Source organism: Haliaeetus leucocephalus, unplaced genomic scaffold (assembly GCF_000737465.1).
Source record: "Haliaeetus leucocephalus isolate CR32 unplaced genomic scaffold, Haliaeetus_leucocephalus-4.0 Scaffold262, whole genome shotgun sequence".
In the NCBI taxonomy this organism is placed as follows: Eukaryota; Metazoa; Chordata; class Aves; order Accipitriformes; family Accipitridae; genus Haliaeetus; species Haliaeetus leucocephalus.
Window position 1 is genome coordinate 4,765,209 of NW_010972698.1, and position 72,089 is coordinate 4,837,297.

The window sequence follows — 72,089 nt, forward strand, 5'->3', positions numbered from 1 at the left end:
TTTCAACATAGCGGAATTAAGTTTTTTCACATGCTTTTACTTTGTTTTTTACTCCTTAGTGAATGATGACTATATAATATTTAGGAAATCAGGGTCAGTAGAGTAAATGTTTCTGTAGCAATTTGGCAGACACACCTTTCATAACTCATAAAGTCACTACTGGAAAGGCACAACTGGGTCACAGAAGTGCATGGTGGGATGCTGCTTTCCAGTTATGCAACCAGGGTAACTAAAGGTTAGAGCAAGCACTTGAATAACGAGCTTTTTGCCAGAAAGAATAGAACAGAAAAACACAGTGTTTTTAAATGCTGGCTTCTGAGCAGCAGCCGCCTAACGTGTCTAGTTAGGAGTCATCAAACCGAAATAGAACCGGATGCGTCAGAACTTTGAAGAATGGCAGTTCAACATCCCAAAAGAAAAATACATCTGCTTGTATTCCAAAAGCAGATCCTACCGGTTCTCTCATTCCAATAAATGATACTAGAGCCATTTGCAGCATGCTGCTCAGCTTTTTCTCCCGGCCCACTGTAACTGGCTTTCTCACTCATCTCTTGTCTTCTTACTTTCTCCATCATCCAGTAACATCTCCAACTTTAAGGAATTCCACAGTTTGCCTTTGTTCTCTTTCCTGCTTCTACGTAAATGTTACTGGATTACTTCTAATAAATGTAATTATTGCAGAATTCTTACCTAACTTCTGACAGAGGAAAGAAGAGAGAAAGGAGGTTTTGTTTCAACACTATAAAGACTTTCCAAGGTTTAGAGGGCTAGGATCATAGCCCAAGGGCACAAATTATGACATTAACTAACAAACTCCCATCAAGTTTGGGGATACTAGTTACAAAAACTGAACACTATCGCAAAAAGACTAAATAAAATTATGTTCTTTCAATCACAATTACACCTCCTGTTACAGCTGCACACCAGATAAATATATTAATCAAAATGACCTCATTTTAGGCATGCGTAGCAGTGTGTTATATAACCATGTTAAGTATGCTATTTTATTTCCCTCTTGCCAAGGAGAAATTGTGTTTGTCTTACAAGAGTTCCAAATAAGTCTGGTTATAAAGTGATGGGGAAAAGAACAGGAGGGAGAGACGAAAGTGAGAGAATTAATAAGCAAAATGACTCATTCCCTGAGTGCAGAGGTGATGTTGCACTCTGCTTAAATCTCAGTTGCTCTATAGGAAGCTAACGTTGTCACCAGCAGTCTCAGTATTCCTAACATGCCCAACATTTCTCAGGATGGGAAAAACAGGTATGTTACAAGGACGGAAACTACGTCTTTTCAGACCTCACCAGTTCACAGCATTCCTGTTTTGTTTTCAAAGCTGTTTGTGAAGGCTGCCTCCATAAACAAGGAGTTTGCAGGATCTCCTGCCACTCTTTTTGTTGCTCACTTCTTCAGTGAAAAGTGGCATTCAATTAATTCTTTTCTAGTGCTACTAATGATGCTTTAAGCAAGCTCAAAAGCACCCTTAAAAGTAGAATACATCCCCACACACTCATAACAAGGCTGAGACTTGTCTAGATTTATACTGCACTACAGAAAAAAAGGACCAAGAGGCGTACATTTTTGCAATGTAAGATCACTCAGCCAGAGAACTCTGATAAGTGCTGAAAATGTGAAAAACAAATGGCAGGGTATGCATTTCCCATTTGCTCAATACACACACATAAAAGAAACACTGTGTAGGCTTCACTGCAGCATACCAGTGCATCCAAAACTCAAAGGTTAGTTACATAAATGATAAGGCGTGGGCTTAAATGCTTCATTCAGCTTGTTAATTACTTGCTTTGTGGCCTGAGCCAATGTTCTGAAACAGGTTCATCCAATATTGTGTTGCTTCCTCTGAATTTTCATTTAGTGTATTAAGCTGAAGTGCTGGGAACAATTTGTTGCAATACCTAGGAAGAGTCTGTTTTCTTTTCAAGCAATTTACAGAACGAACTTACTCAGACTAATCCACAGATGCTCTTTAAATGTCCTCGCTATTTCAGAAAATTATGAAATTTAATTCTTAGAGCATTCTCGTCAAATAAGGGGACTGCTGGCTGCATAAACATGTATGTATTATTGGCATGTGTTTTCAGGGTTCCTTCTTTGCGTTCTTTTTAATCTACACATCCAACGTGGGGAAATGAATGGTGGTGTGTTAGAAAACTCTCAAAATAAAATACTTAGCATGTCTCTGGCAGAAAACTAGTAGAAGCTATGTTTTAATAGTAGATGGAAATATTTCCACCTTCAGTTCAGTTAACTGGGATACCTAGCTGATGAGTCAGTTTAATACCATGGCTGTGAACAAGCCTTCATTATTGAACAGCCTATCCTAAAGACAGACAGACCACCTATCTATTTCACGAGATGTGCAAGCAGAAATGGAGGTTTAGAATTCCTTACCTCTGTGGAAATAAATCATATTGTATTTGGAGCAAAGTGTAGTTTTACCATGAGATATCTCATCAAAATTGTACCTGGGAATCCCGTCTAAGATTCACTTCAAACAACAGAATTTGTTTTAAAAATAAAACTGCATAACTTGCCTTGTTTTCATCAGTGTACACTTGCAGACATCTTGATTTCTAACTAACTCAGACATGGGCTAAGCAACCTATTGAGACCTTAAATTTAACAGCTACAGTGAAGTGGAAGCAAACTGAATGCAAACATTTCAGAAGGTTTTGACTACCAGCATTTTAAGACTGTAATGAATATCCTTCAAACCTCACCTTTCTATTTCTACATGAAGGCTCTGTCTTTTTCCTCTATGATAAGGATGCCACTTAGAGATTTCTGAGTCACAAATGCAGATGAGCATTTGGATTTGAATTACAAGTCAAAAAAGGGAGGTTGACTGAAACAAAAATCTCATCTGGTCCATTATATGGACCAACTGCAAATTATAGATTGCAGCTGCAAATCTGGGCTGGAGCTATCTGGCAGTATGCACTGCTGTGTGAAAGGTGATGAGATTATCACATTGCCACTCTCCATATAACCTTCTTTCTACATTGTTCTCCAGATTTTTCAGGCATATTACTTCTGAGGTTGCTCATTCCCTTTGGTTCTGCATTTCATAGTCTCTACCCTACTTGTACTGGCTTGCTTTACTTTCCACATTTCGTTATTTCCTGCCCATGGGCCATATCATATCATATCACTTCATCAATATTTCATCAGAATGACTCCCTGCTGGAATCAGTATGGATTTCTGCTTAAAAATTGATACCACAATATGGCCCCACATTTCTATCCTTATGCACCTGTTCCTCTTGAGTTACAGTCCCTCTATGTCTTAATACTTCCATTCTTCATATTGCTCAGAACATCAGCGTATTCTTAACTATACTTAAACTATCAAATGAATACAATTTCTAAGTTAGAACATGTATAAAAATGCCTTTTCTGTTAGCAAGTGAGAATCGACCACGCTATTTAGCTGATTTCACTACACAGATCACTTTTGTCTTCAGGGTAAACATTGTTTCTTCAAATTGAAGATGAAAACTGCAATTAAATATAGGCCACAGATGTTCAGGATGCAAACGACAAAAATATAGGTTTCATAACTCGACAGTTATGCAACCAGTTGCTTTTCACATATTAAAATGAACATTTAATTTTATGCTCTTATTTGCCCTTAATCTAAACACAAATAAATCTATAAGGGGTCCTTAAAATGATGAGACTTAAAGAAAGATGTTCCTGATCTATTTTAATCACTGATAGTACTTTCCTCAAGTTGTTCATTGTTTTCTAATTTAAATTCAGATCCCAAATACTCAGACATCCAGTTCTCCATTGCATTAATGAGACACCTAAATAACTTTGAGGATATCAACCTTAATTTTGTTACAGATCTGGTAAAGGCAAGACTATTTTAAAATAAGGTCATTATATATATACACACACACATATATATGTTATTTACCTTATCTACTGAATCTCATTTAAAGTGTCTACCCTGATAGTCAAAGTCCTCTCTGGGACTGGCTGCATGACACCCTGCAGCAGTGAAACTCTCATCTAATATAGCACAGTCATAGACGCAAGAGCCAAAATTTTTATAGCGGCTGAATCTAGACCATGGAATTTAATCCCTTAGCAGATAAAAATGATCAGGGGACTAAGCACTTTCTGTACTTACATAAAAATCCTTTTCTTCAACTTAGCTTCCCTCTAGTAAATCACACATACTAATTCTCTCACGCAAAAATAAAGAAACCAACCAAACAAGTTGTTCTGTTTGCTGACTGTAAATGGAGACAGAATGGAAAATGAGAGAATGTTCTTCTTACAACTGTTTATACTTTTAGCCTGGTTTTCTACGGAAGCTTCACTCACAATATGATACTGCCTGTCCATCATCTCTGGTAAGTTTTGAACCAGGTGGCTGGTCACACACACACACACACACACACACACGAGGCAGTGAACTTCCAGGTTGCTCTGGACTAGCTGCAATGTGGAATGGACGGCACAAGGGGTGGGGGGGACAGATGCATTGTGAAATATGGAGAGAAGGTACACAACTCTGTATGAGAGCAAACTTCTTCAGTTTCAGCATTCACAAAATTAACTTCTTAAATATTCAGGAGACACTTGAATACTTTGGCAGTATGACCACAGTTCACAGAATGAGAAATACAAACTGAAAGGCTTGCTATGCGTTTAGTAGGTTTTTTTATACTAAGGCCACAAAGCACTAACTTAATAATAAAAACAATAACAACCAAAAGCAGAATAGGAAGACAACAGGTTTGCCCAGAGTCAATAAAGGCAGTCATTCCCCAAACAAGTGATTTTTCATGATGAATGAGATAGGCCGTGCAGATGTCTCAATTTGTATTTTACATCACAATGTGAATATGCAGAACTGGTATGCTTTTATTTTTAAGCTAAAGAAGTTCAATTCAGACATGACACAGAGCCTCACAACACCATTTCGCAGCCATTTTAAAAGCAGAATTGCAATTTGGAGAATGCAGATAAGAAGAGATAAGAGCCTAAGATTTCTTAGAACAAAATCCGTGTAAACATCTAGAAGAGCTCTTGACCCTTTTGCAATGCCTGAGGAACCGGAAAACTACACAAACAAGGCACTTAATAAACTTGAATTACAGCTGCTGGTATAAAAACCTAATGTGTGCGTCTGTTCATTCTGGGTCCCCACAGCCTTGCAAAGGCAGAGTCAGCTGTTCCCAACCCCTGAAGAAAATCTTCATTAATCTCTTCTAAGAATCTGACACAAGTCAGTTGGGTTTGTCAGGTTCAGCCAAGCTGCATGAGTCGGGTCACACGAGTCAAGAATAGAGTTTTACTGGTAACTCAGAGAAAGACAGAGAGATGGTTGTTTTAAACCCCCTATAATAGCCCGTCTGAATCTGGCAGGCCAGTTCCTCTCCACAGCACAAAGCAAGCTTCTCACAGTTTCTAAATGAAGCACAAAGTCCTTAATGCAGTTACTAAATGAGAAGTGGCATCTCAGTGGGCTGCCTCAGTGGATTAATTTTAAATGCATAATTCAATATAGACCCACATAAACCTTTATGAATAGAAATAGAGGTTATATAAGCATGTCCTTACAGCATATACTGCAAATTTAAAGGCCAGTTTGAGTATAAATCAACTCTGTCTTTTATTAATATTTTCACCTTCCCATTGGTTCATTTCTCTAGCAAATGTGCTAATCAGATTACTTTCCTCACTCATACATTGAGATGCCTAAAATAAAAACAGCATTTCATTGCCAGAGACCAACTTTTTTCCTCAATCCTTTAAGAAAAGTTTACGTTGGGCTTGTTCTGTGGAGGCAGGTTGTGATGGTTGAGCAAAGGCAGTGAATGCGAAACCTTCATTTATATTGGTCAAAGTTAAACATCCAAAAGTCCTGCATTGACCTGCATGTCTCACAAAGTCTTGTCTCACAAGAGCAGAAAAGCTGCTGGACAAGCTTCTACGGAAAGCCTGTGCTAGGAGGCAAATTTACATCCCTTTTATGTCCCAGGAAACATCCTTGGGCAAGTTTAACAAGGTATCAGGTAAGAGCAAAGTGGGACATCTCCTAAAAACAAGACAAAAGCTCAATGTCTACTCCTTGCCTTCTTTGGAGCCAAAACACACACACTCTTCAGGGAAACCAGAATGGAAACCAGCTTCCTATTTTCAGCCCTTCCTAGCTAGACAAAATTGGTCTGCCAGCTTTAGACACACAGGCACTTCACTACTTCTGCTACAATAAATGGTCACAGGTTCATCAGTTTAGCTATAATTTTTGTGCTTTAAGCATAGTTGTTAACTGATCAATTCAAAGACTTCAGAAAGCCAAATGAATTAAGACCTACCTCAGAACTATTTTTCATGTGGTAGATGAATCATTTCCCATAAATCAATTTCTTCCAAACCAATAATGGTATACTTCACTGCACTACGAAAAAAAAATTTAAAAGATTAGTTTGATGATCCCAGAAGTACAAAGACAGTCATCTTTTTAGCCAGGGATTAACACTGCCTTCAAGCAAGGTAAATCCCTAGCCCACTGAATGCCATTTTGCAGAACAGATTGGCAGCTTCACCAGTTAAAAAAGTATGTCTAAATTGTTACTACAATTTATTATTAAACATAATCAGATTAATTAAAGTCAGAATGTCAGGCTTGGGCTATTAATAAAAATATTTATGATTACATGTTGATAGATAGCAGCAGCTATTCTGCTATTAGGCTGTACATTAACAGACTGAGTCCAAAACGAACACAGTTTATAAGAGCTAGAAAATTGCATGGGTTTAAAAACAAAAAAAAATCCACCAAATATCCCCAAGCTTTGAGAGAGTTCAGATCCCGATCTGGACCAGAGCAGCGCATCTGAATTACAGTTCCACAACACACAGAACCAAAACCTTAATCATATACTTGCTGAACTCTGGAGAACTTTATGTCTAGCTCAAAATGTAGCTTTCTATCTTGGGTCCACCATCAATGTAAACATAAATTAAGAACATTCTGTGAATGACTGTGGAAATGCCTACACTGTGTTTTGCAGGGAGATGCAAGTTTGCTCTGCTTTCTCTCAGAGTCAGGCAGACGTCAGTCAGTTCTAACTTAAAAGCCACTACGCCACAGGCACTGCGTTACATCAGTAATACTGTACAACAGATGACACGTGGTGGCACCCAGTCTGGTGCCAACTCACATCCCCACAGCTTTGAACGTGAACCAAGTTAGCTATGGTCCGCCTGTGAATTCTCCCACTTTGTGAAAGTTCAGTGGAAGAAATGTCTGCAGTGACATCGAGGAACTCAAAGAAACCAATAAAATAGTATTTTTAATAAGAAACAGCTATTAATTACAAGTCAAGTTCTGAAAGGGCTACCTAGGAAACACATATTTATTCAACCATTTTTCACTGTAGACTATCAGACAGTGTGAATTTGGGGCAATTTCCCCCAACTTCAGCACAGTTCTGGCATAGCCAGGAGGAGACTTGACCCCAAGTTATTTACTGAGATTTATTTTTGAGCAATGCAGAAACAAAAAGGCCCAATTATAATCTTATTTAGACCAAACTAATCCCACTGGCTTTAGTAGATTTGTTCCTGACTGACAGAGCTGTTCCCAAGATCTGAAAGAAAGCCCAAAGCGCCACTTAGCACTGAAATCCTTCTTGTTATTTCGCATTTCTTTGGAAAATTGCATAAAGTCTGTTGTTGTTTAAGTCACTCCCTGAAAGAAAAAAATCTTTGATTGCAGTACTGTGGTTACAGACCCATACTGTTAATAAAAACAAATGCAAAAGTCTAGCAAAACTATCAGTTCTGTCTGGAAAATTGTTGGGTTTATCTGCTCAGTCAACACAAAAGTGTGTGCTCACGCTTCTGAAATTCCCATTATCAAGCACAGTGAGAAGACTGACAAGCTGCCTGACCAAGGCAAAAAAATCAGATGTTCCAGCAACTCAGACTCTGGACACCACCAGCATTGCTGGCTCAACTTCTTTCCCATGGTAAAAGCTATGAGAAATTCATTTTGAAGACCAGGTTATTATGCAACGGCCTTGGTTACATCAGCACAGCCAGGGAAACACTAGGGGAGAGTATATAAATGTCAAGGCTCTGCGCCTGCGAGACGGCAGCAGCCTGCAGCGTGCCTGCAGGGAGCCAAGCCGCTGATCTCAGCCGGGCACAGGCACTGCCACCCTCCCGCAGCAGCAGAGCTCAAGGCTGGCTCCGACTCTGGTACGCACAGCACAGCCCCAGCGCAGGGCTGGACGTGCCAACCCCCTGGTTCACCCCGCTGCACCCAAGCCAGGTTTCAGCACTGCTGGCCAGGGCAGAGAAGGTGAAGCAGGGAGGGGAACAGGCTCTGGCTTACCTGAAGTCTCCACAGAGGGGTCCAGGCATCCCACGGCTCCATCCCAGCTCCCTCTGCTACGTACTAGCTTTCCAGGGATACAAACTGTCTTTCTAAAGGAGTGGCATGCTCTAAAAATGAATTAGTCATGGCAGTACGTCTGTTATCGTCTCATTTTTGAGCCACTGCCTTCAAAGGAGAAAGCCATAAGAAAAAGGATGGAACAAGATATAAACCAGCATTAACAAATTACATACCCACCCGATTCCAGTCAATTCCAGTGACTTTGGTGAAGTTGCAAATGAGACTGTCGCTACAGGTGAACTGAAACTATTGGGCCAAATCAGTGGCATGCAAGTCATAAGGCCACCTGTGCTGCAGGAAACCCACTGAAACAAATTAATTAAACATACTATGAGAGACACCAGAGATCACATCTGGACAACGACTGGCAGCAGCTCACTCACGAGAGTCCCTAAACTGAAGCTGCACCAATATTTCTCTTGATGTATTGCAGTAGGTAGCTTCTGTCTGAAAGTAAAGCAAAATGTACTGTAGAGAGGGGTGCCTGTTGGCACAGATGCAAGCACACTGCGTGGAGCAGCTACTCTTCGTCTGGATTTCCAAGACTCTCAGAAGTGACTTATCAAACTTGGCTTTAGTGGAGATGCATTTGCTTGGAACTTCTGACTGATGCCATGAGATCCTTCAGGTAACACCAATTGGGGGTGCATTAACCAGGAGTAAGTGAAGGCCTTCACACCCAGCAAGTCTAAGCCAAACACATCTCCTCGAGGTGTTACACTGATGACAGCCCCAAAGCCACACCAACCTGGTTACCAGACCTGGATTCCCAGGAGCGAGTGGTAACACCCAACTCTTCCCCATCCAAGGGTGGTTGGACTCCAAATTGCAACATTACGCTTTGTCACAACAGCCCATGCCATCTTAACCCCCAAGTTATATTGCTTGAATTTGCATGACATGATTGACTACCAAAAAAATAACACATTTTTCTGAAAGATTTTGTTCCATTTCGCTTAAACATCTTAAAAGGGGCCAAATCCAATTTCCACTGTGGCCAGTCAACAACAGGACTAGACCTGCAGTCTACCTTTCAACAGGCCACACATGGTCAGTACAAGCCTCAGCCCATACTGATCCATGCTAAAGTGCTTTGCAGAATTTGGGCTTTAGTAGCAAGTCATGCTCTGAAACTATTAAATAAATAGCAAGTAAAAAGTGATGTTGATTCTTCTAGCATTTTACATGCAATGTACATATTCACAGTTATTATTCTACCACAATATGTAGTACTTCTCACAGCCAAAGTTCTTGTTTTATAAACAATGTAAAGTAAGGAGACAGTTATTTTTATAAGGGATCATACCATTAAGAATGCTTATGTAATAAATTGTCCTGTCAAAATGGAAAAAAAAAAAACCAAAACATAAAAAGAGGCTCTATTCTGATTTCCTTTCGTGCAAGTACAGATCAGGTCACTCATCTTTGGGTAAAACTCCCTTTACCAATGAAATACTCTACTAAAACAGATATATATTCCTCCTCTTTGAAATATGTATGATTCAGGATCCAAACTGAGTAAACGCCTCTTGTCTTTAAAACACAGCTCTAGTTTAATGTAGATATATCCCAAGTTGTACATCTAGCTGTGTCAGAAAAGTCACTTTTATTTACTCCTGTATGAATAAAACATACTTCCATAGCTCACAAAGTCCAATGAAATTATTTCATGCCACATGCACAACTAGTAAAATGCTGCACCTTTGGGGGGCACATCACCCCTCCATTGCTTCTCAATGACTGTCACTTTACTCTATTTGCCCACGTCACTGATGACATAGGTATTTAGCACAGCAGGAACAACGTGCTCGCTAGGAGCCAGCCAGCAACATCTTCTCCTGCTTTGTTAGCTCTCAACGGTGCCGATGACATCATTAGGGAAGGCTGCTGCATGTAATTTAAACGCTATGGAAACACAACACAGCCCTAGGACTTCGACCCTTTCCCATACATTGCTGCAGTTGCTACAATGAACTTATTGTGTAACTTGGAAAAACTTACCTCAATGCCACAGAAACATATTCCTGAGCAAGGCGGAAAGCTTCTAATTTTAAAGCAATCAATCTCACCCTTCTGTGTTGGAAAAATACCTGTGAATCAAAACTAATTTGCAGCCAGAATAGTATAATAGGAAAAAATGTAATGAAGTATTAGCTTAACAAAGTAGGCTAGGGTGAACTTTGAACAAGGCAGCATTGCCAGTATTGATACATATGTGATCTTGGATTTGTCAGTTTTTCATCAGATTTCTGTAAAATATGGCTGACTACAAAACAGGTTAAGTAACAAGGGGTTTTGAACCCACAAATGAAAAGTAAGAATGCTTAGAGAGAGAAGCTATGTTTTTTTAACAGAACTATTCTGAGGCAGATAGAAGAAAGGCTGGAACGAGAGTTTCAGGTACCAAAAAACCTTTTCCATTTAGGTTATTTATGTCAATCAATCCCTTCTTGCTGCCTTTTCATTTCTACATCATACAAAATTATATCAATTAAATACTCCACACCTCAGCCATTTTCATACCTGTTTCTTGTTTAGTGACTAATTTGGTTTATAGATCAGTCAAAGAATTGACAGTTAATAATCCTGTTTAAATAATCTGCCTCTAGATCTTTCTTCTTTTAACTGCCTCTAAAAAATAAACAGCTATTGAAATAGCTTATTTTTAAATCTCTCCTAGCACAATAAGAATAATAATAGCAACTCACATTTTCCACAGTCAATAATCTGCCCCTCAAGTCAGGTGAAGCTGCTAAACTTTGGCTTCGCTCACTTCTGAGAAGCTGCATTTTTAACACACAGATCATACAGCAGTTCCATTTAAAGTGCTGCACTGCTGTGGATTTGACCAGCAAGTCACAACATGCTTTTATTTGCAGTGCAATCAAGGTACTCACCTGCTTAATGTGGTTCAGAATAAGGAATGAGGTCAGGTAACAAAGCGTTACCTCTCCTGGACCACATAAAGTGGAAATGTATGGACTGCATCAGATGAAAGAAGAAAAGAAAAAAAAAAAGCTGTGGATGGCAGTGAGCATCTTTGATGTATTTCCATTCATTTACAAGAACATATGAAGTTCTGCTTCCCCATGTGCACAGAGAAGAGGTGCATGAAGAGCTTCACTACTTAAAGGCCCCTTCCAATACCTTTCCTTGGGCTTAGACACAACCCACTATGGAAAAGTAATTTGAATTGTAGCTTCCCACTCTAAGCCTTTTGTTTCTCAGCTTGAACTCTCATTCTTCCCTAGTCATTCACCTTCATCCAGCCATGCCCCTTCATCCATCCAGCTGGAAATACCTGAGCAACCCTTTTGTTCTGGGAAGACGCATGGTTTTGCGTTCCAAGTTCAGAATTCACAGTTTATTTCACCTGCCTACTTCCATAAAAGACATTAAAAAACATTTTCAATGAAAACCAGAGTTTTCACTCAACCGCTGCACCAAGAACAAACCCAGACCATAACAACAATAGCCTGTAACAAATATTGATGCTTTGGGTGCAATACTTCCTGACAACATAGAAGACACAGAACGCAACAACTACAGCAAGCGAGAAATCAAGGTCGGAATCCTAAACAGGTGCTCAGATTCCCCAAATATGAGAGGTTCCACATCATTATTACTAACATTTTGGTGACGGTTGATGAGACAAGTTTGTCAATCTTATAACCAGGATAAATCTCTAACAAAAACATAGGTAGGCTAACACACACTAGAGGAAAAGACAGAGAGAGATGTTTGCCTTATTTATTAGGCTGCTAATCACATCTCTCATTACCAGTATCCTTCAGATCTATCACCTTCCAGTAGCAGCTCTAAAGGACAAAGTGTCTTCACAGGCTAATATCTTTCCTGTATTGATCTCAAAAGCACTTAACAGAGCAGGTGGCACAAACTCAGGAATTACAGCTTTTCTAAGCTGAGAACTTCTACTGTAATACCTCAAAACAAACTGCATTTAATATTTTAGACTACAGCACTGAAAAAGACATAATGTAATCCTAGTTAGGGGGCCCCTCTCTATCCAAACTTTCTAACATGAAAAGGGCTAGTGTTTAGTGTTTTCAATATGGTTAGTCTTTCCTCATTATTCTAAGACTTTCCTTCTAAGTATGGTAATTGAAATGAGTATTGGTTCCTCAGTTATATCTGAATTTTAGAATTTGTTCTTTGGGTCTCTTTAAGGAGATGTGTATACAAGATTCTCGTAATAAAAGTGTTGTCAGAGTTGTGCTAGAGCAGAATTGTGTAGCTTTGGAAATTTTGGAGTCTTTTTCCCTCATTTAAACTGACTCATTCCCTCTTGTCCACAAACCCACTTAATTACCAGCTGGATGATAACACAACAGATTCTCTTTTGGCCCAAGTCTTTACAGCTCACTGTTACAGCAAGAGGAATCGCCATAATCTACAGCTAGGTGCTTGCCAAGTTGCTGTTTGTCTCTCTAACCTCCTCCGTAAAACCATCAGATTCTACACCTGGCTGGGATGAAGATCAACCTCCAGCCAGGCAGCTGCTGTCCTAAGCAGCAGCATTAAAATGCCAAACTGCAATGATCTTTTGGGACACGATCACATATTTTCCTGCATGGCCTCACTGCAGGACTGAACTCACCATGTAATCCACCTCTCCCCATCATCGTCACCAATTCTCAGGGGCTTCTTGTAACAACAAGGTAAAGTTTTTTCCCCCACACTTTATATCTCCAAAACCTCCATCAAATCACAAATAGAAATAGACCTCTCTTTCAAAGAGACCTCTCTGCATTAATGGAATAATGCGTAATTCTCTGCATTAATGAAAGCCTCCGGTCTCCTTGCTGTAATAGCGCACATATAAACGCATACTGAAATCTGCTTTCTGTAACACCGAGAACCCTTCTGCGCTCCTGGGGGATGGCACTAGCACCCTCTGCTGTCACACAGCAGCACCAAGGCCAGCTGAAACCCCGCTCACTGTATCCTGTACAGGGAATTTCAGGGACAGCTTTGTACATCCTCCACTAAAGATCCTGAGCCATAAAACCTCACAGTGACATTCTGCCATGAACTCTGCACTTCAAGACAGCTTATTTTGAAAGACAGTGACTATGTCTAGAAATAATCACCCAAAATGAGCTTATTAGATTAGTTATTTGCATTGATCGAACACCTAAAAGCTACACTAGAACGACAGGAAATCAAAGCCATGCTAACAGAGCTACCAACTTCTACAAATGCATCAATAAATCACTGATATTTCAATGTTTATCTTAAAACCCCATCTTCTAAAGTCTTGTGATTACATGAGGCTCAGTTTTGATTTTTTCTCTACATGCTTTTTTTCTCTTGGTTGCAGAGAGAAACTTGAAAACATTGATTTCAGAAATCCAGAAGGCAAGTAAATTTCAGATGTAACACCACATGATTCTCACGTGTTCTTTTTTAAAGCAACCCCAAAATGTTTTACAGCAGCTGACTAGCAATACCAAAACACATTCAAACCGAGTATTTACAAGGCTTCCTACGACCACAAGTGCTAGCTTTCAAGCCAACCCTGCACTGAAAGAAGCAATAACTCCAGAACAAAAGGAGAGCCATCAGCTCTCTGGTGATGTTTTCAACTTTTAAATAGCTAGATTTAGAAAAGTCCATTAGTCTGACCAGCTGTGGTGATCAGTCCTAGGCCACACAAAATCATCTCAAAACAAGATCTATGCAGTATATCCATATATAAAGTCTATATTGACCAAAGACCTCTTTTTATTTTTTCCTTAATGAATGAAGGCCATCTACCACTCTCCTTTTCCCAGGAATTATATCATCATCACTGGCAACAGCATTTAATTGTAAACCAAATACGGGAATGGAATACAAAAGGGGTTTCATCAAGACAAGGATTACAAAAACATATATACATACCAAACATAAAAGACAGAAACAATATTAAGATCAAAAGCAAACACTGGGAAAGAGAGATTATAGTATAATTTGCAGTACTTTGGGTGAAGTATCACAATCCACACTAATAAGAAGAGAAGAGAGCTTGCTGAGTATAGAAATGCACATATTTTACACACGGTCAGTAAGCTTGTGATGGGATGGCAGCTGTATAAAACTTCAGGAATCAAAGCTGAGTGTGTTCATTTACATTACACTCAAAGGTTTCAGAGAAATACAAATGTTTCAGTTCTTTGTAAGAGAAGATATGCTTCCTAAAATAGAGAAAAACAAGTAGTAAAATAGGCATGGATTACCAAGCCAATGTGAAACTCTTACTCTGTCTGGTGTTAGTACAAAATAAACAGCATCTATAGCCTCAGTGAGCCTACTTGGGTGAGTAAGTTTTCACCTATATAGAAATCACAGTCTAGCTCCTAATTAATATTGCTTTCAAATTGCAAGAGCTACATATTAAATTCAGGCCAAGACTGGAAGATTAAAGTCTTGCTTGAGCTGATCTGAAACCAAATTTTTTGTTTTGCAGTTAATCCTATCAATAGATAAAGTTTTCCTTAAAAATACCTACCAACTTCCCAGCTAAAAACTGGGAACTGAACTCCATCAGCCAAGTCAGCCTTCAAATTTTGCACTGACTGTAAACAAAAACTACATCAATGTGCAATGCTGCAAAAACTGAAAAGGACCAGTAAGTGCCACTGCCACGTAAGCCACTAACATAATTTTACAAAGCTTCTTTTTCAAATGTCTGCTTCCTTCAAAGTCAATAGCAAAACTTCTGTCAACTTAAGCAACTGCAAGGCCAGGTCCTGAGAGAATAATCCTTTCCCAGCTGCACATTCTTAGACTGATGTTGAGTTACTGGCTAAAGACTGATGAGGCAAAGAGGAAAGCAGATGCCCCTTTTATCACTAATATTAAATACAACTGACTAAATACACATCCACATGAACATGGAGACTAGAGTGGCATTTGCTGAAAACAAGATGCCACCTTCTAGGTAGCAAATAGTTCCCATCCCCAACACGCTCTTTAAGAGAGACAATTGGCTGAGGAATCTCACAAAAAATAAATCACTATTTGCCATAATTAAAGGACTTTGTTTTTGGTAGAATGACCAAATTATCCCAGATTTCCAAAGGTGTAACCAAAAGCAGAGTATAGGCTAGAGTGTGGTGGTTTTCCAGTGCATGGGAGAGAACAGGTATGTAGCTCTGGGCCATTCCAAGTGGGCATCAATGGGCAAAGCACAAGACCCACAGCGTTGTGACTTCAAACCACCCAAAAGCAAGAATTACTCCAACTCACAATGCTGTTTAGATCTGATAGCTACCACAAAACAGATCCATGAACAATCAGAAGCAAAGTCAGGTTGCCCGTCCCAGAGCATTAGACAAAGAAGTGTGATGACATCAATGCCCATGAGTCATGATGTGTCAGTGCCCAGCCTTATATCTATTTTATAGCATACATTAATTTCTTAGCCAAAGCCACATTGCACAAAATACTGTATGGTCTGTGGAATCTTTAAAAACATGTTTTGCAAGGGAAATGTTTCAAAAGCCTGAAGCATGTCTTCTTAGAACATCACTGTCAGATGTGTAAGGATATAACAAATTGACCAAGTTTTCCTAGTATTTGGTAGTAGGAAATGCTCAGCTTCCTAATACTTGAAATTAAGCCTATGATGGCATTTCTTCATTGTGTATTTACATACAACAGTCTGATCAGAAGTTTTAAGGCTCTTATTTCTCAAAAAAATTGTCACAGTAAAGAAGGGATTAAATGGAGTTAACGCAGCTATTGGCAATACAAAGAAAGATGTTTATGTCATTTGCTATTGTACAATCTGGGGCATTTCACTCCATGCTTTGGCTTTCTTCTTGGCCAGGGATAGCCATGGTGGTTCAGCAGGGCTGCATGGTGTCATTGGCAGGTTAGAGGAGTGTCTTGCTTCCTTTTCAACAGCAGGAATCACAGATGCTTCCTGAGCAATAGGTCCAACTTTACCTGCCAACAACAAGATATCCATCACTCATCAGAAGGCTAGAGAGTTAAAAACTCAGTTTCTGCCAATATTTCCTTCTCTCTAAAGCAATTGTTTTACAGCCCAGAATGTTTGTGACTCAAAAATAAGTCAGAGGAATTATTAAACTGGGTATCGCTAGCACTATCTGGTCCAGCTACAACAATGGCGAGGACTAGCTGTTGCAATGGAAAAATAGATACTAAGCTGTTAGTGAATAATCTGCCCATAAAAGAATCTTCTCCTCAGTCCCAACAGCAAGTGTCTAAGCCCTGATAAATGAAGAAGTTCTTCAAAATTCTTCAAGCGTGTGGAGACTATAGCCCCAGGTATTTTTATAATTCATATTCTTGGCTAACTCATTTCTTAATCTTTTCAAACTCTTAATTTCCATGACAGTGCACAGCAAGGTGTTCCACAGGCTTGTTCTGCTCTGTGAGTGCAAGAGAATCTAGGAATAAGACTCCTGAGTATGCAGGAAAATGGAAACAAAATATCTGCAGGGCAAGGATCACCCCAGGCTTGCTGTGAGGTTAAAAGTAACTGGTATATGTTTTTCAACACTGAGAAGTCTTAAAGATTTTTTTTCAGTCTTCACTGCCAGCACAAATATTGCTCCAGCAATATTACTAAATACCAGGTAGGGATTAAACCAGTGCTTTATGTTCTTGGACTTGTAAGCCAAGAAGGTGGGATTCTGGTGGGGCTAAGTGTTCCTGTTCATGAAGCCTGACACAAGCCTGTCATCCTCACAAAGGATGGAGGAATACAGATAACAATCCCTGTATGGCTTTCAGTTACTATTTAGAAAAGGCCTCTTCCATCCATCTTGTTTGAAAATTTTCAAGATTAATGTCTTCAGACAGACAGCCTGGAATGGGGCTTCACAGAATACAGCTCTGAACAGAGGCAGCTCTCTCATTTCTCAAGACATAGTTCGCAAGTCTTTCAACATCATGCTCTCTCCATCCATTTCAACCCAGGCAGTATCTCATTTCTGTCTGTAAGTCACACTGAGAAAATTCAAATTTTTTCTCATACTTGATTACTCTGTGCATGGCATGTGGCAGGCATGATGAGGCTGCTGTGCTTCAGCACAAGAACAGAGACCACATGGGGACTTGAGCAATGTTAAGTACAAAAAGCTTGAGTTTGCTTGCACTGAAATCAATGGAAAATGTTCATCAGCTCCATCAGTCACAGCCCTGAGCAAAGCCAAAGAAGTTCCCTATCTCCACTCAGGAGGTCTCTGGTCTTTTAAAAATCCTGGCTCATTGGTAGTTCTTGCGGGAGGCAAGCTATAATTAGGAACACTGGAGGAAGTATACTATCCCTTAAAAAAAGGCTGCAGCTCTATATATACAGCAAATTTTTCAGAAGTATCTAAGGTGATGTATGCATTTAAGTGTTACTGAAATTTTGATTTTGGAAATGAATTTTCACATTTTAGGAGACTTCCTTCCTTGTAATAAGCAAAAGTGAGTCTAAAGCCCTTTGCATGCTCCCAACAACACAAGGTAAAACAAAACCCAAAAACAGTAGCTCATGCCTTTTTGAGGGAACATAGGCTTTGGGACAAACCTTACCATACTTAGGGTGAAGTGGGAGAGAGAAGAGGCAAGCTAAGTAATCTTCCCTTTCTTATGATGTGGGCTGCCACGCAGCAGTAACAAAACAGTCACACGCAGTAAAGTAAGGATCTGATTTCTTGGAATTCTATTCCAACTTAGCTGACTTTGAGCTATCCTGGCTCTTGCTGTTGTGTGCAGGATGTATGCATTGCACAGAAAACCTCAACCATCCATGAAGAAAACTGCTAACAGTTAACATAAGCCAAAAAGCATGATCCAAATTAATAACTCCTCTGGATATTAAATCTACATCCTTTCCACGACCAGCATCTTCAACTAGACAAATTGCTGGCTGTGCTAACGGGAACCAAATCAGAGGAGAGTTTACATTTGGGATTCCCAATTTCCTACTCATGCGCTGACAGTGCTGAACATTTCCTAAACAATAGGACATGGTTTTCTGAGCAGTAGAGGAGTAGTGTTTTCCTTAAACATCAGCACTGGTCAGAGCTCTTTGTGATATTCAAGGAGTGGGAGACTAGAATATGCCTATAAATACTGTTGCTGGAGGGGGGAAACAGTCATTGGATGTCAGGAAACTAGGCCAATTCTTGGGAAGACATGATGCAGAAAAATTTGTAATTCTGCTGCAAAGACCACAAGTGGTGTAAGTTCTAGTAAACAAGTAGCAGAGTACTTTGTGGAGTTCTGAATTTTGACTGAAGGCTGCTGGGCTTCCAAGGTTTAGATGATTCAACACACAGAAATCAGTCTGTTTGTGCCAACCTTTCAAAGGAAGACCTTCTAATCTAAGCAAAAATCTTGGCTTGTTTACTTTTCATCTCTCACATTACACCTAAAACCATAAGACAAAGCTGGCCTGTAACAGAATCCTTTTTAAAAACTATTGTATTTTAATCACACACACACACAGTTAGGCTGGCAACTGACATCAAACCCTCTGTGTTGGTGCACATCCTCAGCTGGTCAGCTACCTGTAGTAAGGGAGAAAGCTTATTTTGTAGGACCTGTAGATTCAAAAATGGGTAACAGCTCTATAAACAACTACTACAGGGAGCAGGCACAGAGACATCCCCTAATATCTCTAATACAACAATTCTGGATGCTGGTGGATTATAAGGGGAAAGTGGCCAGGTGCATGCACCCTCCCTAGACAGCATCTCTTGCTGACAGTGTCAGCAACAGGAACCTGGAACAGAAAAGCCACTGCTCTCGCACAGTGGGGCATTTCTTATCTTCTTAGGCAGTATCTGAAATCAATAGCTTTCAGCTAGCACAATATGCTTTTACAGCTGAAGAACTGGCTTATCTATATCTAGCTGGATCATGCCTCTGAGGTTTGGCACCACACTGAGTAAGCAGGGAGGGATAAGCTGCAGCCCAGCAGTAGCCTTGGAAGAGGTATGTGAGTCACGACGTCTGAGTCACACTCTTCCCCTGCATCTTTCTCATAGAGAATCACAGCTAACAGGGCAGGAGAGGGGCCACCGAGCCTTTGTGTTCACCTGAGGGTGGAACTGACTCTACCTAAATTATTCTTGATACATGTTTATCTATTAAACACATCCAGCAATGGAAGCTGCACACACTCTGTAAGCAACCTATGCTATTCTGCACTTCACCAATCTTTTTATTAGAATTTCCTAATGTCTAAGCTAAACCTCCTCTGATGCATTTTAAGCTTATACAGGGCATAAAGACTAGTCTTGTCCTCTGCAGCAAATTAAGTTGTCTTCTCTAGACTAAACAACTCCACTCCAATCAGTATTTCCTGGCTGACTGGAGATCTAGAAGACCTGACCTTTTTTGCTGCTCTCTTCTGGACACTCTCCAACTTCAACTGCTATTCTTTAGTACTGACCTTTGCCAGTAATAAATCACCATACTGTTTATATGCCATTCCATGAACCGGCAGTGGAGATAAAAGTTCCTCACTTGCTTTCTCTGCTGAGTGAGCAAGCCGATACATTGACTTATACGCAAACTATAGTCTAAACAGGCCTTACATAAAGTCTGCTGTTTATCAAAAAGGTAGATGTCTCTCCCCATTACCTGCCACCCATACCACTTACTGGTGTAAACTGTAGCCACTATGTAAAGATGTAAAGAAAGAGAATACCTGCAGCAGCAGACACACTGGTCTTCATTTGCATTTTCTTGTCCTGAGAGCTCAAGCTGGAAGGCATATTCTTCTTCAGTATGTTCTCACTAGCACAGATCCCTTGCTACAAAACGAGGAGAGGAGAGAAGGAAAGAATGCAACTAAGAAACCTGCTAGCCACTGGCACTCATAAAGCTCACCCTGGCAACACCTCTAAGCCTGACTGTGGAAATGCAGCAAAAGCCAGACAAGGATGGTTGGGGACATCCTGTGGGAGGGAGGGAGAAGGCAAGAAGGAAGACAGCTGCTGCAAATGCAGGGTTACTTCACATGCAGGCAAGTTACCCTCCCTCTTATGGATGGGGAATTGAAGAACTTGTCCAAGCTGCACAAGAAACTTGTGCAAGAGTCAGTGGAAAAGCCAAATGTTCAGTATGCAGTCTCCAGAGCAGGACAGTGAATGCGGCCTGTAGGTAAATAACAGTGAGGAAGCTAGTGCAACTCAAAGCAGCTCTTGGGCTACAGAAATACATTCTGGGCAATGGGCAAGCTCTGAAAAAGTTCAGGCTTGAGTAGTGCAAAGGGACATATAGGAGGATCCAGCTCTAAAACTAATCACTGTGACAGTATAGTCACACGTGTTTGCTCACATGCACCAGTTGTCTGTCTCAATACGTTTTAGAGGCTAGTCCTGAAAATCTCTCTTTGAGTAGTGCTCACAACGTGCCTCCCAAGAAGATGATACTGAACAGTTTGCAAAGGTAGCCATGCAATCTGGTGCAGGATTCACACCCATAGAACGTTACTTGGTACTCTACCTCCTCTTGATCCACTTTGGTCAAAGCTTTGTCTTCAGCTTTATGTTCTTTGGCAAGAGGGTGGTCCTGGAAACCCTTTTGTTTTAGTTTTGCCATGGAGACCCAAGCTGGTTCAGAGGAAGCAGTTTCCAAATGCAGAGAGGAGACTTTTTCTACAAAAGAAGCATTTTTGAAGTAAAGAAGGGATTTAGGTCAAGTCAGCCTAAAGCTAGTGTTTTGTGTTTTAAATCCTTCAGCATCTGTAATACCCTTTGAACACTGGGGAGATAAAATTACCTTCCCTGATGATTTTGTCCTTGGCAGTAACTGTTTTTCTATTTATTCTGGAGTTTTTGACCTGACTCTGCTTCCGTTTAAGTCAATGGCAGAACTCCCACTGAGATCATTGTGAACCGGATTTTGCCTTTGAAACAACATCCTTACGTTGCAGATTAAATGAGCATGATAACCATTATTTTTTCATGTAGGCAGTAAAATACAGGCTGCTTTTTCACTTTTTAAATATTTTAAATTAAGTGATTGTAGAAAAAAAATAATCACACCTAATGCAACTCCTATTTAAGGTTTGAGCTGCTGCAATCTGGAAACTTAACTACAAAACAGCAGCAAGTTTTAAAAAGCCGTGTTAATATTCCAACTATATGCACAAGTAGGTTGTACCAGAAATGTTTCAGAGGCCCTTAAGCTATTACTCTGTTGTTATTCTTGCTGGAACACACCCCTTGTTAAGATAAACCAAGAATTCTCTTGACTGGCCAAATCATCAAGCCAATTAAATTATGGTGCTGATGAACTCAAGGCTGAATTCGATCCTCGTCAAGAGGATTTTTATCTTTTGTTTGCCACTCTGCCAAGGTTCTTACACAACCACTGTTTTCTACAATGTTTAGATAAAAATACAGCATGAATACCTGAAGGTTTATGACCATTTTGCTTCTTGGCCACTTCTTCTGTTCTTGTCTTGGGAGAATTTTTGTCTTGTAGGAGATCTGTTTTTTTAACAAATGATTTTGTGCTGACAGGAAGGCCTGGAGGTGGCTTCCCGGTGCCCACCGATTTCTGATCCTCCTTGACTGAAGCAGAAGAAGCAGTGGGAACAGCAGAGGGGATCAGCTTTGGAGACTCAGCACGGCTTTCATTCTGGTATTTTAGTAAAGAAGATGTTCTCCTTAGTCTGACCCCAAACGGGTTTTCAACATTTTGTGCTTCATGGTCAGCCCACTCCATAGAAGAATTCAAATGCAAATCACTGTCCCTACAATCTCGATCAAATCTATCTGAGTTGGTTTTTGCTGATTCCTGCGTGACTGCATCAAAATGTGTGTGTTCTTTTGTCATTCCTTCAAACAATTCTGGTCTTATAGGGGACGTTGGGGAACTTCTGGTATAGGAATCTTCCTTTGAATTTGAACCCCCTGAGAGAGATCTTTGCCATGCTGGTGCAATGGTAAATCTGACTGGTTTAGCAGAAGCAGTCTTCAGTGGACTTTTTACATTTACATCTGAAGATTGGCCATCTTCCACTGTTTTTCTGTGAGAAGCTGTACTGCTTATGTGGTACTCCTTACTGTCATCATTGGAAGAGATATTACTCTTCAAGCCAGCCAAACTTGAAGAGGCAAGACATCCAATGGAAAGTCTTTCAGAATTGTATGATGTGTTGGCCTGTTGACTGCGTTGGTTACCCTTCGAAACAGAAACAGTTTCTGCTTTAAGACATACTTCCAATTTACTGGGAGGTAGCATGCAACCTGCTTCCAAGACCAATGCAGCAGTGTCTATTTTTTTTTCTGCATTGCCTTTGGATGACTGAAATTCTGTTATTGCACAAGTTTCTTTGTCATTTCTTGTTACTGAACTGTTTTCAGCCTTCAAAACAGCCACTGTCTTGATGTCAGAAGACGACTCTGAATTGGCTACCACAACCTGTGAAGTGCTTGGTGCAGCATCTGAGACAGCGTGGTTGGAATGATTCTCAGTAGTACCCAAGCAGGCTTCTACTTTGCCAGTAAACAGTGGATCCCCCTTTTCCTGGTCCTTGATGTTTGGGTCCACAGAATTTACTGAGGACCTTTGTGCAACACCTGCCAATATATTTATGCCCTCTGTTTCCACACCATTGCTAAACAAGTCAGCTGCTAGTATGTCTGGAAACACAACAGCTTCTCCTTCAATTTGTTGCAATTTTGGAAGTGCAGATACTTCTGTATTGGTATTTTGCTGATGTAATTTCAATTCATCAGCAGATTCATCTGAACAGCATGACACTTTTGCACTGTGGTGTTCCTCCAGGTTCACTGGAGAAGGCTCAGGTCTCAGAAGGGGTGCAGCTGCTTTATAGTGATGGTCCCTGTCTGAAAGGCATGCATCCTCTTGCAGCAAAGCACAAGAATCTTCTGCCACAAGTGTGGAATCACAAGAGTCACAGACAGCATCAGTGGGACTTTTTATACCTGGCATCTCCTTAGAACTGCCTCCCTTTGCACAATATCCCACCTGGGCTGATAATCCTATATTAAACAGAGGAGAAGAGTGCGCACTTAAGGGTTACAATTCAAGCACCATCTGTATCAGTAATTCATTCCAGATAGTGCAGTCATTTAGCATGAGTTCCCCATGTCTGGGCACCATTGCCTAGAGCTCTCAAAAGTGTATGTAGAAATCAGTTGTCCAACTGAGGAGACTAATAAAGTTTTTAGTTTGAACATATCTAATCCCAGGAATGACTGAAAGTTGTTCTCTGCTTAAGGTGTACCAAATCAGTTGCTGTTTAGTTCTTTTCGGTGCATGCGCCTAGTTGTAACCCTACTAGCCAGGTTTCCCTAGACATTTTTTCATGTGTATGCCTAGAATGTCTGAATGATCTGGAGGATTTTCTGTATTTACGCAGAACATCTCAGCATCAGGTAGCTTTGCTTCCTGCAGCTCCAGCAGGGCTGCTGAAAATGTGGATAGTTTAGATGTGTCTGCATACACAGTAACTCTGATGTGTGACAGCATCAGGTCCCGAGTCTGCCCTGACAACAAAGTGCCAACATTCCCACTACACTATAGCATTACCATTAGCCAGTGCATTTGTAATGCAGTGCTAAAGAGAAAAGTCTTCAGTGCTGTTTTGGAGAAATTTCATTTGTTATTACAATTAATACAATTACAATTGTGTTACCACTGGCAATTAGCTATTATTCAAATTATAAGGGGGGACGTGGCAAAGGAATATCTAGTAAACACAAGCCAACTAAAGTCACCTTATACACATAGCAGATATAACACTGAGGTTAAGGTTTTTCAGAGTTTCAAGGAACTCGGATCCCCCCAGTCAATGAGATCTAGCCAACTGTGTAGCACAGGTACTTCTGAACATGGTACTTTCACCTCATATATTTTTTAATACTGCCCTCAAAGTTCACCATTTCAGCACCACTGTATTGAGTGGAGTACAGGACTTTTTCCATCATAACACTTTAGCAGCCAGGATTGGTTTTATGATATAAAACCAAAAGATGCCTAGTCTGAAAGAACTTACAATTCAAATAGGTCCTGTCAGCCTTATGTAGAAGAGTTCAAGCACCCAAAGTAGCAAAAAATAAGTCCTCATTACCTTCCCAATCACTTTTATGCTGGTCACTCTCAAGTAATTCTGTTGAATTTCCCTTCTCTTCTGGAGTTGCAGGAAGACATGTTTCATTTTCCAGCTGTTCCACCTAATGAGGTGCAGTAAGATCTTTTAATTAAAGAATAATGCACAAAAATTGTATTTTATACACAGACATGTATATCAATACTCAAAACATAGTCACAAAACCCTCATCCTGTAATTTACCAACACTGTGGGTAATGTACTATTCCAGTTAAAAACCTAGAAATCATTCATCTTTAAAATGTCAAAGGCAGCCCATTGATCTCTCTTGAATCTGAAACATTCTGGGATTGACATATTCTGAGTGAACAAGTATGTTTTTAAGACATGGCTTGGTATAGAAGAGACCAAGCCAGAGACATTATCATCAATTCTGATATCGCTGACTGACACTCCACAATTAGCTTCTCTCCTTCAGCACTGTAGTTGTACCAGCTGCAGCACAAAGAATATCCAGCAAAGATGCTGTAGGGCCCAAGTTTCCAAGAAAACCTCATTCTGTATTACACTCATTCTGTGTTACTCTTTATTTCTGCCACACTCCAGCTCAACAACCTTTTCTATCTGGTGAACTTCAGCTTCACAATGTGTTTCCTAGAAGGCAGGATGAGAAGCATCTCATCCTAATTTCCCACATGCAGAGCCACATGCCTTCCCAAAGTCCTTCAGTCTTTCCTCTGACATATGAAGAATTAAGTTAAATCTAATCTGAAATTGTAGAAATAGACTTAGGCTTCTTTAAAACTGAAAACTAGCTTTTCAAATAACAGGAATGTTTTTACAAACAAAGTGTAACCCACAACTTCTTTGGCTAAATAATGAAAAAACAAAGTTGCACTTGTCTTCAGCTCCCATGATACTGAAGTCTCCCAAGTCTTTTTTGATTGGTTGGTTGGTGGAAAATAGGTGGTTTCCCTTCTTCCAATGGAAAAAAAAAAAAGTATAGGAGTGTGGATAAGAGAGGAAAAAAAAATTTAAAAAAACTTAAAATAATAAATAAAAATTCATATCCATTCCTTTCTGTGAGGTGATTCTTTTCCAGAAAACACTCACCTGGGGTGTTTGCTGATTCTTGCTGGTAAAGCCTTTTTGTTTCCGGGGGTTTATGGCAATCCTGTGCCTGGCTGCTGAGGTGTCCAGGCAGCCAAGGGGACTGGCAGGGATGGTGAAGTCAATGGGAAGGATGCTGCTGCCTCGTGAGCCAGGGGCCCCCGGAGTGGCAGAGGATGAAGGACTGATAGGCCTGGAGGAAGCTCCAGAAGGTATCTGTAAAACACAAACACATCACTATACATTTTGCTTGGCTTCCCCACATCTCTCAAACAATTCCTTTGCTAGCTCATTCCATTTCGGAAGCCTGAAATGGCTGTATGTTTGGACATAAATCCTCACTTTAAAACGCATGTCTAATGTCGTCTCTGCGTAGAGATTACTCGGTTCTGTGTGTTCAGCTGTATGTTACACAAAAGTGAGAAATACCTGTCTCTCCCTGTCCCACAGTAAGAGCCTCAGCTTGTCCTCTTCCCAGTTACCTGAAAAACCATTTGCAATATATGTATGCACCAGCAGGAGACACTGGTGCAGTTTTTATAGCTGCCTTTTCATCCCAATAATGTGACACATTGCAGGAATATGTTATTAAAAAGCCACAAAAGTAGCATGGATGCTTGCTCCTCATTATCCCTATTTCTAAGAAAGTTACCATAGCCACTTTGCTCTTTTAATATCCACTCTCCCAGGAAAATCAAATGCTTCCCTCCAACAAGTATCCCAGAACCATCTTTCAGACAGTGATGTGGATCTCACCCTCGCAGGAATGCTGTTCTGGGGAACTAAACAGCAGTAACCTTAGATTATGCTATCAAAATAAAGGGTTTACATAAGTGTTTGTAGAGAAACCCCTAAACGTGCAGTTTGACTGGTTTTGTTACTGTTTTGAAACGTAGACCAGACTTTCTGGAACACTTACAAAATTTCACAGACATGCCAAACAAGCTTCATTCAGTATAACATATCTGCTATTTTGGCTTCAGCCATAAAGCTAGGTGAAACACAGCCATTTAACTGTGCATGTCATTCAGATTTTCGTTTTGTTTAAGCTTAGGATATAATACAGCATTGAAAAAATGTGTGCTGATGAAATTTTAAAGATAATGAAAGCATCTTCCCATCTGATCTACAAAAATTGTCTAGGTACATTGCTTTGTGTTTAAGATAGCTAAAATCAATTTACTTATTCTCCATTGAATTTTTTTAGTTCCTAGATCTGAAATAAACCACAACAGAATGTGGTATGACAGATACAGACTCTTCTCATGAAACATTTACACATTGTGAAAGAGAGAAGGAAGAACACATCTAGTAAATAAGCTAACTATTGTTATAATTCGACAAGAGTAATGATAAAACTGTCAGGATCACTAGAACTTACAAAAATAGTAACATTGTTACTCATTTCTACATACAAGTTCTTCTGCCTTTCAATTATAAAATTACAGTTGTGCTTATTTAATATAAAAACACCTGAAGCTAGTATCTGAGCTACTGCTGTACATAAATGGCAAATTCTCTACCCCACTGAAGGTTCAGGGTATTTTTTTCTCTTGAGCACTGACAGTTGGTATCTTCTCTCAAAGACAGTGGAGCAGACACAAGATTTCCACATCAGTGTTTAAGTGTAAGATAAATTTGGTGTTTGTTGGTTATTAGGCAGATGCAGGAGCCTGCACAAGGAGAACACTGCAGCCAGGAGGCCCATTTCCTAAAAAGCGCTTGTGCCAAAACACTGTCCTCAGCCCCACAAGCTGAGACCCTGTTTTGCTTTTAATCAGTCTGGGTTGACGATGCCAACAAGGAAGTTAGATTTCCGTAAAGGCTATCTGGCAAAGGCAGGGTAATGTGGGTTAATGTCTGTGAAGTCACTTGCTGCTTGCTTTGAGTGATAGCCTCACATTTAGCTTTAGATTAGTCAGAAAGTGGGTATTTATAAGTGTGGAGGGCACTGAGAAGTTACACGGGTGACACATCAGGATTTCGCACAGAGGTGACAGAAGCATGAAGCTCTTGGAAATCCCAGTGAAGCAGCACAGGGCAAAGAAATGAAGTAACTATCATCTGCAGCAAGATCAATACAATAGTAAAATGTAAACCACTACACTGTATGTAACTTCAGATTGCTTAGGCTCAAATCCTCTTTTTCCTTTACTAAATATACAACACTGTTAAATGGAATAGTTGGTGTAGATTTCTTGGTACTTTTCACAATTGTCCTCATCTTTGGGATGAGGTTATTCGGTTTAATAACTTGTGTTCTGCTAGCTCAAATCCTGGTATTACATAAATAGTTTCAAAAGTTACTGATAAAAATGATGATTATTTATGAAAAGTTTTTTTATTTTAGGCAAACACTGGCAAGATTTCTGCTAAGCCAAACTGCTGACTAAGAAAAATATTTGGGTAAAGGAACATACATGGTCCTATAGAGAAGCTAGCCAGATTCCTAGTGAGTTGGGGAGAAAAAGGAAGAGCCTTTAAGTGGGGAATTCTGTGCAATAAGAGAGAAAAAAAATTCTCCTGTCCCTGTCTTTCCTTCTCATAGGAGATGAGGTTGTAAGACTGAAAGAGCTTAAAGACTTCAGAACTGCATGGAAAAGGGCTTTTTGCATTGTAAGGAAAAAACAGTATGCAGGCTTACAAAATGGAGCATTTTAGTCCAAATATAAAATGGGAGATATGTTAATAAAATGTACATTGAAGTAAAGATAAAATATATACAAGAAGTTGTTAAAAATAATGACAATCCAAGTTACCTAGATCACTTGGGCCTCTAAAGCTGTGTAACTAGTAGTGTGCTACGAGGGGGGAGACATTGCTTTATCTTTCTGTCCCCAAAGCAAAAGATCTAGAAATGACTGAGCAGGAGAGTGTCTGATCTCAACCACAGACAGGGAAGTTTAGCTGGTCTTGCCCAAAGATTGCTCTCTTCCTTCTCAAAGGCTGGCCCAAGAGAGAGTGAAAGGGAAAGCTTACTTACCAGTAGTGTTGGCACTAACTGTTTGACCCTCAAGATACTGCTCTGGCTCCTTAAGGCCCTCTTCATCAGGAAGGAATCTTCTAAGAACCCTGCTACCTCCTCTTTACTTGTGGACTATTCTCAGCTTCACAGAGGCTTAAATTGTGTTCTCTCTGGTAAGCTTCTCAAACAGGGATTCTGTATGGAGGACTGCAAAGGTTGGGCCAAAATAGCCCATAGCTGTTCTGGACCCATAACTATTCCTCTTCTCAGCTAAATGGCAGATTACGTTGCTTATACAATTGCAAGGGCTATCCCATGAATCGAATCAGTTCTGTTGGAGTGGTGGCTGCCTCTGTCACTGGCATTTGAAGACCCCATTGCCATAACTGTGGTCTGCGTGGTCTTTCAGACATTATATTAACACTGGAGAAAGGCAATATAAGCAAACCTTGCAGGCCTGTCTTGAAAGCGTGAGATGGGCAGGAATTCAACTCAGCTTCAAGCAGCAGGGTCAGTCAAGGTAAAGGTCCCCTAGGCTCCTCTCTAAAAACATGACCTCCATAAATTTTTCCAAGCTGGTCAAGGAATAGACTGGGTTGGTCTGACAGCAGAACCTGCTGCTTCTGATGGTCACTTATCATCCAAAGAAAACTGCAAATTAACACAGACCTTTTCCTGCGGAATACCTGGCATCAGAAAGGGCCGATCCCACAATTATTTCCCATGATAAGAGAGATGCAGGGCATTGCTCACAAGCCACTGCTGACAGCCAGGTTTTATTAAGCTGTTACTGCTGTTAGGTATTGCGGCCCTGGGACATGGAATTGGAATTGAAGTGCTTTGCCTTGTCCAATTTTCAGTTGTGTAACTTTACAGATTCATACTGTGTCACAGAGCTGACTGCTGTTCACACAAACCACTTACCAGTAGATTTCCACCTCTCTTTATTTGGTTCTTATTCAAAACTCTGAGAGGTACATATTCAGTATCATTTGCATCACTCTGGACTGTTTATGAATTGTTTGCTAGGATACATGATATCCAGAATAGATTAAAAGAAAAAAAAAAAAGATTATTGTACTGGCTCCATACAGGCACCACACATGCTGTCTCAGGGAACTTTATTAGCAGGAAAAGTAGCTATTTACCTGTTCATCTTCACTGTCTGTCCCGCCTAAACTCAAAGAGCTATGACGTTGAACAGGGTTGGAAGACTGTGGGATAAAATAAGGAAAAGGGTAAGTCAAGGGAAGTATCACATTGAATTATCTGGGACTGGATATCCAGTGCTAATTATGAGAAAACACAAGAGGAAAGATAAAGGAAGGGTCACTGTGTCCCTGCCTCACAGAGTAGGTTTCATTTGTTCACTGGGGATCAAACATAAAGTAGGGGAGCTTTATCGTGCTAGGAGACATGCCATGAAGGTTGACCACATGAGGCAATAAATTTTATAAAGTTATTTTGGCTTATTGTTTTAAGATCTTCGAATTTACAAATGCTCACATGCTCACTCAAGTCCAAAATCATGCATCTGTTGTGAGAAGGCAATTCCTAAGAAAGAAGATAACCCAAACCCCCCTCTAAGTCCCACCAGGACCTGTTCTCCTCAAACTCATAGGATTGTCTCTTTCCTGTCAATTTAACTAATATTGCCCTGGTTTTGAGCTATTTCATTCCAAACCCAGTAATTGTTTAAGATTCTCTTGCAGTCCCCATTATTTCTGTTTTCCTCACTGGCTTTAACACACCCAAAAACATCTTCCCCTTTCACGGGTGCAGGAAACTGCCAATCTCTGCAGCTCTTTGAAGCTGGAAGACATGGGAAGTTCATCTGTGCAGTGTAAGTACCTCAGCTTGTTCTCAGACTGGAAGCGGAACAGTCACAGTAACACAACAATCACCCGTGAATAATTGACTTATGTTTTCTGCCATACGGACCTGCCAGGAGAGACTGCCTTGCCCAAAGGCACTGAGAGTTGCCATATCAACTGAATTTCTCTCCTCTTTCCCTAATGATATAGGTCACAACTGCCCCAGCACTGGTCTACATAAAAGCATAGAAAATTGTACTCAGAAGGGGTATTTGTAAGGCCACTTCCTAGGCACCCCTCACAATTACAAGTCCACGATCCACCTAGGTAATTTGTTCTAGTTCTGACTGATCTGTTCCATCAGACTTTATCACAAGCAAGCAAAAAGGTCTTCCCCTTCTCCAAGCAGATTTTACTTTTTCTGTACAGGTGGTCACTAAAGTGACATAACAATTATACCTTGCTTGGTGAATCTGTCAGAACTTCATGAAGGGTTGAAATTTCAGGAGGGCTCCTAGGTAAACCGTCATCTTCAGAAACAGCACCTGCATCTTCCAGTTTCTTCCCAGTTATAACAAGAGGAGGCGAACCAAGTCTGATGTTCTGCTGCAACTGAAGCTGTCATTGAAAAGAAATTTAGAATATAGACTTTCAATGGCATTATTTATAGGGGACATTTTGGACACTTTTACCCCAGTTGCTCCCAACAGGCATGCAGAATCTCTTAGTTAACAGAAATATTTGAAGAAACAGACCATTTACAGAAAAGAGCCACTAATAAAATTTTATTTAGTTACATTCATCAAGGACCCATCATTAGAACTAGCTTTGGTACAAAATTAAAATCAAAATCAGTTTTATTCAGTAAGTTACCACAGACAGAAATGTCACCATTCCAGGAAACTTAAGGCAGTTTAATTTAGGATTAAATTTAAAACTTTAAAAAGTCTAGATTTAAGTATTCTTTAAATAATTACATGTATCCAGATGTCCCAAATAGTCATACAAAGTATTGTCAGTCAGCAGTTCCCAACCCCAGGTTTATGTGGTCAGCTTTCCTTCACAAAGCCCTTCCGAATATTGAGAGCTTGTCACCACCCTCTGCCGCACAAGTAGCTGAGTCCCACTTTTTATACAAAGAAAATTTAATTCAGTTTCTGGTCCCCCCTAATGAATTGCTTGTTAATTTTCCCCAGCATCACATCCTGGTCCTGTCTACAGCAGGAACAATAACGGCAGCCAGGAACAACTTTGTTTGTAAAGGAGTATGGTGATTCTTTTCCAAGATTGCACAAAAGAATGCTCTGGCAGGCCCTGACCCTAGAAAAATAAAACAAAGTCTGCAACCTCACAAGCAGCCAGATGTTCCCTCAAACTAAAAAAGTTCAGATCTCAGGAAACACCACTACTAAAATTCTTGGCTTAAGTCTGTTGGCTATGTCAAAGCTGGAATAGAAACAAGCCTGAACAGAAACTCTGTCCTTCAACTAAAAACGTCTCAACTGAATATTCCCAAGAAAAATATGCAGACCTGGGTTTTTTTCTGTTTCTTTGCTTATTAAACCAGATTGGGAAATTCTAGGCCTAATTCTGTGCTCTTCTGCAAGCTATGCATTCATTTATATCTCTGTAAAATAGATCTAAATAGCTGCCATTCTTATTCAGCAAGATTCACTTGGAATGTAATTTCTACAGATCTAACAGCCACACAGGGTAGCACAATGTCACCCTTTAATCCACCAGTCCCCCAGTTCAAACAGCTTTCTTGCCCTTTTACCCACAACAATCCAAGAAGTATCACCAATACGATCTGCAGAAGCAGGACTGACGACAAACTGCACAAAGATTGCAATATATGGGCAAAACAAGACATACAACATACTTGTGCACTTCATGGGAAGGAAAATACAGGAAGTCAATTTTGTTTTTCTCTCTTTTCACAACTTCCCATCTTTGATTTATTAAATTTATTACATGCAGACAGCAAAGTGTTGTGGGGGAAACTCTGAATTTACAGTCTGTCTTCTACTGGTAGAAGTTAATTTACATTGCTAAGAAAATAACAGCTTTTATTAGTGCTTGGCTTTTATTCTGACAAGAGTGAAGCTCACAGAAAAAGGCAGTCTTTTATGGCTATAAAAATAGTACTGGCAGTATTACGTTACCATGCAGGATGATGGATGGATGAAGAAAGGCCACAGTGGACTGGAGATCGCATGAAAAGAGCTTTTTTCCCCAACAAAGGTCTGTCATATATAAACATGATCTCTCCTGCTACTCCTATTATTATACAAAAAATACCCTGAATTGAAGCTTAGCCTATTTTGCAGTCTTATGGAGGAACAAGTCCCTTTGTGCATCTTCTATTACTTAACATGTGATGCAATTGTGTTTTGCAACACAAAGTTCACACTGAGCAGAGGAAGAATTTCAATGGCCTTTGGCTGCCTTATCAACAGTTTGTTTTCAGTCTCTGGAAAAAACTTAAAATTTTGTCTCAGTGCTCTGAGCTGGGCAGTTATTTAAATGCAATTAATACAACCAACAGTTGATAATGGAGCTGTCAAGGAGGGTTCAGTATGTGCCTTGGAAGAAGGAAATGACCTAGCAGAATACAGTATCCTTTGCTGGCAGAGATCAGTAGAATAATGACATAAATAAAGCTGTCACTAAGAGTGTCCTGACATATCCATCATCCCACACACTTACACAGCCACTGGTGCTAGCATGTACAGTGAAAACATCATAGTCAGAATTTCCAGAAGGAATAACATATAAATAATATATAAAGAATAACAGTGTAAGGGACGTGCTACAGTAGAAATAAATGGCCTTAACCCAAAAGCAGTAGCTATGAAGTAAAGAATAGAAATCCCATTGGAAGAGGACATGCTCATTAAGGAAAGTTTCCAAGAGTCCATGAACTGGATTCATGTCACTCACACACTATGAGACCCGGGCAAGGCTTAAAGCACCAGAACTGCTCAGAGATCCAAAGAGCAGCTTCCAAGAGGCAGAACAGATCCAAAAGTAGTAAATCTCGCTTTGGACACTTTAGTCAACAAAGTCTTAAAGCACACAGCAGAGGAATCAAGCAACAGAGTTTCCTAGGAGACAGCTAATACAAAGCAGCACCGTGAATGAGGGGAAGATGTTCTCACCTGCAAAGTTTTCACTCTTCCAGGTATGTTTTCCTGAGAGAACGTGTCACCTGCCGCAATTCCTGGTGCAGACTCAAAAATGAAGACACTGTCATGGGACAAGGCTTTGTTTCCCATGCTTCCTTTGGGGCTGGGAAGGAAGGAAGAGTCGTCAGTGCACTGGGTTCAGACCTCCAACACTTCCCTGCACTACTTTGCCAAGGCAGAGGGATCATAAACAGCCCAGGGTAGGATGCATCTCGCTTAACTTCAGATTTCTGCATGTTAGCTGTCTAAAGTAGTCACTGCTATCTCCTTTTATACTCAGAAGCAAGGAAGAAACACTTTTGAGGATGCTGATCAAATGCAGGTGTCTCTTTTCAGATGTACTCAGCATCTGCATTGAACACACAGGCCAATCTCTGTGGACTAGAGAGGGAGTCCAAGGTGATTAGGTCAGATGCTGAGATTTAATTGGATGCATGCCACCCTGAGAGATATCTACAGTGCCGAGGAGGGCGACAGGAGTCCCCTGACCTCCTTTGGTGGGAATGTGGCTAGCACGAGACATTCAGGATACAACCTTTGCAGCCTAGTGTGTATCATACCTGCCAAAGATTGTGGATTATTTTTCCCCTTCTTGCAAATGCAGGCAAAAAATGTAATTCCACTATATTAACAAAGTTGATTCAAACCCTCTCAGGTCCAGCAATAAACAGTTCTGTTCACCTGTATCATGAACATCGCCAGATCCCAAGCATATTAAAAAATGTAGACAAGACAAGTGTCCGTGGCCACAGTTAAATACCTATCCACGGCCAAGTTAAAGTACCTAGATGAGATACTCCTGCCCTGCTTCTGTGCTTACTGGGTGTTCAGCCCAGTGAAGCACTGATGAGTTCCCACAAGAGCTGTTAACTGAGTTGTAATCAACTGAAATTGATTGGGGTTGGGCTATTAGGTTGTGCAGGGCACATTTTGCACTTGAGTGGCACAACAAGGAAGGCTCCAAACCTTTTATTCACCAAGTTCCACCAGCATAAGCAGGCACTGTCTGTATATTACTTTGTCAAAAAGACCACGAGGATGCCCTCCACCAGGATTTCATTCTAGCACTTAACTGGAAAACAACAGAGAATACTCATGTTGTTGGCTGTCAGCCTTGTAACCCACAAGTTACAAGGATTCCTTGGCTCAGCTGCAGTGCAGGCAATGCTCATTGCCTCTGCAAGTTTAACTCTGGGTAACAGGGGATGATTAAGAACAGAAATCTGACAAGGAAAATCCAGTAAGCCTAACACTCTTCTGCAAGGAAATCAAACAGAAAAGGTGTCCACTATTTGCCTAACCCAAAATTCTCTCTTTATTTAGAAGCCCTGAAGGACTGTGAACTTTCATAAAGTAAATACATCATGTAAAAAGTTCCAAATAAATTACTCTTTTTTAATCTCCTGCATCTCCCTTCTCTACATCTCCAGAGACAACATCTTCTTTGTTGGCTTGACTAACCCTCCTGTTGCCCCAGAGGTGTAGTCAATCAGTATACAGTTATGCCAAGTCTCACAGTAGGGCAAAATAATTTTGCTCTATGTTTATCTTGTGTCGAAGACAATCTGAGCTCTTTCTCTCACAGCACAGGTCAGAGTTCATGCTTCCTCCCATTATAAGTAATAGTTAATGTCTGTGTTAAGTTTACAGGACAGCAGTTCTCCACAGAAATAAGGCCCGTGACTTATTTCATCATTAGAGTGAATGAAGCCATCCCATCTTTTTGCGTGTTTGATTTTAGCATCCTTTTGAACATGAAAGACACTCTACATGGGCAAGACATAATTTTACTGCATTCAGAAAGACAGTGTTATGCAAATTTTATTTACTGTAATGTATATTCATTACTAGTTGGCATATTTTATTTACTGCAAAGAATGCATGTGCATTAGGATGTATTAACCTTTTTAATTGGGGATTTCCTCACTTCCTTTACTTGGAATTCTTTAGCATTAAGACCTGAGGTTTCCTTGTTCTTCAGACTGCCAGTACAAGATCTGTTTCTTTCTTTCTCTGCATATGTATCATATGTGTTTGCAAGAGAATTACTGTATTTTCTTCTATTTGCAGTCACAAAAAGAGCATTGGATTAAATATAGAATTAACTGCAGCTTTGGTACAGATGAGTCTCTTATGCGCAAATATACATTCATTTGTAATTCCAGGCAGTGTATTTATATTTGCACTGAAGCTAAAGATGCACTGTTAGCTAAACCCCCAGATGTTTTAGCCACTGTACCTCCACACTGATTTCCCTAGACAGATGCTCAATTCATTCATGTGTAGCAACACTTGAGCCACCATGACTGAGGAAATGATGGGACTCTACAGCCAGCAATAAAGCCACTCCTAAGTCATCATGGCCTGCACTATCTTCCACTTATTGTTGCAACCCCACTCCTTTTATTAGTGTTTGAGGTAGAGGAAAGAAAGGTGACACACTTCCTTCAGGCAGCCACTGCCTCAAAAACAACTGCAGCCTGCCAAAGGAGTGAGTGTTCCTTACAAAGACCGGGACAATTTTACATGTTGCCCCAGCAGTTTTTCCTGCTCAGAGCTTTTTAACTGGAAGAAGACTATTTGGGACCCAATTTTCCTCTCTGTAAGGTCTTCTATCCTTCTGATAATACAGAAAAGATGTTGTCCATGGCACATGCTTTAACTTTGCCATCAAGGTTTTTCCATTTCCATTCAAAACTCGTACCTCTCGGAAGATAAAGAGGCAGTGGCACATAATGCTCCCTTCCCCTTCACAGATGCCCAATTCCATTGATTCCCTACAGCACCTTGACATCTGGGCACATCCCCTTGGCTGTTACAGGAAGCATTTGGCACATCTGGGGGTTTGGTCTCTGGTTAGTATTCAGAAAAGTTAAATTTTAGAAATATTACATGGTTAAAAAAAAAAAGTGGGGGGGGAGAAAACCAGTGCTTCTGCCTCAAGAACAAACAAACAGCAGCATTGTTCTAGGATTGGTTTTGATATTCTGCATGCCAGAAATTACAAAGCTCAGGGTCCTGCTATAAACCCTTCACAAGTTTTATTCCCACTGGCTTTCAGGATCAGGTTTTCCAAAGGATTATGTTGTTCAGTCTCTCTAGGCACTTACAAAGCGTGCTTATGCCATGCAGGGTCTGGACATGATGGGGTTTTCAAGTAGCACAAACATAGCCTCTGATTTTTTTTGGATAGTCCATCTAATCCTATCTCTAAGGGAAAAAACAGAAGGGTTTTACTCACTTCCTGATCTCTGATCTTGCAAAACAGTTCATAATCACTGGAGGATAGTGCTGAGGTAAACAGCAATAAAGTACTTGGTTAAGGGCAAGAGAAAGAGTTCGCACCCACACTGTCTCTGGACCAGACAGCTGATTTTAAGCCAGATCCCTCCTATGGGCTGATGGGGTAAGCTCAGCCGTTCCTAAGCTTTTTGGACTGGGTTAGCTGAGTCACTCTAATTACCCTTACCCTAGGGGACTGGTTGTGTGGTCACTTACTCTGTTGCTGTTACGCTAACAAACAAACTAAAGAGATTGTTGTTTCATTCAGAGATCATTTCCATGATGCAGTTGCATAAACACAACAGAGAGAGTGGGGAAAGGTGGGGCAAGAAGGAACAAGCACCCATGAGAAAGTAACATCTATAAGCTGTTCCACCAGAAGAAATGTAGTGTCCAGCTCCATCTAATGCCTTATTTGATGATACAAAGCATTTGGCAGCAGTGCTGATTTCAGCATGTCCCACTCTAGTCACCTACTCGTGCCCTCTGCCAGTGTCACACCCGTCCAATGTCCCCTCCAACAAAACACGGCAAACCGTAGGATGTGGCCGGTGTTTTGTCGCACTTTGTTAGTCTGCAGTTCCACAACCTGAGGCCTAGGGTAATCCAAAGAGAGGCCTGGCTGAGCAGCTAACAGGGGAGTATGAGGAGGGTGAGGAGTTGGAAAACAGCCAAATTATAGGTTGCCAGATACTGATCCATGACAACCCTGGCAAGAGACACAACCATGTTCAGAGGGTTGTCCCACCCCAGATTCAGTCACAGACACGCAATGGAAGTGGTGTGTAGCTTGATGGTCTAAGGTTATCAGTGAAGCAGTGTTAGCAGTGCAAGCTAATAGCTTGTATTAGACTAACTGCAAAAAAGACAAGTTTTTGAACTAACATCATTCAGGGATCTGAGAATTGCTCCAGACACACTTTAAGGACTTGCAAACCTCACTTACATGCACAGAACTTCACGGGTAACTGACACAAAACTAGAGGCCTTCAGTTGTCATCTATACCTAAATGACTATGTAAGGAAGTTAAAGCAGCAATCTCATACTGATAACACACCAAAAATACTTCTTTGCCTTTACCCCAGCCATGATGGAGGGCATCATTTATGCTAAAAAACAGCAACTCAAGTTCACACGTATTCTCTGTACTAGCACTACTCAATCATCATCCTCTTGTAAAGCTGCTGCTGATCAGACCTTCCAGGACAGATTGCAAGCACTAAAACCAATCAAAACAATCTGGGCTATCTGCAGTTTTAGACTAACAGGTTGGATCACCCCTGCCCCTGGCTGCTCTCCCCCTCCTCTCCAGGCTGGCTTTTGAAGCACTAGCAAAGAAAGAGGAAATTCTTGGAATTCCTTCATCAGCATTAGGGCTTGTTTTGCACAAACTTGGACAGAGGTTGCTCCTAAGGGGCCAACTCACACTTTCATCCTACTGCTGCGAGAGGTCCGCTTTTATTTATTTATTTTCCTTCCCCGCCAGCTTACCCAGCCTCCTTCGGTGAATGAAGTGCAGTAGTGTCGAGCACAGAGATGCTGACATCGCTGCTGGACTGGCTAGGTTTTAAATTACTCTCCCCCCTGGGAGGTGGAGGCTCTTTCCTTTTCTTCTTCGCAAAGAAGTTCTTGAAAGTCTGAAATTTGGATTTTTTCTTTCCTGCAACATGAGAAAAATGAAAATTTATGGAAGTTGGAGGTGTTTCTTAGCTTGGAGAATGTTATCTCTTAAATTCTGGAGGAAGCCTCGAAGGTAGAGCAGCCCATTCAGTTTTAGTCGGCTCCTTCGTAAATAATTCAGTGCTGGAGTCCAGTGAAAGGTGAAGCTGCAGTTCTTACATTTGCTGCTTATAAAGCAACACTGGCATTAAGCTGACAATAGTGGTGCCTACTTAGGTTCCAGTTTATGAAAAATACACCTTATATAGAGAATGTATCTAGCTACAAATGAATAGTGATCATGCCAATCATACTTGATATATTTGCAATAAAAAAATTTATGTCAATGTTTTTAACTCTTACTGTTCTTTACTCAGCTCGGTTTAGTTCTGCTTTCTCTTTACTCAGTGCTGTAAGAAGAGAACACCTGAAGGATATTCAACATTTGGCAAAAGATTGAAACTGGCAAAAGAATTTATAAACTCTAAAACCCAAATATCTGTTTCCACATTAAACCACTACCCCAAAATAAAATCAACAACTCCTCCAAGGACAATGGAGCAAACCTAAATTAAGACGCTGCCCTGCAGGTCATGAAACCCCCAAACATAGCAGCCCTAAGAACACAATTAGAAAATTGTTAACCTGATTTCAGATTTTCCATTGTCCAAATGAAAAGAAATACAAAAAGAACAAAATAAACTATACGAAACATCACTGACTTCTTTCATTTTTAATAACCTAAGATACTTTAACATTCTTATTTATATTTTCTTTCAGCACACAAGTGCTGCATTTTGTCACTGACCTTTACATTGGTCAGTTTGGAGTGGTTTGGGCCAAACTATTGTACTAAGACCCCTGTGATTGACTTAAATACATATGCAGAGCAATAACATCACTGTATATCTGAGCCAAATTCATTGTTCAATTAACACTTTACAGCAGTTGGCATAATAAATGCCCACAGCTGGAGGATTCTTTCATAACCAAGGCATTATTTCAACACAATTATTGTCTTCTCCCAGCAATGATTTAGTCGGCGATGCTCTGTCTCAACGTGTGCCCTGTACGTGTAGGGATCTCTGCCAATGAGCCTTATCTGGGCTGAAACTGTGCCACCCGCACAGCTGCATCAGACAGTAGCCACTTTGAGAAATAAACAATGATACTGAGATCTACTCACCCTGTCTCCTCCCTGCTCTCAAGACCAGTGCCAGCACCATGTGTCAGGACATACAAGGACACTGGTACACTGTCCGGCACGGACTGATGAAATGGCTACCTCTCTGCAGAGCAGTAGCAGCCACGGAAGACCTGCACATTGCTTTTCAAGTGACTTAGGCTGTCACTGAGACCAAATTATCTTTCAAACCATGTAGAGCAAAACTATCAATGGAGTCCCACTCATCTGAATAATAAAGGGATGTGGTGCTCCCAGGGAGGGTTTATCAGCGGGAGACCGTTTTATCTTCCACTGCTGCTTATCAGGCAGTAAGTTAATGAGATAGTCACAGAAAACATACAGGTTATATTGCCTGCCCCAGACTACAGAGCTGACCCCAAGGCTTTTGGATTTGTTAATACTCTCATGGGGCTCAATGAGTTTCACGCTGCGCCGACAGCAAGAACTGGTAAGAGAAGACAGGTCACAGAGCAACCAGAAGACCACAGTGCCTCTCAAATAAAACAAGTGTGTTGTGTCCTCTAGACAGTCTTTAGAAATGCCTCCCGACCATTACTGCCGTTCGTATCAGCAATTAGACAACGTATATGATACAGGGAACTTGTCAAAGCTGAGTTGGTTTATTTTAGATGAGCAAAACAAAAGATTAAAAAATGTCATGAAAGCAGTGCCCCAAAATTATCAATTCAGCAATGTCTGCTAACACAGTCCAATGACTCAAAGAACAAAGTCGCAGACTTTGCTACATGCAGAGAGCTCTGTGCAACTTAAAGGCAGCCTACATGAAAAACAAGGACATTGTCATGTACACTGGTCAGCTGACAGCGGTATGGACAGAATGCAAGTTTGATTCTAGTGCAAGTATTACTGATGAGCTTAATTAGATGCTGGTATTTCCAGAGAACCATGGGAATGTTTAAAAAAAAACAAACCACAACACAGTAACAACAAAAAAAGAAGTGATCCTAAGGACATTTAAGAGAAACAGACATAAGTCTTACCACAAAGGATAACATTGCCAAGGCACTACTCCAAATACTTGTTTAGATCAGAAGTGGTGCTAACTTTAGAATGGAGCCTATGGAAAGGATTTGCAAACGCTGCCAATGAGTAAACCTCAGCTGGCACAGGACAACACTTGGGTATCATTGTGCAACAGAGAGTTCTCTGATGCAGACACATCAGTTACTTCAGTGCATTCTCTAGCCTCTAATTTATTACTGATGTGCAGGATACACCCCCTCTAGCAATAATTCCTCTTCAGCCATGCTTTGCTCAGCTGCATGCCTTCAGCTGTTGCAGATGAATGTGAAAACACTAAGTTTCCCTACAGTCCCAGAAGATGGGCACTTGCCATACTACTATGCAAAAAAAGATAAAAGCACTACTAGACATTTAGAACTGCATGCAGATGAAAACTGGGACTGCTCTGTGTGAGAGCATTTGGCAAAAAAGACACGGTTCAGAAAGACGGTGTTCATATTTGTTTCCTGCTGTGAACAGTTGTGCGCTGGTTTCGCACGCCGTTAAAAGGATGACACATTTAATTTAAAGGTGCCTACATTTCAGTGCACTGTGAAGTAGCCCAACATATCACTAAATTGGTAGTGCTCTATGATACTTGAACTAATAATATACAAGAGGATCTTATTACTTAAAATGGAAAAAATTCATTGCATAACAAAAATCCAGTCAAAGCAAGGAGAGAAAATCCAAGCTCAGACAGCTATGCCTATATCCCTTTCACCCACTGATGAATAATGACTCATGATTTTTGAATTCTTATGGTTACCAATCTTCAATTCTATGGTATTAAAAATAAAAGATTAAATTTAAAGGCTACTGCCCTAAAAAGCAAAAGCCTTCCCAAAAATTAGTTGCTTATGCTATGATTTACCCCACTATAACAGAAAAGGAGCAGGAGTAAGTATTTTGCTTTCTCTGTAAAGTTTGTTTATTCTGTATTTTTTACTGTTTGTGTACTGCCTATTTCATTGTTTCTCCTGTGCACAGAGAGAATTAATGCACGTCTTTCTGCTCTTTGCATGGTTCTTCCTAACAACAAGATAGAAGTGAAAAAGATGCTTTTTCCAGTGCCAAATTGAGACTGTAAAAAGCACAGGGAACATCTGATTTGGGAGCTCAATTATCATATTTAAATTAACAGTTAATTTTGGGATCTTCTATGCTCTCTAACTTCCTAAGGTGTGTTCAGGACACATTTTCCACTTTTTCCTCAAATCCAAGGACTAGATATTTCACCAATAAAAGCACATGATCAAAAAACCCCACAGACAAGATTTCTGAAAATACCATGATTCTTCATAAAAAATACCTGATATTGCCAGAAAGGCTATTAAATCATGGAACTCAGTAAGGCTAACTAACATTGGGTGCTGACAGTTTTTGGACAGTGACCTGGTTACTGCCATCAAGGAAGAGCAGCATGCACTGGAAGCCCTCTACTAACTAGTCAGACAATAAGGGAAATACCAAGAAATTAATCTAATTGACAAGACTGTGAAGGTTGAGGATTTTAGCCACCTACAGCTTTTACATCACAAGCCAATTAAAGCTATGAGGAGGAAGAGGTGATGCAATCCTACATTACATGGGAAGTAAAACATCCTAAAATGGCTTTAACCAGGTCCAGTCAAGCGTCTCTTGAATACTTCAGCAATAGCACAGCAGGCTTTAACTTTATAAAATTTTGGTTCAGTTAGAGACAGAAATATTCCTGGTAGTTTTAGAGCCAACACTTAAGACAGCAAGCCACCTCCTGCCTTCCCTGTCACCCGGGTCAGAATTTGATCCATTTTCTGAACCTTCTAGTGAACCCAAATACAAAATTTGCATGCATGGGTTTCACACAAGTTCACCAGTGTGCCATGGATAGCACTGGACTATGTGATAAACTAGATTATAAATTTAAGAAACCAGCTGCTGCTGAGCATCCATCATTACACTTTCTTCACCCCTATCTATCTGCCACGCACAGTTCAACTAACAGTCACTTTCTCATTTGCTTCTCTGTTCTACCAGTATTCTGATAGTGGCAAATGTATTTCTAAAGGATAAAGCAAGATGACCTTTGAAACACAAACATTTAAGATGACTGTGAGACATAAGCCAAAGAAAAGAAAAAAAATGAAGCGATATGACAGCCACTTCTCCTGAAATGCCTCAGCCATAATACTATTCTTCATATTCACCTATCTCCTCAGGAATAGTCTGAACACCGGCAAAGGGGATCTCCTTTAATTAAGACAACTCTTTGGCATAAGTAAGATATTTTCCTTTCTTGACTATTATTTCATTCCCTCATGGCTGTTTGCATCAGCCCATGCCACCAGATTAAAGAATAAGTAACAAATGGTTGTCTGTGGCCAGAAGCAGAGAATGAGGCTGCAGTGGGGGTACTGATATGGCTCCCACAGACAGAGGCTGGCTAACAGGCTCTGTAGGATCCATCAAAGCAGGCACAACAATCAGCCCTTCAAGCTCTAACGTCCTGTTTTTGAAAATCCAAGCCAGAATCGGAAAAGAATATCCTCCATCAGGTTACAACCCTCCAGTACTGCACATTAAAAGATCTTTCCCATAAAATTGCCAGCTGACAAAGCCACACAGAATTTTTTTTTACACTACAAAAAACAAAACAACACTGCAAAACAAGTCACTACAGACCCCTCGACCTGAAGCAAATAAATCTTGACTTTCAAATCAGCTATGCATTTGGAGAAAACTGCTTACCTGTGCACTCTTCAACTGTCTCTCCTGTTTCAAGTGACTGTATGACCTCTGTTGGCCCCGTAGCCATGATATAGTCACTGAAATAGAGATGAAAGCATTAGATAAATTTTAGTCCTCCTTCCCAGCTGAATACAGTTCCACCCAGCATGAAGAAAGAATATGGCTGGATCCTTTCTGAAACTGCATACCCAAATGCTTATCACAAACATGGCTTGCACACTTTTTTTGCACTTCAGCCACAGAACTTCTCCTCATTTTTCAGTAACACTTACTTCTCCAGCCAAAACTTAACAAACCAGTGTAATTTCTTGCCAGTACCTCTCTCTTTTTAGGAAACCAGGGTCAAAGTTTGCATTAATGAAAGATGTCATTAAACTTGCTTAGCAAAGACTGTAATGCTTCCCAGTCTCAGAATAATGAACTTTTATGATTTCTCTTTGCTAGAGTGACAGCTCCATGCTATTGTAAAAAACATCTTAAGTAAGTGCTTTGCTGCCAAGGGTTCATGTATTACAGTATCCTCACAGCAGGCACCAGGCTAGTCTGTCAGCATTATTAAAATTAGTTAAGCATCAGCACTGAAGCATCGTCCTGGGCTATGCTACATTTGTGGAAACCAATAGATCAAATTTATTTTGGACTCAGTGCAATCAGCTTTTAGCCACAAGCTTTGAAACCTTATCGCAAGCAGGGCTATTGATCAACCAAATTAGCTGATGGCATCATCTTCCTCCCCAATGAAAACAAAAGTTCAGCCTAGTTTTAAGATCATTCAATGTTAACTGGCTCCACTTTGTATTTTCCAAGACTGCTAAATGGGTGTCTGTCAGAGACAAAGGAATTAAGCAGCAAACCACAAGAGTTACAGTACAAATGTCAAGCAACAATGGAAATGTGACAGTTTAGCAGGGCAGCTTATAAATAGTGTCCTTCGTTAGGGAAGATACCTAGGTGATACATTTACACAGTTAGCAGTTCCAATATGCTGTGTCAGGACTTAAAGATAAGAAATCTTTACAAACAAATGAAAATACCCAGAAACAAATCCTGCTCCCTTTTCTGCATAGACCTCATCTAGCAATTTTCCACCTCATAGTGGTATAACAATGCTGCCAAACTACGTATCTCAACAGCAAGCAAGATTATGGTTCCATACTAATTTGGCCAATCAGTAAACTATTCTATTTCTTCTGTATCACCCACAGATTCTATAACCTGTCATGCCCAAAAGCACTGGGACTTTCCTGTGAGCTCACCTCCTCAGATAACCTTAAAAGATAAGTTGCACAAAACCAGAAGCAGAGGCGATGGGACTGTCAAACAAAAAAAGGGGGGGGAGCAGACAATCGAGGTAAAAGAGGCAGGGCTCCTGTGAAAAAACAGACCGCAGAGTAAGCTTTCCTTGTACTAGCAACACAGATGTGCAAACTGCCATGCTGCTGAACTGTAGGTAGAAATGGAGGAGATAGAGTGCAGTTTTCTTCTGGTTTATAACAGATCATCTGTGAGCAGTGAACACAAGAGCGCGTTAACACACTGTAGTTCCAAGCAATCTCATCTCAACTTGCTAAAATCAACGAAGAAGTCATTGCAGCAACCAGGACTGATTACACCTTTTCTAAATAAGATGCACTGAGGATGTTTTGAAACAATTGTTAGACAATATTGAGAAGCAACAAAAAATAAGACTTTTAGGATTTTCCCTTTTGGATGATCATAACCATTCAACTCTTCTCAATTTTTTCCCACGTCTCATCAACTATCCATGAAAATGCCTGAATTTCCTGTGTATTTTGATTAAAGTGGTCATCAGCAGACTTTCTCATAGACTCTTTCTTGGTATTAAAAAGAAATTTGGTTCCAATTTTTCCCCTCAAGTTTATACACTATGCATATTGATTACATTAGATTTTTCTTGAGGGAAAGGGAAATGCATTTGAAATAAAACATCAAGAAAGTACTCAACAAATTTACAAGGACAAACTGGCAAGTCCCCAGACTTGAGCTTATTTTCACAGAATGTGAGTGGGCCTGACATTTGGCTCATTTAGACCTCTAACTTCTGCTTTACCCACCTTCAATAAAATCAAAGAGAAAATGCTGCTTTCAGATCCAGCTTTGTTTTCACTGGCTCTACATTTAAGTTACTCTATCATCTCAGCTGCTCACTCAGAATCCTTCCAGCCTTTGGAGGTATTTTGACTGTTGTGTTTATTATAACTGCAAGCATTTATTTCCAGTTGGTATATCTTTTATACAAGTAGAACTATAATTGCAAAGCAGTTCAGCTCCGAGGCAGTGTCTTCACAGCCAAATCAGCTCCAGCATTAACTCGATTTTATAGCTGAGTTCTCTGGGGCATACGGAGATCAAGTGTCAATTGCAAGGGTGCATCGGTCATTTGCAAATGTGCCCCATTTAGGACATAATGGTCTGGTGCCTTTGTATACCTCATCATGGCATCATCTTTTTCCAGCGAACTGAACAGCGACTTGACACGAGGGAAACCATCACAGATTTTTCCAAGCTTTAAGTTAGCAAGTATTTAAATGACAAAAAAAAAAAAAAAAATTTACAGCAAGGTGTAAGTTCCATCATTAAAAGCTTGATGGCATACCTGAAGGAAAGTTCGCAATTAGAGGACACTTAGACTTCAAATTCTGGTGGGAGTGAGTTGTGCTTCACAGACAACAGCTAGCAAATGTTCTGAGCAACAAACCCTAGCCTGGGGATCAGTGTAATGGAAAAAAAGAGGACAAAACCCCATCAGTACAAATACATGCGAGTGCACAGGCATTAACTGATCGAACTTTCAGACATTCACCACTTCCAGGCCTTAATGACAGCTGACAGACACGGTGTCAGGATGTATCAATACCATGTACGTTCAGTTCAATCAGCTGTGCTAACCATGTGCACCCTGCGAGACTTCCCACAGCATCACGCCATTAAAGACAAAGTTTTAAACAAATACTGTGTGCGTATTGACTTTTAGTGATAAAAATATCAGGTTAAATAAATGGCCTTTCAGAGCAGTATTTCTGATACTCTGCAGGCTAGGAGATGCTAGAGGACAGGTGGGAGAAGGAGCTCTCAGAGGGATGAAGGAGACTGTCTCCTCAGGGGGGGAGCAGTCAAGGCAGAGCAGTGACAGATTGATAGCTGCTGACCAAGGTAGTAGAGTGTCAAGTCCCAGCTACTGTTTGCTTCCCACAAGAAGTGGAACAGTGGGCACGTTTCGCCAGTCTACAACTTTCTAATCACGTTCTTAATCCTCTCTCAAACAGCTTTTGCAATCCCTGCATATGCACAGGCCTCTTGCTGCAGAGGTACAGTACAGACAAGATGCTGAGTCTCTGCTAGACACCTTAAAAGCCAGGCCTGGCCCTGCCCGGTAACTCCACTGCAGCAATTCCTGTGTAAGGCCATGGAAAAGACTGAAAGCTTACTGAAAGCAACAAGAATTGACTACACGGTGTTCACCTCTCCTCACACAGAGTGATAGGCTGGATTATTACACCTATGAATTAATGAATTACTTGCAAACTGTGAAGTAGCTTCCTATACAGATGCAATCACAACAATTAACCTGACATTACTAGACCCTACTTGCATTGCCAGGGTATTTTAAAGCAATGAAACTCCTACAAAGTTGCAGGGCTTGCCTTACTTTCAAAGCAGGCAACGAGACCTAGTTAGAAATCATCACTACCCTCTCCTGGTTTGATGGTTTAGATCTAGGCTCCCTGCTATCCCATGCAAAACTTCCACTAATAACCCTACTGTGTTGCATTCACTTGGAGCTCTTCAACTCATTAAAGGAACTAATGAGTCTTAAGACAAAAAAGAAATCTCCAGGAATAGGAGAAACATCCTTGTCTCCCTTTTACAGACTGGGGCAACTGGACAGATATTTGGAGTGCTCTATGGGAGGGCAGTGAGAGGGCAAAAGAAATAGAGTCCCAGGGTCCATTCCCTTTTCTCAGCTAAGGACATTACTGAATACGTGTATCATGGGGTGGGGGGCGGAATGCTAAAAGAAGAAAAGACAATGCCCTTTCACTGCTTGGTTTGTGTATTTAAGGACTCCTGGGAAGTTAACATCATACAGGACTCAAGTTTCCTGCATTTAACAAAGGCCCAAGACAAACAGAAACACTTTCTGCTCAGCCTTAGAAAAGGGACACAGCCTCCTTGCTGTCTCTCCAGTGGAGCAGAAGACTTGGAGACTGCACAGCAAGCAAGCTCCTACCCCATCTTCAGTGTTTCTTCAGCTTCACTCCCATGCTTCTGTATAAGCATTCTGGAAGGCCTTATGACAGAGAGATCAAAGGAGATGCTGAACCCTGAACAGCCTCTTTCCTACCAAATAAATGCTTGAGGAAATAAAGACTTAAGAATATGAGGCACTGCATTCAGTTAGCATCTTCATAGCCTACAGAAGACAGACAATGGCAAGCAGCCAAGAGAAAGAGGTGAAATTTTTGCCTGGAGCTTTTAAAGACCAATTTCCTTCATGCTACAAAAATTATTTGAAATCAAGCTTACGCTCCAGATTTCATGACACACACTTTGCACAGAAAGACGGATTAGTATAGGGAAACGCATGCCCCTCATCTGGTCCTCTATGCCACCACTCTGCAGCCAGCCTCCCCCCAGAACACACTTCAAGCTACTGCAGGATCTCAGAGAAAGCCCCTCTATTTCTCTTGAGCACCGAGTTTCAAACAAAACTACAGAATGCAAGACGGTTTAATATTCAGATTACATTCTGCAGCAAAAGGTAACCAACAGGTTAAATTTTTACTCTGCCTTATTAAAGCACATTAGAGGACTTTGTTCTGATGGAATGTGGTTGATTGCTTTCCTCTCTGGGAACCCTACAAGCTAACCATCAATGAACTCGTTAGTCCAACGACAGTTAAGTGAAGTAAAGTTTACCCTCTGCAACTCCACGGAACAGGATTTCAGAGTCAATCATAATGCAATAGCAGAGCCAGCAAGATTTTTATTCAATTTTCATATCCCTTGAGCATATCAGAAACTCAACAAACAAAGCTCCCATTGCTCTCCATGCAACGAGCCGAGCGAACTGCACTTCAAGGTCCACGTTCAGGGAACATGCTGAATAGTGTGGGATCCCACAAACAACTTTGCTGAAACAGGGTACGACCCAACATGACAGCAGGAATTGGGATCTGACCTTGCACAGCTGATCCCATTGTACTCTTCTAGCGCACAGCGTTTCTAGGATGAAATTCCCAGGGTTTTTTTGCCAGCCCCTAGCTAGTATGTCCCTAGCCAGACTGTGACTGTTCTAGGCAGGCATAAGAGAATAGCACAAACAGCAGTTTACATTAGGACTCTTGCTACTGCCTCTACTGATAACAGTGAGGGGAGTTTACCAAGTTAATGAATATTGCTCTTGTAATTTTCATGGAAGGAAGGAGAGTTTAAGAAAGTTTAAGGTGCTTTTCCAAGGATCACAAATAATACAGCAATAGTAGCCATCAGGAAGGCTGGATAAGCAAGTAGATAATATTTAATATCAATAAAATACTCTCCCAGGATCAAGTAGGGGGTCATAGTTCCCCATAGCAATAGACATCATTCAGCTCCTACCCTTGACGAGATATCCAGAGCAAACAACTGTTCACATAAAGAGATCTATTCACAGCTTTCATACTTCGCATTCAGACAACACCCCCTTCACCGCCCTCTGTCCCCACACCTTGGCTTCTCCGAGAAGGCTCGCCAGAAGACAGGTCCCAATGTGCTGAACTCTTTTTACCTACAATCTGCTTTGAGAAGCCTCTGTCTGACAGCGTTTCTGAAGGATTTCTGCTATTCAGCAGTGCCTGAAGCATTATGTGCTGCCCTCCAAGTGAGTGTGTGTGTAACACTAATGGAAAGCAGCTGGTGGGCTGAAGCCGACTTGAAAAAAAAAAAAGTAACAGGAGGAAATGCCTTTCATACAGTCACACAGGCTCAGTCTGTAATTGTGTGAGAAGCCAAAAGGATAAGAAGGGGGGAGGGCAAAACAAGACAAAAACATTCATAAGCTACTACAGAAAACAGTGGAAATGCACTCTGTTACCAGTCCAGGAACTGAGAGTAAATGCCTCTGTCCCCTGCATGCTGCCCTGTCTCCACAGACCCACTCCCTCTCAGCAGTCATGCCACTTGCTAAATCAGTGCAGAATGGTCTCCCTGCATGGGGGGACAGGACTGCAGCATACACACACAGGCCTGTGTTACCTTAAACCTGAGGCAGGTACCAGTAGCAGACCAGCTGTTAGTTCATACTCAGCTTGAGAGGCCAAACTGAAGTCCAAGCTACCATAGCTTTGCAACACTTGGCACCAATGCCAGACAGATTAACCTGTTTTGGACATGCCACTTCAAGCTGCCCTCATACACCTAATTATTCTGCAGTGCTTTTTAGCATGACCTTGTGTAGTTGCTGTCAGTGTGAGGATCTCCACTGCTCAGACAACAGAGCAAATAGCTTTTGGCAAACAGGTAGATAAGTAAAACGTTTCTGAATAGCCTCTCCCTGATAATAATTTGTCACACAGTTTTTCCAGTGCATTTTCTGGTCTGCACCAATCAGGGGAAAAGTGACAGAACATTGCTCAAATCAAGACTGGCACTAACATAGTCATGATCTAAGCACACACAAGAGCTCAGCCAATATTTTGGGCCCAGACTGCCTCCAGTTTAAAGGAATGTACATTAAATGACCCAGTTGAATTGCACCATTTGGCATTAGCATAGGAATAAGTCAGTGCATTTCCCATGTAGTAATTCTTTTTCTTCATGCTACCACACTGGGGAAATTTCAGGAAACAGCTGGAATGAGGATCTTCTTCCACTCTTCCTAAAAAGAAGAAGCAGCAGAGTCATCCAGCAACCGTACTAAGGAGCTAGTACATTGGCAGCAGTAGAAGACACTTTCAGATCTACTTGATGTGGATACATTTGGAGTAGTTGGGAAGGAGGGGGAACATGCCTTTAAACATCAACAAGGATGTAACCAAAGTCTGCCTTTGCCAGTTAGGGAGCTACACCCAGTAAGCATTACTGCCTTTGGAAACAGTTTCAAGAGCAAAGCAACAGGAAATGTCAAGCCACTATCACTAAACAGCAGACATGCCTCATGCTAGCAAAGTCAAGATGTCAGAGAGTCAAGTATGGGAATAAAAGTAAAGCTTACTGTCTCTGCCTCTCCATGTGGCAAATTCAACAAATACGCGTAATCTTCCATCCCAGACCTGGGTGGTGGGAATATTTGGCCACTGTTTTCTAGCTTGTGTGTGTGCTTTTTACCCCCTCTCCAAAGTCCTAATTAATTTTCTTCCACCTGTGGCCTCCCAGCATAAACTGAGATGACTGATAGCTGACCTGTGGTGTGCAGAGCCCTGGGAGTCCACAGGCTTCTTCGCAGGGATCAGCAAAGGATAAAAAAGGTAGCTAAGAAAAGGAGTTTACTGTCAGCTGGCTTCAACATGCTCTACAGGGGCTTGAAAAACAGCGTGTCTCAGAAAACTCCATGGAAATTGCCAATATCTGCAAACTGTGAAGGTGACAATTATTAGTTTAGACAGCAAAAGCTTTGAGATAGAGCTCATCTTTTAAACATATCCTAGCAGACAGAGACTACTGGGCTGGGAGTTGGGAGAACTGGCTGATTTTCCTGGCTCTATCACTGGATAACAGGGCAAATTACTGGATTGCTGACAGTAGCCGAGTTAGTTATTGCTCAGCCTTGAGTTTCTTTACCTGTGGAATCGAGATGGCCACACTGAATACCTGGAAAGCTTAATGAGCTGCATGGAGGAGCTAAGCACTACCTCTGCTATGGGAGACCAGCATGCTGGAATCATACCAATTGACACTGCTGTCATGTGCTACCACTACACAAAAGATAGATAACAAAAATCATAAAAATTTGCAAGAGTAGCCTGCATATCTGCCATGCCCCTGTATCTGAGTCTCACACTGATTTCCAAGATCTTATTCTCACAAAACGTGAAGAATCATTACATCCTGGGCCTGAAAGAAAGAGTCTGGAGACATTTCTACCGAATTAAGCTGTCTGAATATTGCAGGGGAAATGAGGCTGAAACAATAGCGAATTGAATGCCAGAACTGAAACATGGGACTTTAGGCTATGTCTAAAGCTTTCTGGTTTTTTAAGGTTTTTCCAAAACAGTCACTTATCCCTCAACTTGCTGGTTAAAGAGCAGCTTAAGGATGAGAAAAAAATAAAAATAAAAATAAAAAATCTTCAGATAGATCAAACTTCCCAGGACACATTTCTTCCAAGAGCAGATAATATAGACATTTAATGCCCGAGAATTCAAAGTGCACTGAAAAAAAGGGGAGGCTAACAGAAATTTCCAGGGTGAACTGTGTTACAAATTTTCACTCTGAAGATCAAACTGTCATAAAAAAGTCAGCCATCTTTTGGCTACAAGAGAGCAAATAAAACGCAGGCTTTGTGGTCTCGGAGGCTGCCTTTGGCAGGAAGCTCAGGAAATCTCTCTTCATGTGAAGTCCCAAAACCTAGTTGGGGCAACATGTACTGCCTGTACGCACACAAAAATAAAAACATGGCCAGCTCCTTCCTATGTTGAAACATACTGTGGCTGGCTGGCTAAACCCCCTGAGTGTGCGCTGCCTGTGGGTATTTCTGGAATTCAGACCCCATTTTGGCTCCTAATCAAGGAAGGCCTGGGGCGGCTTCCACGCTTGCAGAAGGAGCTCTTCTGGAGCTGTGTATGAAGCTTGAGGGTCTCCCTTCTTTTGCTCTAAAGGAAACCTCCTGCTGTCCCTGCTCTTCTCTCCTGGCTGCTCTCTCTGGAGCCTCAAGTTAGGCAGCTTCTGAAGTGTACTTGGTCTTGAAACACATGGAGAACTGTTAGAGCCAAGGGAGATCAATGCATGTGCTTAAAGCAGTCCCTGAGCCATTTCTGTCCCAAGAGCATCTACTGACTTTTCTCTTTAGTATGAGCAACCACTATAAAGGGATCCTACTTCTCTGGGATTCCAGACACAAATACCTCTCTAAAACTGGATCATCTAAAATAAGATTATCTGAGCTAATGCTGTTTTGCACCAATGGAGTATCAACCTGCATTCAACTATGTTTTGAAGAAGGCGGTACAGTAGCATCAGGGAGCAGAGAGGGAACATGACAGTAGAAAAACCCAGGAGGGTGACACCAAAGACAAAGACAACAAGGACTGTAAGATGGAGTACTGACAAGTAGGCAATGGTGGGGTTGGAAGGGAATCAGATGGGGACAGACATTCTGAAGGTCTTCACAGGCCAAGGTGGCAAGAAACAAAGCAGTGAGACAATTTGCATTTTTTGAAAGAAAGCAATGAAATTTCAACTTCTGGAACATTCATTTCACTAAACTAAGACGATGAAAAGCAGTTTGACTGCTAGAGTGAACCAGCAAACAATTCCTTTTCACCTGTCAGATATGTATTTTCCAATGTACACAGATAGCCTGATGATTAACACGATGTCTGCAACATAATTCTGAGCTAGAACATTCAAATACATCCCATTTGCATCCAAACTACTGTGTGGATCAGAACTGTGTTGGCAGATGAGTGATACTTACAAGCCCTGGCAAAAGTGCAGAGTTACATATTTCTGAGAATGAATAAGCATAAATGAATTCATCATGAATAAAAGTCAAACATTTAGTTCACTAATTAGCACCAGATCCTTGAAACTCGGCGGCTAAAAGAAATAACCACCACAAAAATTCGAAGCTGGAATGCCGCCTTAGCTCTGGCTAGATGGTTAAAAAGCAAAATCAGGCGGCTTTGCCTGCACAGCCAAGTTACCCTGCTGGGATTGAGAGTGCTACAATCCCCTCTAACAGTCACAAAGATACCAATGTGCTGCAGCATGGTGACAGGATATGATAGACCACAAAATACCTTGGCACCTGCAGAACTTTAAGCTTGGATCACATTAGAGTAGAGCACCTTGTGCTCAACTGCTTTCTTACAGCAGCAACCCTTAGGAGATATTTGGGGAGAAAAAAAAAATTCCAACCTTGGAATTACCTTGGGGATTTTTTCCTGTTTCCCCACAGACAGACTTATCTCAGATTTTCCCACGTTTGGCTGGTAACCAGCTCTAGCTGCCCTACAGCAGCTCAGGTAGGTTACCTACTGGAAGTACAGCTTGGACCTAATACATTTTTGTCCCACATATCTATAGCCAGATTTCAGCTTCTAAAGCCAATTCTACGCCTTCACATCACAGCTATTAAACTTTCCAGACCTCTGTACAAGGAGGAAATGACAAATTAATCTCTCCAGTTGTCTGTAAGGGTACAAAGCTAGACACTTTGAGCAGCAGAAGTTTCTGCATAAGAAGAGAACACAAGGCAAAATTATGACAAGATGTTTTCATGGCTCAGTCTGGCAAAATAACATAGACAAAAAAACTGACAGCCAAATGGTGCAGAAGAGTGAGAATCATATTCAGCAGATTGTCCCAAACCAAGAAGCTTCTGCTCCAGTGCGAGAGAAGTAGGATGGGCAGCATTAGAGGTGCACATCTGTCAAACACTCAGCACCTTGGTGATAGGGAAAGGGCTGTTCTACTGAAACCAAGCAAACGGGCATGCCTGCTTGGAATTCCTCTGCCTACAGCCAGCAAACACACCACATCACTGTGGCTGCTAAAACAAACACCATCCAGAGAGAAGCACGAACAGAACGAGGAGGACTGGGAGATGTGGAGTGACTCACTGGTATATTAAGCCAGAACTGAACTTATTGCACAGAGATGAGTCAAATGGAATGAATCAACAAAGAGAAATAGTTGATCTTTTTGTTAATAATACAGCACCATTGTACTAGCTGCGTTCAACTGCCTGCAGTACCATGGTTCTGCCACCTCCTGACCGCTTTTGTTCACCCTCTCTACTATTCTTGAGTAAGAAAAGAGTACTTAAGCCTCCACTCATTTAATACCAGGCATAGCACTGAATAATTCCTGTGGGCTGAAGACTAAATGCTCACAAATGTCCAAATACTCTGTATAATTGCCACGTACAGGAACATGCTCATAGGTTTTTTATTGAAAGATTCCCCTGAGAGACTCACGATGCCTGGGGACTCCTTTCACCTCAGCTCACCCTCTCTGACGTGGCCCCAGCTGGGAGAGCTCTCCACTTTCCACAAAAGCACATCCCTTCTCCTGTTCAATGCTTTGCCTCTTGCACCCTCCATAAGCTATTTCTTGAAACCTGGTATTGTCACCCCTGCGTGGATCCAGGGATTGTCTCTGCGCTGGTGAACTTGCTTCACTGGTCAGGAACCACCTTTCATCCTCAGCTGTTTTCATCTCAAAAAACCCACTGAAAAACTGTTAATCAGTGATTCTTGTCCTTGTTGGGGAATATTGTGTGAAAGTGGTGTACAATAAAGACAGGTAAACAAACATATTTCAGGATACCAAAATGTTCATGGGAAGCATTTCACCTCAACAGGATTCATCAGCCACACAGACAGACCCCCCAGATCACCACAGGACCACGGCGCTAGCTCTGCCACAGCTCCCACGCAGCACGCACTGACTCCAAAGCCGCACAGCCTCCTGACAGCTGCCAGCCCCACTGAGCCTACGGACCGCGGCTGAGCCGGGCCGAGTCCAGGTATGTTGGGGGATGCCACAGGCATGGATGGCCAGGGAACTCAGTGTCTCACTTTAAACAGCCTGTGAGTCCTGGAGAGATGCTCCATGTCTAAAATTGCACCGAAGTGCAAAGCGTCATGTACTGTGGACCATCAGTAAACACAGCTACTTAAATCCCATGGCGATTATATGCCTCCAAAAAGTGAGAGAGGCCACAGGAGGCTAATGAGCTGATGACAGAGAAGAGCCAACAGTTTTATACTGCCCCATTCCCCACAGTGCCAAATTGCTACTTCAGTAGCTGTTGGTGGAGCTTTAAACCACTTCCAATTCACTTGCTAGTGTCCAAGCTAAAACAGCAGCTGCTTGCTGTGGATGGGGAACCAAAGGCTCTAAGGGCCTCACACACGTATAAAAGCTGTAAAAAGTGTAGTACGCACCAAGGACAAAGGGACTTCTGGCACTCCTTCCACTATCCCCTATGAGCCTCTCCAACAAGAGGGCTTGTGCTGAAGGTGTGGTAGGCAGTGAACAGACATCTCATCTTAGTTGGTTATCCATCAGGTGGACAGCACTATGCCATCTTTACAATAATCCCAGTAAACACCAAAATCTCTTCCTGACACTCATCTGAGCAGGCAACAACACAAGCTACAGCAACAGAGCAACAGCACCCAATCCAGAAAACACGTTTTACTCAATTTCATGGTTACAACATCATTTTACATTTGCAATGACTTTCATCTCAAACAATCTAAAAATACATTGAAAATTATACTCATACATCCCTTGATCAACTTGCTTTACCCAAATGCTGAACTTCTTTGCAGAATAAGAGTGCACATCAGCATTTTTGGACAATTTCGGACTACAAGAAAAGAACACAATATCCCACTGGAAGTGTGGAGCTTGGCATAGCAGAAGGCATTCAAACTGAAATATGTCCATAATTCTGGAATTGCTTGTGAAAGGCACCATGAAATCCTGAGTGACCACATTAAGTACAGACCAGTTAAATACATTTCCTTATAGTCTGTTACAGAAACCAGTTCTGAGCTGGCATGCAAAGCCTTCAGCCAAATATTTTATATAGCTTCTAACACACTATATTTGTCTTTGGAAATTGGCAGTTTGCATTGACCATCAGTGAACCTTACTATTCAAGCAACCACATTTTCAGCTCATAACTATGTATTTGGCTAGTACCAAAAACTGAGAGATGTATGAAAAGATTCCTCTACAGGCTTTAGAAAACTTCATCTTATCTGTCCAGGTCTAATATTTTTTTCTGACACCGTGCTAGGACCAAGCACAACAAAACTTTGCAACAAGGATGAAGAGCTATAAACTTACCGGAAGAACAATTTAAAATTATTCAGGTTGCAGATGCTGGTTAAAGAGAAATATGAAAGCAATCTCCAGCTGTGGAATAGCAGCCAAGATTGGGGCTGTGATGAAGAATTACCTGGATTAGGCTTTGGGCTTTTTTTTTTAAGTGATATCTCATAAAAGAACATTAACAAAGCACAGGGACAGGACTCCCTGCGCAAAGATCAGATTCAGCCATACATTATTGCAGCGTACCAAGGCAGAGTGTTTGCTTTCCCTTGCAAAATGTGGGGAAGTGAAGGTAAATGTGGCAGCACCACAGGAGACCACTACACAAAGCAGTTTTTAAAACAGGCCAGGTGCTTTAGCTGGACCCAGCAGCTCAAAGCCCTGGATGGACCCCTTTCCCAGTGTCAGTGACAGGTTTTATGGCCTGCAATGAGCTCTATTAATGCTTTGGCTAAATCCTTACTGGTACCCAAGCCAATTGTTTAAAACATAAAAGTCATTTCATTCCAGAATAGCTTTCATTCAGAAAGCAAACTAACTCCTACAAGTCGAATGACCACATGAGGATTTGGGGAGGCCGTTCCAATGACCCATTTGTCCAGAAAGATAAACACTGCATGTCAAACTCCAAACAAATTTCATCCAAAACCAATCTCAGGCTAAAAACATCATTGTTACTGCAACTGGTGTCTTAGACTCATTTTAATTGCCAATAATCACAGCCAAAGCAGCATATAAAATTTGTAAAGACTGCAAAGTATTAATAGTTGCACTAATCCACTTGGGAACACATCACAGGGCTGAAATAAGAGGTTGAGGAATATAATCTGTATATATATCGAGTGTAGAAACCTAACTGAAGAGTAACAAGAAAGAAGATTTTGTTGAAGAAAAGAAACCCTGTTCCTCATAAATCAGGTGGAGATCCACCAGGAAAGAAGAGATCGTACGCCACATGAAAGAAGCTTCATCTGCCCAGCCTTTATAGCCTCTCAGACTTCCAAATTTGTTTTAACTGCACTAGATGCTGAAGGATTTGGGGAAAAAACAACTTAGCATAAACCAAACAATGTAAATGGATTTTTTTTGTCAATGCAAGTGCCAATCCTCCTACCTTCATCAGGACTCACTCTTAGCCCTTTTGCTAGTTCTGATTGCGTCCTCCCCCTTTATCTAAGGCAGACTTACTTTCCAAATATTAATTCCCTCTCATAGACATTGTTACAAATTTCAAAGGAGGGGAAGAGTCAATATGGGATGGAAATGCTAACGGAAATCTAACAGGAATTGTGTGCCTTTGAAAATGCACATTTCCACCAGACTAATGTGAGACAAACCGCTGGTATGAAGGGTACAATCTTTAGGAGAGGAAAAAGGAGAAAGTGAATTGTCAGCTTCACTCTTGAATTTTTTTTTCCCCTCTGCTAACCAGGATTTACCCATACATTTAACTATCAGCATTCACATCTTAAGCCTCAAGATACACCTTTGCTTGCCTTTCACTGTGCATTTTCACTTTCTGTAATCCCATACTGTATGCAAGAATAGAGCCCTCTACAGTCTGCTGATGCAAAACATTATCAAAAACTGCTCAGTTTTTGCAGCAGAAAATTTTGTTCCATTCCTTAGCAGGGAGAATGTCAAAGGAAAAACAGAATGTATCTTCATGGTGGTTTAAAGCACAAATACTAACATGCATTGTCCCATTCTACTCTCCCTTTATAGTCTGCTCCAACAGAATACGTCAGTGAAGCAATAAAAAATATTTATTTTAAAATACAACCAAAACTCTCAACAGGGAGCAATTACAGAAACAAACCTCAGGTTGCTTATACAAAAACTGAGCACATCAAGTTCTCAAAGAGCATTTACTGCCAGATTTCTAGCTGAACGTTTTTTAAAAGCCAATGTGCATTTCTTTATTGCACATTTTTATGTGTTAATATATAAACAATATAGTTAATCAATAAGGATGAGGACATTTTTCCTTTTACTATAATTAGACAGGAGAAGGTTCTTAATTCCTTTTTCAATATTTCATGTTTATACCTCTGAAGGAAAAAAAACATGACCAATTTTCACTGATTTGGTATTTCAGCCAGGATTGATTTTTTGCACTTTTGCACTCAGAATGGTACTTCAGTCTCAAGGCATAAGCATTTTGTTCAGTGCTGCTGCTGAAACACAACAAAGACAGAATTTCAAAGTACCCACTAGAGTCAGCTCACTTTGGAAAGGTGGAGGGAAGGGCTCAGCATGGCACTTACTTTTTACTTTTCAGGCAACCGTAGAATCCAGCCATGGTCCTTCCTGGGAGGCGTGTGTGCATTTAATTCATCCTTGTGTGTGGATGCCAGCACAAAGATTCTGCAGCTTCGTATCCTGCTCACCAAATGCCCACACACGCACACAAGAAAGCCAGCATGCCGATGCAATTACTAGCCAGATAAAGTTCCTGATCTGAGGCCCTCCGACTCTGCTGAACTGGGTCCAAGGAGGGCTGTGCCTGTTCCATAAATGGTTATGAATTGTTAACTCCCCCTTTTCCTGTCTCCTTCCAGCACTTGGTAAGCACAGCATCCTAAGTGTAAAATACCATATGGCATTTGATTCTGTCTCCCTGTGGGACTAATGAGAGGCTTGGTTGTAATTAGGATGTGAAGAAGCCCTGAGGAGATTAATTGTTATTGTTATTTTTTAGACAGAGAAAGGCTAAGGAAAATACTTACAACATCTTTGAAATAACCACTAAAAACTGCAGTCATTCTCCAGCACATAAGGGGTGCACAGGACCTTCCAGAACATATATTATCCCATCTCACTGTAAATCAGAATCTATTCTAACAAGCTATTCTGCACATTAACAGAAAAATTAAAAAAAAAAAAAAACAAACAAAAGACAAACAAAAACATCCGTGCAATATTGCAAGGTCATGCAAAAAGCTCTGGCGTTTAAAGTAGCCAGCACACCCATATGAGAAAAATACTGCCTGGTGATGCCCTCTGACAATACACTAACAGTTGTTACTCACTAGCACAACTAAGGAGGCCCTCACTGGGTGTGGAAGGAGGAAAATGTCTATGGTTTAATGCTGGGGAACATAAACCTCAAGCAGCTTCATTCACAGGGGTGACCCAGGCCCTGGGGACAACATAACTGCACACACTTCTGACATTACATTGCATTAAATTCATATGGAAATGAATCTGCATCATGGCTGTTAATGACCTCTCTTGAGGTAAAAGCAGAGAGGTGAGGCAAGACATTGCTTGTGCTGCCTGCACAAAACTAGGTAGTATCAGCAGCCAGTAACAAAGTGTTAGCCTGTTCCTGGAGTCGCATGTCTTGGTAAGAATCTCAGCTGTTGATTAAAAAAATTGCATGCATATTAAACATAGTAAGTTCATAACTCTCATAATTGCAAAGGAAAGATTTACACTCATTCCTAAAAGATCAGAAGAAAACTACATTTATTTGTATATCTCAGCTGTACATAACATTTGAATACTTGGGTCTGGCAGGCCAGTAAGAGGGAGTATTGTATGAGTATTTCTATATGAGTTCCTCTTAAAGGCGTTCAGTAGCAAGACCAGATTTAAGGTGGAGCAGTTCTTCTGGAATACTAGTATTCTGGAATACTATTTTAACACCTTTCCCATAAGAGAGACGTGAAGTTTGAGAAATACACCTCTGGTGAGGAGTCCCATAACTGACTCAGCTACAGCAGTTTCATTACAGTGCAGAACTTTGAAATCTATGAACAGACAAATCCATTTCTCTATTTCTATAAAGCCCCCTAACAAAGCAAAGCCATGACACAAATAATAAATGACAGCAAGTGCAAGGGCCATCACAAACAGGAACCAAATCATATTTTAGTCTAGTTTTCCACTTAGCAGCAAAGAAAAAGCCTCCACAAGCAGTCAACTTCAATGCCATCCACAGAAAAACTGCAAATCAAACCTGACCTCAAGCAGATACACTTTCTGTCCCTTGGGAAAAGAGAAAGAAGCAAAAATACAGTAACACTAGTTGAAGTTTTACCCAAATGAGTTTCACTGTTGTCCTGAATTACTGCACTTGTCACAATGACTTCATGCTGAACTCCTAATCCTAACAGAAAAAGGCTAGCTAGAGAGCATTAGTCTCCACCGACCAGAGAAAGCCCACAGAAAAAAAAAAAGAAGTCAAAATCAAGGCTCTAGTTATTGGGTAACAACCACTAAGAAGGAATTCCTGGAGATTACTGGAGAAACCTTCTGACTGGCTTAATGTACAAAACCTTGGACGTAGGATTGCATCTGAAATCTGCCCGGCATTTAGTTCAGAAAATGCTGCCAACAGAAACATTTATAGTAAGAAACGAAGGAGACCTCATGAGAAATTTGCATTTGTATTTAAAAGCAAGAAAGATCAAATGGCCTTCCAGTGGGAAAGCCCAATCCCTGAAGCCAGTGGAAGGGTGTAATCCTGATGGTTTTGGAAGAATTTCATCACTAACTGGTGTAGAATACGGCCCACAAGCTTCAAAAGATCAGATTTTTTGCTAACATGAAGCAGATTTCCTGTCTCCCAACCTCCTCAGATGGTTTGCCTTCAGAATAGGTTTCCTTTCATTATTTTTTTTTTCTTTCATGTATTTTTGTCTTGAAGTTACTTACTTGAACATGCAAATCTTCATCTCTTGGGTTCCATTTAGGTCAAACATAGTCCTGCTCCCAGCAACTAGCAGTTTAGCAACACACATTGCACCATCTAGAAACTCCCTGACTTTCCAAGAAGCACAGACTAGTAAACAGTCATTAAAAATAATTACCCCACCTCAGGATTTAATCCTTTTTGATTCTCTATCTTCATATCAGTCTCGAAGCCACTTCATGGTAGCATTTATTATTCACTGTTCTGCCTCTTTATCACTAGCATAGTTCCAAATGGCCACACATTGAGCTTTTTGCTTAGAGATCTGAAATCTTAGATGTTGATAAACATCATGGCTCTACATCCACAGGTAAATCAGTGTAAGGAAGCAGTTATGTACTGTACCCCAGGTCTGACAGCCAAACAGTCGCTGAGCTGACATCAGCTCTTCACCTGTCAAGTGCTAAAGTGAATGGGCTGTTCTGCTGCCAGTCAATTAATTAAAGCTGTTTTCAGCTTGGAAAGCAGATGAACACAAAATAACCACAGAATACAGACTTTGGCAGAGTAAAGATGGTTCTTTAAAAATAGGAAAGACGGCAAGTTTAAACACCTGGAAGTTGAATCAGATCTGGATTTCCGCTAAAGTTCGTGGCTTGGCTTGCTTGAAATAGCCCAGTCTAGGCTCACTTTCATTTGAAAATGATGGCCTTTCCCATTGACTTCTTCAAACTCACTGTCACTGCTTTCCCTCAACAGCCCAACATTGCACCACCCCCCTGTGATCACTGCACATCCAAATCCGCCTTGCTTGAAGCACCTTCTGAGTCTGCAGGCAGAACAAGCAGTCCAGCTGGCAAGCTGCCCTCCCGTAGTGGTACCAGCAGCGATGAAGAGGTAGCACCAGAGCTCCCAGTGCCTAGTAAACTTCCCAATAAGTTTCTTATTTTCTCCAAAGGGAACCAGGGAGGCAAGTCTGAGCAAGACCCAGCAACCCAATCATTGAGAAATGCTTGCACCAAAATACAGCTCCTAAAATCAGCAAGTTACTTGTTTCACAGGCACTTTCACCTGTGTCATTGCAAAAAAGGCCTCTTCAACGTAAGTAACCAACAGCAACTAGTAATCCAATGGGGGAAACTCAAAGAGAGCTAAAAAACACTGGCATGTTTCCACAGTCACTTCCTACACATACACACGGGTACGCACCAGCAGCCTGACAGCAGAGGTGTCAGGAGCTACACACGCAACCAGCAATTCAAAATATGTTTCATGTCCGACAGATCTACCGCTTTTCTTGCAGCCTCTTGCAACTAGATCTCTAAGGGCTAACCATGTCCTTGCCTCCCCGGCTCTCAGATAGCGAACACTTCACACTTCACAAAATGTCCATTCAAAGCTGGTTTGCATGCAATCAGGACACATACACAGTGCAAAGCAGCAGGAATGGACCAGATGTCACACAGTTGGGAAATCCCATGATTCACAAACTGTGTTTAAATGTGGATGTTTGATTATTATCTTTTTTTAATTTATTTTATTTTCAGAAGGGGACGAAAGTTTCATGTGAATTTTTCACCAAACAAATGTAGGGGCAGGAGTAGAAATCCTACAGCAAACTAATAGATGGTAGCATTTCAGATTTCCTGTGTATTTTTGGTGTCTCTGAATGGACTCCTTGTTAACAAGGCAGACTTTGGTCTCTCATTCTTAGCCTTTAGCCTCCACCAAAATCCAATCTACCTCCCTCTCTCCTAGTCACTTAACAAAATCACATTTTGACTGCATTCCTGTAGTAAGTTTTGCTGTTGTGAAAAACACAGTGTCTACCAGGTGAGAATTCACTGAAGGAGGTTTGCAGCTCCCCCCATCACCAGTACGATGTGGTGAGCTGTCAAATACTGATCTATATGCACTTGAATTTTATATAATGAAGATTCTGTGTATTTCTTACATGCGTGTTGCATTTGTACCCTTAGCAACATTTTGCGCTTTTCAGTTATTTTGCCTCTTTCCGCCTTTCCCAGCTACTGTCAGCCTGAGCACCACGTGCCCTCCTCCTGCACCCCATAATGCAGTTGAAGCTACGCAGGTGCACAGACCCTCCCCTCTTTTTAGGGCAGAGCTGCATACCCTCAAACAACTGACATTTTCTATTCATTTGTTTGACTCTGGAAAAGTAACCCTGTCAGTGTCTGGACATCAGATGAGGTACTTGGGACAAATGCAGCAGAACCCAAGTCTAGTTTCCAGTTCTCGTGTCTTTAACATTGAGCAATGAAGCCTAGGTTAATCGAGACCTCTCAGACTAGATTTTATGCTGCACTTGATCTTGCCCAAGTGTTTATAAAAAGGTGCCGTTCCAGCTAAATTGCATGTAAAGCACTCCTTCCATTATAATCTAGAATAAACCCTGCACAGAAATCTAACCATAACATAGCAAGTCACTCTTCCCATACCACAGTTCTCTCTGCATTTGGCATGTGGATTGTCTACCTGTGTGCTAACATAAATGTGACTCTCGGGAAACACTTTCCTGAAGCAGAAATGCATTCAGCTTTCTTACAAGTGAGATTCCCAGGCTGGCAAACAGGCCTGACTTGGAAATTTTCAGTGAAAACCCTTCAATGCTAAAGAAACAACTAAACATGCATCACTATTAAAAGCTGCAGTATCAGAGCTTTAAACAAACAGGGTTGGAATCAAACACAGTACTCTGCAGAAAACAAAGAAGTGGAGATAAGAGGATTTCTGCCTTGCAGAGTTTATACATCCATCTGTGATTAATATTAGGAGGAAAATGAGGGTCAAAGCCTATCTCTGAAACTGAAAGTAGAGAGTGTAGTCAGGGGCCTCTAACTATGCACTATATCAGCTTTGTATTCATGCATATAAGCCTGAAGAATTTGCCATGATACTTGCTCTGGAGTCTAATTACTGTATGTTGCTCTAATTATGTCTATTTTTACACTTTGTGTACAACGTGTGGGATTTGGGGGATTTTTTGTTGTTGTTATTCCCTGTTAAGAGGACTTCCTGCAAGCTACTTCAAAAAAATGTGTATTTCAAAGCAAGCAGCAATACATATAATCTCTTCGATTCCAGTGTTTGGTAATTCTGACTCTGAATGGTTTCTTGCAGTTTACCACAAAACACAGTCTTCACCTCTGAGGAAGGAGTGAAGATGAACTTTGGTGTGGCGTATCTAGTGCATTACTGAATTCTAAAATATGGCCAAAAAGATATTGGTATGCTAAATCTGTCCTTTGTGTCCCCACAGTCAAATGTGAACTCTTCCTGGATTATCTGGAGATGAAGGTCAGGCCATGTGTCATTCAAAACATAATTTCCCCTAGATTTGCAACAGGATCACAGATGTAACCTCAGACTTCAGTGTCAGAAAATATCAATTGCCAAGCAAATAATACAGATAAAGAGAGAGAAGTATTTGTTCAACATTTTACAAATCTACAACAATTGATTCGCATATAAATATGTAATTTATTTATAAAGAAAGTAACAGCATCCCTGTATACTTAGACGACATAGCCAGGATGTGCTGCCTCTCATGTATCTGCTTTTTTCATCCAAGATCATAAACCTAAAATCTAAGATTTTAATGAGTCTGAATGAAAAGCAGATTATTTTTGACACACTGGAAGAGCTTGGTATTTCCTGTGAAAATACTAGCACGGTCAATATTTTATATACTGGGAAACTGTAGTTCTTTTGTCTAAGGGGGGGTAGTGCAGAAACTGAACAAAGGAGCTCTATTTCTACACATTCTGACTTAAGAAAATACCATGTTAAAAAATATTAAGTTCCAACAACACAACTTTTCCTTCTCGGTGTCCAGGCAGGCACCAATATACAAGACCATCTGGAAAGAAATATGAGAACACAGTATGTAGCTACAGGCACATGGACCAGTGCCTAGTCTAGATGTTGAACATCAGAGGTAACAGTTACTGAGTCTAAACAAATATCCTGAGACATGTGAATAATGAATTGAGTTTTCTACACCCCATTCTTCCCAAATTCCCCTCTAGGGATAGATCCAGTCAATGTCCTTGCAACACTCTCGCCGAGCTCCCTTGGAGACAGATCAGAAGGACATTGCCACTAATGCTTGTGCTGTGAATAGCAATCAAGTTTAATGACTTCCCATGTATATTAGTTTTGCACTAATGTAGGTCCACCTCTTCAACAGAATTACTCCTGCTTTGTTTGTACAGGTATAAGCAAGAGCAGAACCAGGGACTCACACATCTGGAATAATATTCCTAAAACCATCAACATCCTGAATTTTAACTGCAACTGAAATAAAAATTCAAAAGCGAAGGTCATCTCTGATACCATCTCACTGGCTGTCGGCTGAAGTAATAATACGGGAAATCACGGAATCGCAGCTCTGGGGAAAAGGCTGTCTGACTCCAGTGCCTGCAAACACAAGGCTAAAGATAAAGTGACCATTAACCTTCAGAGAAGGGCAGTGAGGTCCCAGAATGTCCTGCCTGCAGGCTTTACTGCTCCAAGGGGAAATGAACAGAAAAATAAAAGTCAAAACTGCATACTCTTGACATTTAACTCAAATTAGTAGGCAATGGTAACATCGCGCTTTCTTTGTTGGCTTTCCTCTGTATAAAGGCAAGAATACAGTACCTGGTTCATTCCACAAACTGTAAAATAAGTAGAAAGTATTGAGTAATAATAAATTTACTCCCACCACTTGATTAATCACAAGCAAGATTAATCACAAGCACCAGACCTGTGTCCCTCTGCATAGGATATAATATTACCCCATACTGCAGATACAGCTGGGAGAACTGAGGCAGAGTAATTCAGTGACTATTCCAGAATCCATAAACTGCAACTGAACCCAAAGTTTCTCGTGCCTGGAACGGTGTTTTAGAGTCTTTCCCCATCCTCCCTTGCTCAATAAGGACAGCCAGAAAGACCCTTCAAGAATAGGCACCCTATAAATATCCAAGATAACTTTAAGTTCACTAGCCAGCCTTCAGCCGTGGGAACTCTTACAGGATCACTGGCATCAAAATGCTGAGTTAAATTAGAAATCAATGACTGCACTACATGATTTGGCCCAGCCTGTCCAGAGTTTCAAAATCATCACATAATAAAAAATACCTCAAACCGAGCCAATTTCACCAGAACAGACCCATAGCACAGCAGAGTCCTTACACAGCAGCCCAACGCATTACTCAGATTCAAGTTCTGGGAATCTTTAAATATCCCAGTGTGTTCCCAATTGTCTCTTAAATATGCTGGAGCTGTTCCCATCATAATGGGAAGGGAAAATATCTAATAAATATCCAGAGGCAGGAAATAAGCTAATTGCAGAAGAATTTTACCTAAAACTGTTGAATAAACTACAGTTCTGTGTCACTAAGTCACATAATCACATGCTTAAACTGGATGTCTCCTGGGTTCTTCTCACTTCAAACAGTGCAACCACAGATCTAGGCATACACTTAAGTAATGCACTGAGCTGATGAGTATCATCCAAGGATCAGTGGTATCTGAAAAAAGCTACAGTTAAGAGTCATGACAAACTGAAGTTCATTGCTTTAGTATCTTTCTGCTTTACCACGGAGATTAGGGGATACCTACAGCTTTCCTAGGACAAATGCCACTCTCAGCCTCACCACTGTGGCCCATATTGCTACCCTTTAAACACGACATACTTGAGATCCACTGGTATTGGCTTCAGGTATTGCACCCTTGCTAGTAAGCAGTTCCTTCCATCTAGGTAATTTCCATACATTGAAATACCAGCCGACGCTGCAGGTCCGAACAGGAAGAGGAGCAGCCGTCACCATGCACCATGTAGCTGAAAAGTCACCTACTCCTCTACAGGTTTTATCAGCACCCACACAAGAACACAAACTCAGATCCTCTCATGAAACAGCTCCTTTGGATATAACATAGAGGCTAATGTAACTGATACTCTCTGGCATGGTACTAGTTGAGTCCTCAAGGGACTCAGTGTACTACCTGGAGATAAACTAGTATGAGGACTAAAGATTAGCTATGCTTATTCTCCACTCAGAGAGCTCCCTTTGGTCACGAAAATACTAAGCAAGACCTCCATCTACTGAGGACTATTTATACATAAAGTGTATAAGACTAGGTAGTATTTAAAAGCAACTAAAGGTTGATGAGCTAAGTTACAAGATGGATTTGCCCTGCTTTCTTGATTACACAATACCTATATTGTAATATTTTCTCACTGCGGATGAAATTTAGTATTTCATGAAGGCAACTGCAACCAAGTACAAACACTAAATGGTAATAAGACTTCTGAATTTTTTTCCTAGTTTGTGCAAAGTTTTCTTACCATGAATTCACATGTAATTGTTAAATATAATGGGATGTTAGTAAAAAAACATCCAAAGGAAATGCCATTGAATGTTGCAGAATAACCACTGGTCATCAGTAAAAACGGTATATTGATGATATGATCAAGCTATTATTTTGATCAGAATCAGTTGCAAAAACAGCAAAATACTTTATCTCTGAAGAGTCCCATACACACTACAAATGTCACACACCTTCGACCAAAATGAAAACCTGTGCAAAATCTGAAATATTTTTCCTTTGGAGGAATGAGGGGACATGATTGTGCTGATGCTGTGTAATGCATAGTAGAATAAAATCTAAGTCATACCCTATGACTGTTTTTATCCCTCTTGTAACTGCAGAATGAAAAGCAGTGGCAATAGCCATAGTTTGAGGGCTAGTAGAGCAGAAGAAATGTGATCACCAGAATCAGAGCATGTAAATTGCTTGTATTCCTTTTTTTCCTCTAATCCAATCCACAAAAGTTGTGGTGGTATCGTTTATAACATAGTTTCTTCAGACTCATCACAATAATAATGGCTGGTTTGCTCCTTTTTTCCCCTCTTTCCTCTATTTAACATGATTTTACACTGCTTAGCATTAAAAAGATAACATAAAACCTTTTGCATAGCCTAGAAGCTTGACAAATCAACTAAAGCAAAAACTTCTGAGATAAACGATAGTCTTTCCTTGACTCAGATTTCCTACTTTAAGCTGATTTATTGTAAGAACCTTAACATTTTAATGTATTTTCTTGTACAATAAGATATCATTTTTAATTATTGCAGAACCCACAGCTTTAGGAGTTCAACTCTCATTAAATCCACTCTTCAGTCAGCACAGTAGCAACAAAGTGATAATGCATGAAAGATAGATCCAAAAAAAGAAAATAAGTGTTAAAAAAATAAATGCTTAAAGAAGTACATACTCGCAGTTAACAACATGTATAAACAGTCTAACGTTCTTCTGCTCACTCTGTTGCTCTTGAACTCTTAAGAGCACACAAACGCATTGCGGTTTTGAAATTTTTTTCTGATGTGGAATACCTGCATGCTACGTCTCTTTCAAAAGACCAAAATCTTTAAAAATTTAAAGGTTTGTGCATCTGTAAATAAGGTCTTTCTCAATATATCTGCAAAGAAAGAATGAAGGATTTTGGAAAGAACTTTCATTAGTATTGTACACAAGGCAATTCTGAAATGGCATCTCCAGCTGAGTTTACTCTCCTAATGCACAGGAGGTTTTCTATACCCTATTCTCTATAACATTGTGTTGACATCTCCCTTTTTTTAAACTAAGATTTAAAGAGTCAATTATATAAATCCACAAGCTCCCTATGAGGTGTTAAATCATTTGCTGGCAGACTTGAATGTATAGATTGAAAAAGCAACAAAATCAAGCAAGCACCATTCACACACACTCCCTGCTTGTAGCATGTTCCTAAGTAATTATAGTATGGCCCTATAGTTTAAATTTATAGAGAAACTCTTGTACCATTTCTCAAATGTCAAGTAAACCACACAGCCTACCTCCCCTGCTCTCTTTCCCTCGCCCTTTCACTTCCTCCTACTAAGATAATGAAATGTATCATATAAAAAATCAGAGGGTAAATTCAGGAGAACTCAGAAATCCTGACACTGCTTTGAAAGAAAACAGGATGACAGAATGCATCTTCTCTAAACCTTCCCCCTCCTGTCATTACCAGTGCTTAGGAATATAAGAATAGTTTCTTGAACCATAGGGATAAAATTTAGCCTGACATTGTGAGGAAAAGCCTTAGACCCCTGTTATCTGGCTGCAGTCATCTGTAGCAAGTCAGCAAAAGGCCTGGGAAAAGATGCTGGTTTACCAGATACCGTGATCCAGGGTAGACAAATGTCCCCAGATCGCCTGGTAAGGGCTGCAGCTCCAACTCTTCCAAGCTACAAATCTTCAAAGAGAAAAAAATAAAGAAGTAAAAAAGAAAAAAAAAAAAAAGGTAAAACAAAACCAGCAGCATTAACCCCTTATGTGCTGGCAGGTATCCTTCCCATATAACCTAGTGGAACACAAAAATGGTCTCACAAAGTGTAAACTGGGAGAAAGGAAAGGACACATTTGACTGCAAGCTGCTGTAACATTTTCTGGCAAAATTATAGCAATAATATTTAACAGATTTCTATGAATGATGGCAGCCTCTTCTTACTAGTAAATATCACTTAAATTGAAGAAATGCATGCTCAGCAGAAAGAAGAAAGGGCTGGAACAGCACATGAAAAGCCAAAGAATGGCAGTGAAAGCAGGATAGACTGTATAACTCCTTGACATACCATTATGCTGAGGTTAGCTCTAGAGAGGGCATCAAAGTCGTGAGCAAAATAAGTATGTGCACTAACCTCCACTTTCTCCCACAGGCTTTTAAGCAGCAATTCAAAAAGAAGCTGTGAAATAAGATCCTCATTACTTCTTATAGTTTTAAGAGCTTAGAGTAGGGAAGCACCCCAGATTCATCATTCCCGAGTCAGCAAAACTGTGATGGTTTAAACAAGTGGGTATATTGGAAATAATATTTGGTGCTCTCTTCATTTTCAGTTTCTGAATCATTAAAGATTCTGCTTTCAAGCTTTCTGTCCCAGTATGTATTTTGGCAGTTTTGCCTGGTTTTGGTTCATCAGAAGAATGTTCAGAGACTTGCATGATTGCTTGGCTGTACGAGCTATGACCTGATGAGATCTCATGAGATTTATGGGGGGAACTGCAATAGTCAGCAGGAGTGTGAGGGAGGAATAGTAGTTAAAATGATCCTTGTTAATAACATCAGCTGCAAATCTCAGTATCTGCTGCTCGCCAAAGAGGTGGTTTCAAGTTCTAACCTGTAGCACTCCTTCCATTGCACATATAAGCTGTCAACCAAAGATATGAAGATAAACCTCTCCAGATGGAGAGAAATCTATTCAGCTTTATGCTTAAACTACACAATAGATTGACCTTAAACAGACAGAAGAATTGGCATAGAAACTCATCTGAGGGAATGATGAGGGGACAGGACTGCATTTCCACTAAAACCGATGTCAAGTAACAAAATCTCATGCTATGTGTTTGAATTCATTTAGAAGAAACTGATGAAATTCAAATGGCATCTATGCTTGTGGCATTGGCATTCCTTTTGAAAGCTATTTTAAACTTTAAAAGGATGTATATGTATCTGTGTATGCATGACTCAACATGATGCTGGTGGCATTCCAATAAAGTCAAGCCACCAATTCTTGAGTTTGGGCCATATCCAGAGCTCACTAAAATCAATGACAGTCTTTCCACTGAATTCAACTCTTCCTGTACATCAGACTGCAAGCCGAGGCTATGACAACAGGGACTACAGTCACGCTGCTTTGTCCCCTGTTTGACTTACTGCACAGCTTGATGTTTATGTTACATAACTAAAGATACTCAGACCAACCACACCACGTACACCGTCCACAGTACAAACATAAGGATTACGGAAAATCCTCGGCGGGGGGGGTAAAAATGAAGTCCCCAGTTTTCTAAACCAATGTGTACTTTCTTTTCATTTAGAGAGAGAGTGTTCATATAAATAAATACGAATGAACCTCTAACACACTTCAACAGTATCAGATACAGTAAGCATTCTGGTCCAAGTTGTAGTGGATTTTAGCAGAGATTAAGCAGTTAAATCGGTTAACTGTTAAAGATGTGTTTGTTGGTATTAAACGTATTAGACTCTCTCCCACATACACAAGTATTGTTCACTGAGTGCCCATTTTCACAGCTGTTCAAAACTGAGTAACATCTTAGCCCTTGTCTTAACGCTTAGGCATGATCCCAGTATTTGCACTTGCAGCTAGTGCTTTCTTCTGAAATATTCTAAGTAACCATTGATCTCTAAATAAATTTATTTAGAATTTAAATAAATAGACCTGTATCAAGCAGCTCTTTGGACCAAGTACAATTTCTCTTTTCTTCTTTGACCGTCATACAACTTCTGGTAAAAGAAAACATAGCTGTGCCTTTGTCTGCAGCAAACTCTCTGACTTGTAAATTAAGACACATTTCAAGTAGAGACAAATACTAAGTTTGAAACAGAAGCCAATGCCAGTAAAAATTCTTAAGTGGTAAGACTTAACTTTTGCTGCTTAAGTCTGCACTTACTGGCTCCCAGAAAGACTAAAAAGAAGTCTAAAAGGGGATCTACTTCTCGAATGTCTGAATACAGCCAAAAACCTGTGCTGTGGGTTCCAAAGGAGAAAGAGTTTTGAGTCATCAAATCTGCACCGGGCATATTTCCATCTTTGTGGTCACAGGAATCTGTGACATATCATTTCCAGAAAACTTCCATCAAATCTTTGATGAAAACACAAGCGAACAGCTTAAGTGGACAAGTCCTCCAACTCACAATGATCTAAAAAAACAGAGGAGTTTACTTTTGATTCATGTAACATCCATGTAACGTGGTTTTGCATAGTAGAAAAAGCATTTATATACATACATAATCGCATAAATCTATATATATACGAAACTTCAGTCAGTCATAAAGTCCAGGGTAAGACGTGCTTTGCACTTTCTTATACTATAATGAGTAAGAACCAAGGCAACTTTGAATTTTGCAGATATAGACCCAAATTCTCT

At 40.7% G+C, this 72,089-nt stretch overlaps 1 protein-coding gene across 2 annotated transcripts; it reads right to left on the reverse strand.

Moving 5' to 3' along the window:
• Window positions 1–12,690: 12,690 nt before the first annotated feature.
• Window positions 12,691–58,886, reverse strand: KIAA1210 (KIAA1210 ortholog). Of its 2 annotated transcripts, none has more exons than XM_010568940.1 (12): window positions 58,738–58,886; window positions 43,460–43,536; window positions 38,353–38,521; window positions 33,552–33,681; window positions 30,850–31,008; window positions 29,725–29,790; window positions 25,615–25,827; window positions 24,523–24,625; window positions 21,833–23,431; window positions 20,922–21,073; window positions 20,122–20,227; window positions 12,691–16,394 (listed from the first exon to the last, which is right to left on the reverse strand). In XM_010568940.1, the coding sequence occupies exons 1-12, from the start codon at window positions 58,797–58,799 to the stop codon at window positions 16,222–16,224; spliced, it is 3,009 nt and encodes a 1,002-aa protein (XP_010567242.1). In that variant the 5' UTR covers window positions 58,800–58,886; the 3' UTR covers window positions 12,691–16,221. The 2 variants fall into 2 exon arrangements, with proteins under 2 accessions (XP_010567242.1, XP_010567243.1); XM_010568941.1 differs by lacking the exon at window positions 58,738–58,886 and adding an exon at window positions 49,191–49,335.
• Window positions 58,887–72,089: the final 13,203 nt, after the last annotated feature.

Excerpts from the sequence above, each read along its gene's own strand:
- KIAA1210 (XM_010568940.1), bottom strand. The coding sequence starts at position 58,799 with ATGCACACACGCCTCCCAGGAAGGACCATGGCTGGATTCTACGGTTGC. Across the intron at positions 29,791-30,849 it reads TGACAGATTCACCAAGCAAG|TCTTCCAACCCTGTTCAACG; the intron begins GTATAATTGTTA and ends TTTATCCCACAG. Across the intron at positions 24,626-25,614 it reads AGAATCAGCAAACACCCCAG|GTGGAACAGCTGGAAAATGA; the intron begins GTGAGTGTTTTC and ends GCACCTCATTAG.